Source organism: Acinonyx jubatus, chromosome B3, assembly GCF_027475565.1.
Source record: "Acinonyx jubatus isolate Ajub_Pintada_27869175 chromosome B3, VMU_Ajub_asm_v1.0, whole genome shotgun sequence".
Lineage (NCBI taxonomy): Eukaryota > Metazoa > Chordata > Mammalia > Carnivora > Felidae > Acinonyx > Acinonyx jubatus.
Genome location: NC_069386.1, coordinates 135,144,585 through 135,205,532, shown reverse-complemented (window position 1 = coordinate 135,205,532; position 60,948 = coordinate 135,144,585). Strand labels below are relative to the sequence as shown.

General features: G+C 52.1%; 2 long non-coding RNA genes across 3 annotated transcripts; both read left to right on the top strand.

Annotated features, from left to right (window-relative positions):
• The first annotated feature begins 2,737 nt into the window (after positions 1-2,737).
• LOC113601436 (uncharacterized) lies at positions 2,738-11,254 on the top strand. Of its 2 annotated transcripts, XR_008299637.1 has the most exons (5): positions 2,738-4,987; positions 7,515-7,693; positions 8,927-9,141; positions 9,264-9,418; positions 11,034-11,254. It is a non-coding gene; the product is annotated as an uncharacterized LOC113601436 (long non-coding RNA). The 2 variants fall into 2 exon arrangements; XR_003422720.2 differs by lacking the exon at positions 11,034-11,254 and having other exon boundaries at positions 9,264-10,061.
• Positions 11,255-22,042: 10,788 nt separating this feature from the next.
• LOC113601435 (uncharacterized) lies at positions 22,043-31,220 on the top strand. The gene is made up of 3 exons (XR_008299636.1): positions 22,043-23,526; positions 23,754-24,324; positions 24,692-31,220. It is a non-coding gene; the product is annotated as an uncharacterized LOC113601435 (long non-coding RNA).
• Positions 31,221-60,948: the final 29,728 nt, after the last annotated feature.

Genomic DNA, 60,948 nt, shown 5'->3' with positions numbered 1-60,948 from the left:
GTGAAATTTTTTCTTTCTGCGGATCCATCTGCATAACATGATGCGTGCTTTAGATGGGCTGGCGGATGCCGGTTCACAGCCAGCTGGGTTGGAAACAGACTTGTCCTTGCAAAGACGCCAGGAGCAAGGGAGGTGCGCTCACGGTAGAGGTGCGGGCCAAGAGCTCGCTTTCTAAGCTGCCTGCAAGGCAATGCGGGAACGACCCTTCGATCTTTTTCTTTCTTCTTTTTGTGGCAAATCACGCATAAAACTTTCCCGTTTTTGCCATTGTTCAGTGTACAACCCGCTGTCGTACAGCCGTCACCACCATCCATCTCCAGAACTTTTTCTTCATCCCACACTGGAGCTTTGTATCCGTGAAACACTAACTTCCCTCCCCCTCCTTCCCCCAGCCCCTGGCATCCCCCATTCTACTTTCAGTCTATGGATTTGACTCTTCTCCTGTGAGTAGAATCAGACAGCATTTGCCCTTTGGCCTCTGACTTCATTCCGTTCAGCATAAGGTCCTTAAGGTCCATCCGTGTTGGAGCAGGTTCAGAACTCCCTTCCTTTTTAGGGCTGCATAGTATTCCATTCTGTATATTAACACCGCGTTTTGCTTACCCATTCATCTGCCGATGGGCGTCTGGGTTGCCTCCGCCATTCAGCTGTTGTGAATAATGGTGCTTTGGTACTGGTGCCCACACGCCCTGCATTCCTGCTTTCCGGTTCTTCGGCGTGTACACCCGGACGTGGGATTGCTAGCTCATAACAGTAATTCCGTGTTTAATTTTTTGAGAGACTGCCTTACCGTTTTCCACCGCAGCTGCCCTGTTTTACATTGTCCTCAGCAGTGCATCAGGGTTCGGTTTCTCCACATCTTCACCAGCACTTGCTTTCAGGGTTTTTTTGTTTCTCTGGTTGGTTGGTGGTTTTATAACACCTGTGCTAACGGATGTGAGGTGGCGTCTCATAGTATTGATTTGCGGTTCCCTGATTATTAGTGCTGTTGAGCATCTGTTCATGTGCTTGCTGGCCATTTGTTTTAACTTCTTTGGAGAAATGTCTGTTCAGGTTCTTGGTCCATTTTTGAATCGGTTTTCGTGGTGGTGGTGAGTTGTAAGAGTTCTTTATGTATTCTGGGATATTAAGCCCTGACCAGATTTGTGATTTGCAAATCTGTCCTCCCCTTTTGTGGGTTGCCTTTGACTCTCTTGAAACGTTCTGAATTGCAAAACACATTGGCCTCAAGGCTTCCTTACAGGGCCTGTGGGCCCATGACAGCGAAGGTTTACTGAACATATACTAAACGCCTGATCTGTGCTACATGTTTTTTTCGTTTTATGCCACTTACTCCGCACCACAAGTATGGACGTGACTGCTACTGGAGGGCAGGAAAGCACAGAGATTCTAACTGAGATCCAGACTCAGCCCGCCTGGTTCCCGGCACCGCGTGACTTTGGCTAAGTGGTTTAGCCCTCCTGGCCTCACGCCCTTGCCTCTACCATGAGGAAGGGCATCGTTTGGATTCAGTGGCAGGTTGTGTACATTGCTGGGCGCGGTGCCCCACACGTCATGAGCCCACAACCAATGCTCGTTGTTACTGCCGCAGTCCCCCTTTTGCAGACGGGGACAGTGAGGCACGGAGAGGTGAAGTTCGCCTCCCTGGGGACAGAGGGGTGCACCCTGCCCGTCTCGGGTGGACGGTATTGTCTTCTATTGTCTTCCCGGTAATCCCAAGTCTGCAGCTTTGAGAGAGGCCTTGTCCTGTGTCATTGGCTCAGCCTGAAACGGTCCTGGCCCTCCCCGCCTCCTCTACTCCTCCAGCACTGCCCTCCTGCCTTGCAGACCTAGTCGGGCGCCTCCTTCCCACCACCCTCAGCCTGTGCCTGTGCTTTGGTCCCTGCCACTGCCCCCCGTGTCTGTGAGCTACAGGGATGCAAAGGACTGTGTCCTCACCACCACTACGCGTCCCAAGTCCCAAATGCTTCTGGACCACAGTAGAACCTCGCTAGATGCCGGTGTCGGCTCAGTGCTGCGGTGTTCTCCATCTGCTGTCCGTAGACGTCCGTGATCCCTCAGGAGACGTGCCGTGCGGGTCAGGAGGGAGGTGGGCGTGGGCACAGAGTGGGGAACATCCCTGCTTTTTACAATATTTTCTCCAAAGAGACTAGGACCTGGCGTTCCTAAATATTGTCGTAGTCTTGGGTGAAGGCTAGGTCCCCTGGTCATTATGACACATTTGGGACACGTCGAGCTAAAGACCCGGTAGAGAAATACCCGGAAGAACCTGTGATCTTCCTGAATATTCGGTTTAAATGGACCCCGAATCTCATAGCGGATCTTTTCCCTTTTTGCTCGGACTACTAGGCAACTCAGAGCCAGATTTCCGGTAGACCTCCAGTTCCCTCTACTGACTCCAATGTTTATGCAGCACCTTCTGGGTGCAGGCCCTCCCCCGGGGGGTGCTGGGGGCAGAGCAATGAATAACGGGAAGTCTTTGCCCTCGTTTCAGGCCGTTATGTTGTGGTGCATCCTGGTGGGGAAGACAGGCCGTGGCCAAATCGGCGATAGTTGTTTCCGGGGAGCAGTTCCCGGTGCGCCCATTAGCGCACGCGTCTGTAATCACAGACGCCCGCCTCGCGTCTCCACCCTGTCCTGTAGCAGCATTGGGACTGTCACTGTCGCACTGTTGCCACAGACCCTTTGGGGAATGGGAAGGCCTGGGACAAACATGTTGGTATTCCTTGGTCCAGAATATATTTCTTAAGCAGCCTACTAAGTGTCTGACCTGAGGCTGACCTACGTGAGGAAGGGGCTCCTTGAGGCAAAGAGTGCTCTAGTCATAACTTTGAACTTGGCGCTGGCTTTTGCTGCTTCGGCCAGGGGGCCAGCGTGATGGGTGGGTAGAGCCACGCTTCACACACTGGTGATGACAAGACAGCCAGCCGTGGCTCTCCCCGTGACAAGGGGGCCGGGGGGGGGGGGGGGGGAAGGCAGCGCCCTCGTCGTTTCCTCCCACCCAGAGGCCAGGCTCCAGTGTGGGCAGACACAGCGGGACAGAGTTGCTTTTATGGGAAAGCGCGTTTGAGCTTCAAGTTCTTTTAAGAGCCGTAAGGTCACTTTGGGTTTTATTTGGCGGTTAGTTATTTTTACTTCTATTTACCTATTTGGGAATAAAGGGCTGAATCAGTCCTCTTAACAAGCCAGGATTCCAACCTGCGGTTATGTTTATAAATAGGAAACCGAGGCTTTCCAGAAGTAAGGCTCCCCGAAACCAGTTTTGTTGACAAAGGGGACGTACTGTCAACCAGCGGTCTGAGCATCTCGAGGCATCTGGGATTCCTGAGTCCCAGACACGCCCCCAGGGCGATCCAGCTTTAACCCTCCTGCACCAAGGATGCTGAAAGGAGCCAGGCAGCCGATGTCCAGGAGCCCGCACCGCAGCACAGCCCCGGGGCCAGCCACTGTCTGGTCAAGTCATTAGCCTCCCGTAGCCTCTGCCTCGTCCTCTACGGTGAAGGAGTTGGCCCACGGGATCTGCTAACAGTCGACACGCAAAGCCACGAACGTTGAATTTGCAAACGCAGAAGTAATAGAGATTTGAATCCTGGCTAAGACCACGAATTCCTAGAAGCCGAGCTCATGTCCTTGCTCTTTTCGCTCAACACATTTATGCGTTCGTCCATGAACATCGGTCCGGCACCCCCTGTGGCCGGGGCCCCTGTGGGGCCACCGTGGAGTGAGTGACATTCGTCAGCCAGACAAGTCCGTCACCTGCGCAGAAGCTTACGCTCCGTGGGGGTGGGGGAGTGGGGAGGGGAGACAGATCTTAATAGAAGAAATCTGATCATTCTGGAGAATGATTCTCGCCGGGAAGACAATAAGACAGGGTAGTGTAATCGTGTGAAAGGCTGGGGGGAACGTGACCAAGTTTAAATAGTAAAGACAACATTTATCGAGTGCTTACTGTCCTAAGCACTTTCCCTGTGTTTCAGGTCAGAGTAGGTATGACCTCTGTTCTCATTTTACAGACGAGTAAAGAGAAGCCGGGACTCTGAAGACATCCCTGAGAGCCAACAACACTCAGAGGCTATATTCAGGGCTCAAGTTCCGGTGGCAATGGCTGTGTGTAATCAGTTTCAATCCGGTGTTCCCTCTGATAAAGGACTGACTAGGGCACAGTAGAAGAAAGCCTGGACGCTTAGGGCTGGTTTACTGACAGGGTAGTACTTGAGCTGGGGTTTTGAGGGATGAATAGAAGTTCTTACAGAACATCTCACTATAGTGGTCGTTGGTCTGTGATGCCGTAGACATTGCAGTCTTTTCAGTAGAGCACGTCATTCTTTGTTATTCCTTTGTTATGACACCTGCCTGTATCATAAAGCCCTGATTTTGAGTTCTTTAAGGTAAGGAATTCTAAATCTTCCAAATTAACTCACATTTTACCCCTAGTTTATAATTTCAACACGGATGATGACATCCCTGCCCACGTTCTGAGGGCAGGCTGTATTTTTCCGGGCTGTGCTTTTAAGCCTTGACTTCCATAGGCCCATCTCTCCCGCTCTGAGTCTCGGGTTCCTCAAACATAAGGTGGGAGTTCAGCCGCACCAGCAAATGTGAGTGAGAATCACAACAAAATCAGCATCTCGGGGAGCTGAGAGGCCCAGGCAAGGAACCGCGGGAGTGGAAACTGTCCCCCACCGTGTGTGCTGCGGAAGGCCCGGCGGGGGGGGGGGGGGCCGGGGGCCCCCTTCCCAGCTCAGCAGAGCTGTTCCCGTTTTATCTGTTTTATTTATTGAGCTTTCTTACATCGCGTGGGAAGAAAGGGCGCCACTGCCAAAAACTAATGTTGGAGAACCACTGGGACACAAGCCTGCTAGGACCCTGCGACTGGCCGTCTGTGGTTCTCTGGGGTTCTCCCCCCACGGTCTGGATCTCGGTACCGTTTCCGCACTCTGTAAAGCGGCCGCCGTCCAGCCCAGCTCTGGCTACCTTTCGCTGATAGGTGAGCTAATCCCCAAACGCGGCAGCAGTGGCCTTACAGCGAGGGTTTCTATTACCTCGTTATGAATTACGGTGGAGTGCCCTGGTGAAGGGTCGAAGGTATTTGAGATCCTTTGGGAGCAAATGCTAGATATTACTAAAACGAGACTCCATTTAATAGGTGATAAATCTTGATATTGTAAGTTTAATATAGTTTGATGGTTGTAAATCCAGTGAATCTACCGTAGGAATTTGCTGTACTTTGCGTTTATGAAATATTTAGTCAGGTGTTTTTAAAGGTACGGCTTTTCTCATAAGGTACTAATTTTTATGGGCTCAGCAAGAAAATTTCATACTGGTGTCACCCATGCTGCCGTTTGTGGGACTTGGAAACGAAAAAGGAAAAGGCACCGCGGGCTCTTGCTTTTTGTATTATAAGAAAGCTCTTCGAACATTTGGCAGTAATAGCCAAATGAAGAAGTAGATATTAGTGTATTTAAGACTATACTTTAGGATTAGAAAACGGTAAGACACAAACCACTTGAAAATAAGCATACATTTGATGTTTAGACCGCAAACTCTAGAAAGGAGTATACATGTGGGGTTGAAATATGGCCGCAGTGTGGATGTTGGGGCGAGTCTACTGGGTTGATGGCCACGAGGCCTCGAGTACATCGTAAGCCATGTGGACTTGTTTTCTATTGCTGGGCAACAGATTCACATAAATTCAATGGGTCAAAACAGTACACATTTGTTACCCCAGGCTTCTGTGGGTCAGGAGTCTTCTAGGCACAGCTTAGCTGGGTTTCCTGCTTAGGGCTTCACAAGGTCATGACGATCAAGGTGTTGCCTGGGCCGTGGTCTCATCTGGCCTGGGATCCTTCCAAGTTCGCATGGTTTTTGGCAGGATTCACGTCTTGCAGGTGCAGAACTTCCGGAAGCTTTCTTCTTCAAGGCTGGTAGGAGAGCCGTCCTCCCCCCTCAGTCTCTTTTCAGGCTTGGATCCTTTTTTTTTTTTTTTTTTTGAGTTCACCCGATTAGGTCAGGCCCACCAAGGATGATGCCCACTTTGATTAATTTAAGGTCAACTGATTAGGGTCCTTAATTACATCTGCAAAATAATTTCTCCTTGATCGTATACCATAACCTATGACAGTGACATCCCGTCATATTGCCCACACTCAAGGGGAGGGTGTTATTTACAGCATACACACCAGGGGATGGGAGTCTTAGGGGCCATCTGAGAATTCTGCCCGCCATACCACAGATGTGACCTTCCGCAAGTTTCTGTACCTCTTGGCGCTTCCCCTTTGAGGGCTGTCAAACGGGGGTGGCGATTCCTACGTGTCTTGGAAGGATCTTGGTGGCCTCCGTGAGAGAACGTGGAGTAAGCTGGGGAGACTCAGGTGCCGTGTGCCAGGTGCCATGGGCAGGCAGGAGGGGCCAGGTGTGGGGGGTGCCACTAATGCCACGGTTCTGCTTCAGCTGACGATACCTCAACAACTCTGTGACTTACCATAGAAGGTAAGTCTCCCCTCCTCCCTGCCTACCCCCTGGCTTCCCGGCACCCCTCCCCGAAACGGTCCCCGTCGGTCACCTTCCATTTCTCAACCAACGTGACCCCGGCCGGAGGCAGATAGGGGAAGACACGTTTTTTACGCAGTTGCCGTGGGTCGCCGGCAAGCTATCGGTCAAATACTATTTGGAGCACAGATAACTGCTTTTGCCATTGTAACCGAAGGCGCACTCCCCGCAGCAGCCATAATTACAAAGGCAGGGAAGTGGGGGGAAAATCCATCTCATTTAAAAGTGTTTTAGTGTCAGCAAACACATTGCGATGCCATTAAGAAAGTTTTTGTTAAGGACACGTTGGACTTGAGGTTTTTAATTTGTTTGAAGTGTTTTGCTAAAGCAGAATTATGTTGGAGTTTACATAAAAGTAGAGACTGACATGAAAAGTTTTAACTTAAGCAGCAAAATATAAAGGCTAATCTTATTTAAAAGTAATATGTATGTCTTGATTGAGTGCCCAGATACGCTCAGCTGGGACTTTTTAGTGGAATCGGGTCTAAGCTGTTACACTGAGTTATACCGAGAAGGTTTTCCTGAGCTTATATTGCCAGACCTGAAATACTCTTGTGGCTGCATTTAATAAAGAAACGAAAGTCTTGAGTAAGGGGATATGATTTTTTATGACAGAAGGAATGCAAATAACTTTTAGTCTCATTGCCTTGACCGGGTTCGGTTTGATTTGATGGAGTTTAATAATGACTTATAACCTGTGCTGACAATATGCAGGCCCGCACAACGTCATTTAACTCATTTATTCTGCTTGCTGTAAAAACAAGGAGATGGCAAATAAATATATGGAACGTTCATTGTTTGTCAGAGGGCCCAAGCCAAGAGTTTTCAGTGACCTTTTAAAATATGGTCCCAGGCTAGTACTAAAATGCCTGTCACTCAGCACACACACTTGCATGCTCTGACCTTTTAACCCGTGCATCTTGTGTTTTTTTCTCTTTCAAATGGGCGTATGCATTTCCAATCAGCTGCAATAGTTCGGGCTCTTGCATTGGAGGATTACTGTAAATTGCAGCCTGACAATTACAATACGCAGGGCACCGGCGAGTTATTAATGGGCTCGCCTACTGATGGCCTTTCAGCGCAGCCTCGGACCTGCTGAGACTCAGCCTAATTAGATCCAGGGGTAGCGGCCCCTGCGGATGAGGTGAGTTGAGGGTGGGGGGGGGGGGGGGGTGGCGGGCAAGGGCTCCCCGAGACCCCGCCTCCAGCAGAGGAAGATATCAATTGATTATGGATGGCTCCTGTCCGCCATGTCGGATCTCTGATTCACCTCCTCCTTAATGACTTGTATTGGCTTAAGGAGCTCTGCACGATTTGACAACGTCAACCTCAGCTGACAAAGACCAGCAGGTGACTTTAATTGAGGGCTTCTATTGCAAGAGATTTTATGCAAGACAGAGCAACAGTTCAACAGACACAAAAGAGGCCTGTAAAAAAAAAAAAAAAAAAAAAAAAAAAGTCTGCAGCCGTTTCTGGGAGACTGGGAGCAGACCCGGAGTTAGCTACTTTACTTTCGCTTCGTTTATGCTTTTTTCACCCCTCCGGTGGTGGGATCAGGAAGGGAGACCCCCTTTCCTAGCCTCTCCCCCACCCCCACCCCCCACCCCTCACCCCCCACCCCCCCGCCTCCCCCGGCCCCTGGAAGTTCTGCCGCCGTCTCTCCTCTCTTGGGTTTCAATATTTATCTTGAGGGATGAATTATGTCCAGGCATAAATGATGTTTGACACATCTCGATGCTGGGGGGAAAAATGAAATGTTTCACTGCTCTGAAAAACATTGCCCAGAACACATCACGCGTCCTGAAAGAACTGAGCACGCTGTTTAGTTTTAACAAAATTAAACGGACGGCCTGTCTGAAGCGTCGGAGGGGCGGAGGATAATGATCGGTGAGCGAATGAATGAATGAATGAAAAAAAAAATGATGGCCGATAGGATCGCAGCCTTGGAGCCCCCGGAAAGGAGGGGGGAGGGAGGGCTAAGCGGGGTCCAGCAGGAAAGCTCTAAACGGGAGGGTCCGTTAGAAAACCCTGGAGGCGATGCCTTGGTGTTTTGCAGGGTTGACTCACCTAGAGGTGTGTGTCGTCCAGGTGGGTGTGCGGCCAGCACCTGCTGCCGGCCGCTGGCATGAGCCACGTGCTCGGGCCCGAGAGGGGCTGCGCGTACCTTCTTGGACACTGTATCGGCAGCCTGTCCCGCCGGCCCTCGGACCTCCACGTCCTCTTCACCCCCCACCGCACCCACCGTGCACTTAACACTCCTCCTCACCCGACTTTCTACCACGATCCCAAAATGCCAAGTGTTTTCACGCCTCCAGCTTCGGCCTGTGCTACTTTCTCCGCCTGGAGGCCCCTTTCTCATCTCTGCCTCATCTCACAGGCTCCTATTTACCCTTCAAAGACTCCGGCCCCCTCCTCCAGGAGACTTTCCAGTGCCTCTGCCCTGGCATTCTGCCTCCAGAGCCTGCACGCCCACCCACTCCGCTGCAGGGGACGGGGAAGCATCTGAACATCCGACCGACCGGCCAGAACCCAGTCTGCACCCCAAGGAAGGGGTGTCACAAGGAGCGAAGGCAGTGCTGGGTTCTGGGGAAGGTGGGTAGAGGTGGAATCGGTGGTGTGGGTGGTGGGGGGGGGGGGGAGGTTACCTTAAAAGGGAAATGGACTCTGAGGCTGGGCAGGACTCCAGGGCCGTGGTGACAAGGTTGTCCCCACAGAGCTCGGACCCGGGACGTCTGTTGGGTGCCAGTGCTGGATGGTCGAAGGGCTAGGAATGCTGGCCCAGAAGGATTCCTGATTTGAAATAATGTGATAAGGAAACTCCAGGATCCCATCAGCCTACATCCTACCTTGGTCCGTGAGTTCTGAACAGGTTGGTGGTTGCCCCGTAGCCCCCAAACGGGAAAATCCATACACTCCAGCCTCCCCACACACTTCCACTGTCATGGCCTCAGTCTCCCTGCCCCTGCTCTGTTGAACAATCGTCCGTCTCCGCCTGGCCTGCCCTGCCCAGCTCTCAAGGCAGCCCCTCCTCTGAGAAGCCTTCCTGGATTCCTCATCTTGGTAGAACTATTTCCCGAGTCACATGTTATCAGTCTTACTCTGCGTTCCTGGAGCCCTGCCTTGAGCCACTGGGGGCTGGGTCTCAGGATCATCTCTGTATCGCCCAGGGCAGCCCCAGTCTGTTGAATGAATGAGAAAGCAAAACGGAGGAACAGATCCCAAAGCGTCATCCACAAGTTTCGGAAGTTAGGTTGCTTGATTTTTTGTTTTTAATTAGGACTTGGGACTGTTGAATACTTATTTGGCAATGAGTACCTTTATTAAGTAACTGATAAGCATAGTAATCAAGGGCATCTTATTCGGTTGCTGAACATCTACTACGCAACGGATTTTGTGGATGGAGGTTGGTGGCTCCTGCCATGGAGGTGGTACCAGTCCAGGTGGGGAAATGGTGCACAGAGGCAAACAGAACAATGTAGTGAGAAGAAACTCACACCTGGACCGAAGAGAAAGAGGTGGTTGGAGGTGGGGGATGGAGACGGAGGGGTGATGGAAATGGGTGTAGGGAGATGGGGGGTGATGGAGATGGGGGTGATGGAGATGGGGTGATGGAGATGGGGGGCGATGGAGTTGGGGGTAGGGAGTTGTGGTGGATAGAGATGGGGGCATCCTGGCTCTTAGAGGAAGGAGAAGGTGGGGAGTCTCTTTGTCATCATCCCTGGTGCCCAGGATGGGGGCAGTCTGAGCTCCTGCAGTGCAAGGACCATCACAAACCATCTCTCCTACCCAAGTGTCTAGTTCAGAGCTTGAAACCAGAGGTTCCCAGTATATACTTACTCAGTGAATAATGTTGAGTGTGCAGATTGCATCCTGAGTTGACACTCCAGCTTGGGCTTCAAGCCCGGGCCAGCTGTCCCAGTGCCTACCCAGCCTTTTCCAATGGGCACGGGAGACTCATTGCTTCCTCTGCCTTACTTTGCTCGGTCGATGCACCTGCTATCCTCCGTCTCTGGAAATGCCTTCTTCCTCCTCCCTCCTGCTCACCTCTCCCTTAGCATTGCCTCCTCTCGCCCTCTCTCCAAGACTATCCTCCGCTTCTGCCTCTCCTACTGGCCTGCCTGGACCTTCCTCATGACCCCTAAGCAGCAGCTCGATCTTCAGCCTCCCTGTCCTGCTATCTGTGTCCGTGCAGTTGTCAGACTTTTCGGGCAAAAATAGCCCAGACCATGCCCTGCCCTCAGATGGCTTTGTCCTCCCCTTTTCTCCACTCCCTGCCTCCCACCCTCCTCGTGTGGCACCTCAGCTGGCCCACCACAGCTGTCACCTGACTCCAGCCCTCCTCTTCCACTCCGTCTTCACCCCCTCCCCACCCGCGCTTGGGCTGCACAGGACTGGGCTCCATCCATTTGCTGGGTGACCTTGGGCCAGCTACTTAGGCACGACCCTTGGTTCTTGTGTGGTTAAGATGAGCGGTCTGGTTGCAGTGGATGGTGCGAGGTGGAGACGACGTGACACGACAGAAAGAAGCATGGCTTTGGAGTCCGGCAGGGCTGGGTTTGCACCTGGATTGTGCCACTTAGCAGGTGTCTGACCTTCTTGCGTAGAAGTGACCATGGCTGCATCACTTCAGGATTCTTCTGTTTCTTAGCACGGGGCCAGACACACAGCACGTGTGAAATAAACAGGCCTGTTATCACCTAAGTCACATCCGTGTCTTGAAGATGATTACTCATCCCCTGCCAGCTGGCCCCCAGCCCCAGGTGAGGGGAAAAGGTGCTGCTCTTGGCTGCACCCCCATTTATTTGGGGACTATATTGCATTCCTTTTTCTGAAAGGTAATTCAGACCTTGGAGCCACGAACACCCGCGTAGTCGGGAATCGCCAGGCCAGGCTGGGGATGGATTGCTGGCCCGTGCCATGGCGAGGTCAGTTGTTCCACGACTGAACCGGTCCCCTGGATGTCACCATTGCCGTGGCCTCGCCTCCTGGCAGTCGTTCTCCAGAAGGACCTCATTAGGCTGCCAGGGGAAGGCATCCTGGCCGTGTTGTCAGACTCGCTCCGCCAGGCATCACTCAGGCCTTGACTGAGCCCCTGTGGGGGCCCTCGGACGGTTGAAGTCATCTTTGTCCCTTCGCTTGTCACTCTGGAGAGGACAGTAGAGCCGAACTTCTTCCTTGCTGGGAGGTTCTCGGAGGAGGTTTGTGAATTTCATACTCCTTCCAAAAGCACGGCCGTGACGGATGGCTGTTCCTGGCCAAACCCGGCCGAAGTGGGACCCGCATTTCAAAGTGTCAGGCTGCAAAAGGCAAGGTAGGGGGACGGAGGGTGGGAAAGAAGACTTGGCGGAGGCGGCGGAGGGCTGGGAGAGGGGCGGCTGGGGAATGATGTGCCCGGGAGCTCACCCGGGAGGGCACAGCCTGGAGGGCGGCGTTGCTCCGGTGGCTGTCCCTGCAGAGATTAGGCCCCTGGCACCTCCCACGTGTGAACCTCCCGGCCCCCACCTAAGGGGCTTCGGTGAGGGAGGAGTGGCCCATCAGGAGATTTGGCAGCTAAAACCCTAATCCCCCGGTGGGGTGCAGAGATGCAGCCCAGCCTCTGGAGCCGGTCAGATTTTAGGGGCTGGGGGCTGTGTTGACTGCCTCCTCTGCCCTCTGCAAGGAATGCCCAGACCAGACCTTCCGTCCTCCTCCCCAGGCCTCATGCTGTTAGAACCGAGCAGTGTGATGGCCGTCTGGGGCGTTCAGATCTTCCAGCAGAATCCTTCCCTCCCTCAGACCATTTTCTAAACCAGGAGACCGAGAGGTGCAGAGAATAGATGTGGCTCATCTGTGTTCTCACCTCCCCGGCTGTGGAGCTGAGGCAGCGGTCGGCCCGGGACCCCTTTCACTTGAGAGCACCTGCTACTTTCTTCATCTGTTCCCCCACCCTCACATCTTACGTGTGGTAGATGTTTCTTTTCCAGGCTCCTTCTGTTTCAGTCCTTCCCGAAGCAGCAGGGACAATAGAGACGGATGGGATTTTGAACAGGAGTGTGTCTGTGAGAAATCACAGGTGACGAGAGCCGGCTCCCAGTCTGGCGAAGGGATGATGGGGAGGAAGACATGGTGTGAAAGTAGGAAACCTTAGCAAGAGACAGAGGACACGATGGGGGTTAGGAATATCCCTCAGGAAGGAGTCTGAAGACTCATGATCTTGTGGTGGCTAAGGTGCCTTGAATTCTTTTTGGGGTGACAAACAAATAAATGATGGGGATGATGGTGGTTGTGGTCATCGTGGTGGTAGTGGTAATGATGGTGATTATGTTGATGGCGGTGATGGTGGTGGTAGTGGTGGTGGTGGTGGTGATAATGATGCCGGTGATTGTAGTGATGATGACGGTGATGATGATGATGGCGATGATGGTAATGGTAGTGATGATGATGGTGATGGTGATGATGATGATGGTGGTGATGATGATGGTGATGGTGGTGGTGATGATGGTGATGATGGTGATGATGGTGATGGTGATGATGGTGATGGTGATGGTGGTGGTGATGATGGTGATGATGGTGATGGTGGTGGTGATGATGATGGTGATGATGGTGATGGTGATGAAGATGATGGTGATGAAGATGATGGTGATGATGATGGTGATGATGATGATGGTGATGGTGGTGATGATGACAGTGATGGTGATGATGGTGATGGTGGTGATGATGGTGGTGATGATGGTGATGATGGTGGTGGTGGTGATGATGGTGATGGTAATGATGATGGTGATGGTGGTGATGGTGGTGATGATGGTGATGATAATGGTGATGATGGTGGTGGTGATGATGGTGACAGTGGTGATGATGATGGTGATGATGGTGATGATGGTGATGGTGGTGATGATGGTGATGATGGTGATGATGGTGGTGATGATGGTGATGATGGTGGTGATAATGGTGATGGTGGTGATGAAGATGATGGTGATGATGATGGTGATGGTGGTGATGGTGGTGGTGATGATGGTGGTGGTGATGGCAATGACAATGGTGAAGATGATAATGATGGCAATAACTCACTGGGTAACTTTGGGTAAGACGTTTATCTTCACAGCATCTCAGTTTCTCCATTTATAACATGAAGAGGTGGAACGTCAGCCTCCTTCCTCCTGTGAGGTTCTGTAATCCAAAGGGAGGATCAGAAGGATGTAGGAAAATCTTTTAGGAGAGAAAGAAAAGGGACCGGAGGAAAACACACCAATTGGGACCAAACAAACAGGAGCGGAGGGAAATCGTTTGTGCGGCCACGAGATGAGAGAGCAACCTCTCCCGAAGTCTCTCTCATCCTTAGCCTGGGAAGCCCGCTCCTCCACCTCTGGGGAACTAAGAATCTCTCCGGCTGGAATGGAAGTGAGTGACCAGCACAGAGGGCTGACCGTACCTGATTTCCCAGCCAGCGAGCCTCACCTGCTAATTACATCTACCAGGCCTGCCTCCACCGATTTTGGCCCCACAAAATCTCCACCCCGCCCGCAAAGGGTCTGGAGCAAATCATTAAAATATCAGGTTTCCAACCCCTGGGGGATGAGTAGGTGCTAAAAAGAGGCCAAGCTGTTTTTGTCAAAAACCAATCAACTCTCACACACCAAATATCCCTGCTTGGTGTAGGCAACCCGCCTGGTGTTTAGGGGTGTGAGAGGCAGCGGGAGGGGCACGGCGGGGGCTCTGGGAAAGCGCTTAACCCCAGGGCACCAATTAGTTGCCCTCAGGGCCAGACAGAGCCACGGGGAGCCAGGGAAGAGAAATTACCCTGTGAAGAACCTACAGGTTCTCCACCAACTGTGGAAGTTTTTGAAAGCTCAGGCTTTCGCCCTGTAGCGTGGGGTCAGTCTTGCTCACCTCTTATAAGGGTCACATGGGTCCGTAGCCGTGGTCGAAGTTTGCAAGCTACAAAGCACTAAGGAAATGCAATTCATTCATACACTCCTTCACTCAACAAAGCCTTCTTAGAGCAACCGCTGTGTGCCAGCCCCAGAGAGGCTGCTGGATCCTAACATTCTGCCCTTGGCCGCCACGTCTTCCTTTCTCCGGGTTCTCCCTTGACCTCTGTGACCACAGCTTAGTCTCCGGCACTGGCTCTTTCTCTGCCTGACCTTGGATGTGGGTGTTCCTTGAGCTCTTCCCTCGGTGCTGCTCTCCCTTCTTCCCTCCCCTCATGACCTCTTCTACTCCCATGGCCTTGATTACCCACTGTGAGGATGGCTCCCCGGAACGTCATCTTCAGTCGAGACCAGTCATGCTCCCTTCTGGTCTCGTCTATCTGTCCATCCCCTGACTTCCCCTTGGATGGCCCTTCCCATCAGCTCCTTGAGAACCGATCCCCTTCCCAGCCTCTCCGAAGCCGCTGCTCCCCCGGTGCTTCCTGTCTTAGTAAAGGGCTTCCTTTAGCTTCCACCCAGTTGCCCAGATCAGAAACGTGGGAACCACGTTGGTCCCCTGCCTTTGCCATCTCCCCATTTGCCTCCCGGTGAGCCCTCTTCCTGCCAAGTCTTCTTCTGTTAGAGCTTCTGGTTTGGGTTGTCCTTCTCAGGCCAGGCAGGACACATCTCGGCAGCCTCCCCACTGCTCTCCGGCCCCCACTCCAGCCTTTTCTGACCCCTTCTCTGCGCGGTCACCGCAATGACGTTTCTGAGGTGCCAGGTTGATTCTACCACCGCCTCACTTCTGGGAGACCTCTGGTCCTAACGACTATTTCCCTGCATAGGGTAATAGGGGAGCCCCTCCATAGCCTCCATAGCTCCCGGGGTCTCGCTGCTGAAGGGCCGCCTTCCAATGTTTTTCACCTGCTTACCACCCTAGGTCTAAACAGGCCACTCGGCACCGTAGGCCTTAATATACCCATCTGTGAAAGGGGGATAGATAACACGTGCTTAATGCACAAGATCGTTGTGAGGTTTGAAGGAAGTAAGGCGGGTTCAGTTTCACAAACAGGGTCATGGACGTGTGTGTGTGTGTGTGTGTGTGTGTGTGTGTGTGTAGCAGTGTGCTAGGGAGTACAAAGAATTGCAGGGTAAGTATGAGGCACTTTCTTATAATTTCGCTTTTACTCAATTCTTGAGGCCCAGTGTCTATCCATCTATCTTTTTTTAATATTTGTTTATTTTGAGAGAGAGACAGGGACAGAGACAGAGCACGAGCAGGGGAGGGGCAGAGAACGGGAGACACAGAATCCAAAGCAGGCTCCAGGCTCCAAGCTGTCAGCACAGAGTCCGATGTGGGACTCGAACCCACAAATGGCGAGATCACGACCTGAGCCGAAGTCGGACGCTTAACCGACTGAGCCACCACCCGGGCACCCCACCAATATGTTTTTATATTAAAACAACCATGAACATATCATGGAATCGAATACAGATTTTGCATCCATGGAAAAGAGAAACAGGAGCTCTGGCAGACACGATGGTGGCCTGCCCACATCTCCTCACCTAGAGAACTTCACGTCTTACCACTTGTCTCCCCAATGCCGTGGAAGCTCACTTCTCCTCCCCGGTGCAGGTCAGAGGGCTGGGAGACGAACACCCCCTGGTGGCAGCCCTCAGTCATTGAGTGGCTAAAGGTGGTGTTGGTGTATCAAGGCTGCAGCTCCCGTGTTCACAGGGGTAGGAAGTAGGGCGGATGGATAGCTCGGAGGTGTGTGAACTTGAGAATTCATGGGCTCTGAAGTGTGGAAGCTCTGAGGTGTGAAGCTATGTGGTGTGTGGTCTCTGAGGTGTGTAAGCTCTGAGAATGCATGGGCTCTAAGGTGTGAAAGCTCTGAGGTGTATGGACTCTTGAGGTGTGTCGACTCTGAGGTGTAAAAGCTCTGAGAATGCATGGGCTCTGAGGTGTGTAAGCTCTGAGGTATATAAACCCTGATGTATAACCTCTGAGATGTTTAACCTCTGAAGTGTGTAAACCCTGAGGTGTGTAAGCTCTGAAGTGTGTAAACCCTGAGGTTTGTAAGCCCTGAAGTGTGTAAACCCAGAGGTGTGTAAGCTCTGAGATGTGTAAGCTCTGAACTGTGTAAACCCTGAGGTGTGTAAGCTCTGAGGTATAAACACCCTGAAGTATGTAAGCTCTGAGGTGTGTAAGCTCTGAGGTGTGTAAACACTGAGGTCTGTAAACTCTAAGGTGTGTAAGCTCTGAGGTGTGTAAACCCTGATGTATGGAAACTCTGATGTGTGTAAGCTCTGAGGTGTGTAAGCTCTGAGATGTGTAAGCTCTGAGGTGTGTAAGCTCTGAGATGTGTATGCTCTGAAGTGTGTTAACCCTGAGGTGTGTACGCTCTGAGGTGTATAAACCCTGAGGTGTGTAAACCCTGAGATGTGTAAGCTCTGAGGTGTGTAAACCCTGAGGTGTGTAAGCTCTGAGGTATATAAACCCTGAGGTGTGTAAACCCTGAGGTGTGTAAGCTCTGAGGTGTGTAAACCCTGAGGTGTGTAAACCCTGAGGTGTGTAAACCCTGAGGTGTATAAACCCTGAGGTGTGTAAGCTCTGAGGTGTGTAAACCCTGAGGTGTGTAAACCCTGAGGTGTGTGAGCCCTGAGGTGTGTAAACCCTGAGGTGTGTAAGCTCTGAGGTGTGTAAACCCTGAGGTGTGTACGCTCTGAAGTGTGTAAACCCTGAGGTGTGTAAGCTCTGAGGTGTGTAAACCCTGAGGTGTGTAAGCTCTGAGGTGTGTAAACCCTGAGGTTTGTAAGCCCTGAAGTGTGTAAACCCAGAGGTGTGTAAGCTCTGAGATGTGTAAGCTCTGAACTGTGTAAACCCTGAGGTGTGTAAGCTCTGAGGTATAAACACCCTGAGGTATGTAAGCTCTGAGGTGTGTAAACACTGAGGTCTGTAAACTCTAAGGTGTGTAAGCTCTGAGGTGTGTAAGCCCTGATGTATGGAAACTCTGATGTGTGTAAGCTCTGAGGTGTGTAAGCTCTGAGGTATATAAACCCTGAGGTTTGTAAACCCTGAGGTATGTAAGCTCTGAGATGTGTAAGCTCTGAGGTGTGTAAACCATGAAGTGTGTAAGTTCTGAAGTGTGTAAACCCTGAGGTGTGTAAGCTCTGAGGTGTATAAACCCTGAAGTGTGTAAGCTCTCAGGTATATAAACCCTGAGGTCTGTAAGCTCTGAGATGTGTACGCTCTGAAGTGTGTAAACCTGAGGTGTGTAAGCTCTGAGATGTGTATGCTCTGAAGTGTGTAAACCCTGAGGTGTGTAAACCCTGAGGTGTGTAAACCCTGAGATGTGTAAGCTCTGAGGTGTGTAAACCCTGAGGTGTGTACGCTCTGAAGTGTGTAAACCCTGAGGTGTGTAAGCTCTGAGGTGTATAAACCCTGAGGTGTGTACGCTCTGAAGTGTATAAACCCTGAGGTGTGTAAACACTGAGGTGTGTAAGCTCTGAGGTGTGTAAACCCTGAGGTGTGTACGCTCTGAAGTGTGTAAACCCTGAGGTGTGTAAGCTCTGAGGTGTGTAAACCCTGAGATGTGTAAGCTCTGAGGTGTGTACGCTCTGAGGTGTGTAAACCCTGAGGTGTGTAAGCTCTGAGGTGTATAAACCCTGAGGTGTGTACGCTCTGAAGTGTATAAACCCTGAGGTGTGTAAACCCTGAGATGTGTAAACCCTGAGATGTGTAAGCTCTGAGGTGTGTAAACCCTGAGGTGTGTACGCTCTGAAGTGTGTAAACCCTGAGGTGTGTAAGCTCTGAGGTGTGTAAACCCTGAGGTGTGTAAACCCTGAGGTGTGTAAGCTCTGAGGTGTGTAAGCTCTGAGGTGTGTAAGCTCTGAGGTGTGTAAACCCTGAAGTGTGTAAGCTCTGAGGTGTGTAAACCCTGAGGTGTGTAAGCTCTGAGGTGTGTAAACCCTGAGATGTGTAAGCTCTGAGGTGTGTAAACCCTGAGGTGTGTACGCTCTGAGGTGTGTAAACCCTGAGGTGTGTAAGCTCTGAGGTGTATAAACCCTGAGGTGTGTACGCTCTGAAGTGTATAAACCCTGAGGTGTGTAAACCCTGAGGTGTGTAAACCCTGAGATGTGTAAGCTCTGAGGTGTGTAAACCCTGAGGTGTGTACGCTCTGAAGTGTGTAAACCCTGAGGTGTGTAAGCTCTGAGGTGTGTAAACCCTGAGGTGTGTAAACCCTGAGGTGTGTAAGCTCTGAGGTGTGTAAGCTCTGAGGTGTGTAAGCTCTGAGGTGTGTAAACCCTGAAGTGTGTAAGCCTTGAGGTGTGTAAGCTCTGAGGCATATGGGCTACATTGGCTCCAGAGTCCCCAGCAGCACTTGGGGGGCAGTTGGCCACCACGGTCACAGGCTTGCCCACCTAGACCTTTCCGGCCACCTTCCCTTCCTCGTCTCGTTTTCCCGCTCCCTGCCGCGGTGTCCTGGGATCCTTCCTCTCCCCCAGACAAACCCCTGCCCCTGCGCCCCCGCCTGGCCTCAGAGTCTGTTTCTGGGGGAAAGAAACTAAGCCACGAGACCCCCACCACAGCAGCAGCAGGAGAAGCAACCATAACGACAATAGAAATAGATTCCGATTAGCAGGTTAATAGTTTTCCACGCATCGTCCTCCCTGAATCTTCCGTTTCCTTCGCAGGAGGCACATTTCCAGATGAGGGTGCTGAGCCGCAGGGCGGTCACCCGGCTCGCCCCGGCTTCACGGCTCACCAGCACAGCGCGGAGACTCCAGCTCTGGAAGCGTCTGGAGCCCGCGCTCCCACCTCTAGGCACACGGTCGTGTGGGTGCCCTTTGGTGGAACCGTCCGGAAGTTCGACGCTGGGGAAAGCTCTGGTTGACTGGAAGCCAGGAGGTCTGGGCCGGCCGGGCCGCTGCTGAGGGGCCCCGTGAGCCCAGCAAACCCCGGGACGTTCCTCATGTCTCACTCACTGCTCTTTTCGAAACGCTTTCTTTGCCTCTTGAATTGCTCTCTCATTTTCCCACTGGCTAACTCTACTGGGCGCCAGAGCTACCTTGCCGTCCTCCCAGCTTGCTGAGTGAACGCTGTGGGCTTCCTTCCAGAAGGCAGTGTTGGGTCCGTGCCGCCCGGTGGGGGTTTTCAAGGAAAGCTCCAGATCCAGATCTCTACAGGACATTTCCCCACCTTAAAATATGGGTCACTACTTAAAAACGTTTAAAATCCACCCTCTGGTCGCCCAGTTAGCCCCATGTGGGGGCTGGATTTTGCCCGCTGGCTACCAGCTAGTGGCCCGGGCTGCGGAGTGATACGGGCTAGAAGCTACGGGGGTAAATGGGCCATCTGCCTCTCCCGTAGGGGAGCCGAGGTCTCCCCGGCTTCCATTACGGTAAAGGAAGGGGCCTGTTCCCCCGGCCCAGCCGGCCTCGGCGGGTAAAGACCTTCCGCTGAAGTGTCCCTGCTTGAGGCTGAGTCCGGACCTCCCTGTACAACCGGGGAAACCGAGGCCGACGGGGGAAATAGTGTGCCAAGTTCCTACCCTCCAGACGGCATCTGAGCCAGAGAAGAGCCCACCCCTCCCCGGCCTCCTGGGCTGTTGGGTCCCCGCAGGGCGGCGGCAGCCTCCTCGCTGGCCTCTGTGGGTGGCTCTGCCCATTGGTTAGTTTCCAGAGTCCGGGGCCGTGGAGTTTTGCTGACAACTGCCAAAGCCCAGGCTGAGTGGTAAAAGCCACCAGACTTCAGAAGGACTGTGGGTGTTTATTTAAAACCTTACAAACAGTTTACAGCCAATGGAGCACAGTTTACAGGCAAGGACCTCACTGCCGGGCGGCCCTGAGGGGCCGCGGAAAGGGCACACGGCTAGTCACTCCTCTGTTAGGGGCTGGTGGGGGGTGTGTCGGCTGGTGGGACCGCCTCACCGGCAGCACTGGGAGGCTCCTGGCTCCCTCGGGTCTCCCCGCCCCCCACTGCTGTGCACTGAATTGTGTCCCCTCAAAAGATGCTGAAGCCCTAAACCCGATACCTGGGAATGTGACCTTACGTGAAGATAGGGTCTTTGCAGATGTAGTCACGTTAACGTGTGGTCATCAGGATGGGACCTGATCTGTAATGACTGGTGTCCTCATGAGAAGGCCCTATGAAGAGGGCCGCCTGGGTGGCTCAGTCGGTTAAGCGTCTGACTTCGGCTCAGGTCATGATCTCGTGGTTCGAGAGCTCGAGCCCGCATCGGGCTCGGCACTGACAGCTCAGGGCCTGGAGCCTGCTTTGGATTCTGTGTCTCCCTTTCTGTCTGTTTCTCCCCTGCTCGCACTCTCTCTTTCAAAAATAAATAAAGATTAAATAATTTAAAATATATATATATAATTAAAATAAAAAATACATATAAATAATATAAATAAATGTATATTAATATATATTTACTATATAAATATATATTTATTTATTACTATATAAATTACTATATAATTTATTTATACTATATAAACCACTATATAAATATATATTAATATATTTATAAATATATATTAATATATATTAATAAATATATACATAATATATTAAAATATATTTTAATATATAAAATATATAATTAAAATAATTAAAATATACATACAAAAAAATATATATATATATATATAAAAAGAAGGCCCTATGAAGACACAGACACACACAGAGAGGAGAAGCCCCTGTAGCCATGGAGACAGAGTTGGGGTCGTGCCGTCACAAGCCAAGGACTGCCATGATCCCGGGAGCCACTGGTAGCTGGAAGAGGTAAGGAAGGGTTCCTTCCAGAACCATCAGAGCACGGCCCCGCCGATTCCCTGACTGTGGACTTCTGGCCCTCGGCACTGTGACAGAATACGTTCCTGTTGCGTGAAGCTGCCTCCCTAGGAAGCTAACGAGCCCCCCCTTCTCCAGGGCCTCTGCCGGGACTCATTCACTGCCCGCTCCCACCCACGGCGCTCTGGGCTCCAGACCCACATATACAAGTGCTGCTTGGCGGTGCCCACCCGGACGCTCCTTGCTCCCCTCCAGCCCGGCTTCCCTGCAGCAGGGCCTGGCTGTGACCTTGTGGTGCCCAGGCAGGCATCGGCGGCCTCCGTGCTCAAAACGCCTGGGTCCTGGAGCAGGTGAGCAGGAAAATAGCAGATACCACCCGTGGGCCGAGAGCATGTAAGCGACAACAGGATTCCTCGGGAGGGCCGAAGATGGCAAGGGAGAGGGGCAGATATCCTGCCTTTGGGGGTGGGACGAGCCAGAGGCCCTCCCCTAGGCGCGGGGCCATCGAGTCTCTGACTGGAAGTCCAGGCAGGGTCTCCGTAACCCCTTGCTACTTGGTTGTATGGGGACCAACAGCAGCGGCCCCGTGAGACTGCAGATCCTGGGACCCTCCCCAGACCTGCGTACTGAGAACCTGCATTTGACCAAGGTGCCTGGGGCACATTGCATCACAGAGGCCAGGTGCTGGGCTGTGGAAGTGAATGTGGCTGAACTTGTTTTTCCCATGCCTCTGGGCTCAGCTGGGCTTTCCACAGGAGCTGGACAGCGCTTAAGACCTGGGGCCTGCTGGGGCCTGCGGGTGCCTGTCTTGTGTCGAGAAGAAAAGAGGACATTCCAGACTTTAAGGGCCCCCAGACTTGTCTTCTTCCTCTGCTTCCAGCCAGGTGCTCCAGGCAGAAACCCGGCGAGACGTGGAATCCTTCCCTCTCGTGACCCTCTGCCTTTGCCTGGTCACCAAGCCCAGGAAGGCAGGAGGCCTGGTGTCACTCCGTCCCCATGGCCGGTCTCTTCTGCTTCTTCCCGGACAACTCTGAGGGTCCCTGAAGCTTTCTGGGCCTGCCCTTTTGTTTCTTTTTTTAAAAAAAAATTTAACCTTTATTTTTGAGAGAGAGAGAGAGAGAGAGAGAGCCGGGGGAGGAACAGAGAGAGTGGGAGACACAGGATCTGAAGCGGGCTCCAGGCTCTGAGCTGTCAGCACAGGGCTCGAACTCATGACCCGTGAGATCATGACCAGAGCCGAAGTCGGTCACTTGACCCACTGAACCATCCAGGCAGCCCCCCAGACCTGCCTTTTCTAAGCCGCTCTTCACCTGGCGGCCAGAATGACGGTAAATACGCTTAATTCCCATCAAGTCAGGCTCCTGCTTAACCCTCAGAGCCCTCGCGCCACTGGCCCCATGTCCACAGAAGGCCCCGAATCCCTTCCGAGGCCCGGAGGCGTGGCCTGAGTCAGCCCTGCCCCATCTCGTGTGGCTCTGCCCCCACCTGCTGCTCTTGCCACCTCTGGCTCGTCAACGCCCGGTTTGTGCCCCTCCCCGCCCCTCCCCTTGTGGGGATGCTTTTTCCTGCTCATTGGCTACCTCACCCCGGTGATGGTGCCTCGTCCGGGAGGCCTCCTTGCCCCCCAGATAAGGCCGCCCCCCCCCCCCGACATTTGCGCCCACGTGTCCCTGCCTTTCCTTCTCCACACTCGTCCCAGTGGTGATTGCAGGTGCAGCTCTGGGTGCACTTGCCGGAGGCCAGGGTCCCGCTGTGCCTGCGTGAAGCCTTCAAACGCTGCGGGCACGGGAGAGTGGCCTTTGGGAAAACGTGAGGACACTGGTTTCTGCCGGTGCCTCTAGCCCGAGCGGACCTCGCCGCACGTCTCTGGTGGCTAGGAACCGGCCAGGGCGGCTTCCTGAGGCCCCCGGGGTGAGCCGGCTGCAGGTGCATCTAGCCGTGGCCGGAGACGTTCTGGGAGTTCAGGAATCTTGAGCCCTGGTGCCTGATGATCTTGGACATATCAAGCAACCTCTGCAAACCTCATCTTCCTCCTGTGAAAAAAACGGGGACGGACTGGCTTCCTTAAGGAATCGCTGTGTGTTTAGTACGTCATATCAGATGTCTAAACAAGCTGACAAGTGAGCAAACACCATCTTGCGGCGAGATCTTGGGCGGGTCCCCTTCCTGCTGTGGGCTGTCACCTCCTCTGAGCGACGAGGACCGGGCAGGCGCCCAGGGGACCCGGCTGCACCTCGAGACTGCAAGGCCCTGGGATCATCGGCCTCCCAGGCAAGTGACAAACTGGCTGACCCGGTCTGTCTGCTGGGCAGGGTGGTGGCGGCGGGGGGCACGCTGAGGGTAGGGGGGAGGGCACGATTGTTTGATTGGAGGCCATCCCCCAGTGTCCGCAAATTCGCTTTTGTTTATTTTCCTGAAAAGCTAAATAAGCCAGTGAGACTGAGCAGCTCCACACCAGACGTGCGTTTTCATTGTAAAAATATTTTTGCGGGTCGGAAAATTGCACCAAAATGTTTTCACAGGCAAAGCGCTGCCGTGTGCTGCTCAGCCCTGCGACCAGCGGCCACCAGGGAAGGGGCCGCCGATGTGCACCTCGGGTGCGCATTCCAGTAATCATAGCAACAAACATTCAGGAAGCACCTACCATGGGGCAGTTTGCCAGTAAGTTCGCGGTGATGTTTTCACCCTCGCCCCTCCCCGTGTGGCCCGTGTGATTGTCATTGCCGTTGTGGCCAGTTCCTTTTTGCAGATGAAGGAGATGAAGTCCAGAGAGGTTGAGTGACTTCTCTAAGGTCACACAGCCTGCAAGGGGCAGAGCCAGGGATCCGGGTCTGTCTGACTTCAGAGTCCAGGTTTTTGCCCCACTGCGGTGCACCTCCGAGGCCCTCGTTCAGGTCTGGAGCACCCCCTGGGCTCTCCCTCAACCTTCTTTATCGCTCTGGTTTCCCGCAGTTTTCTAGGGTGAAGTTATCTATGGAAAGTCGCACAACTACAGCTTGTTGCCAATCTAGAGAAAGCCAAGAACATTCCACGCACGTAGGACCATCAGAGCCAGAGAGGCTTGGAATCTGGTCCTGTGCCAGCACAGAGCAGGTGAGTGACACGGCTGCCCCAACACCATGGGCCACGAGGCTGGGCTGAGGCCCCCTGGTCCCCCAAACCCCCTGCTTCCAGGCCCCCCGGCCTCCCGACCTGCATGGCCGTCCCTGTTACCCGCCTCCGTGAGGCTGGACCTTGTACACAGATGTCACCCACACATTTATACACAAAGACATGCCAGAACGTGTCACAGACCCTCACAGAGCCACAGCCCCTGTCACAGAACATATCCCTGTGAGCCGTGATCTGAGGACGCACCGTGGAGTCCCAGGACCATCATTTTCAACTATCACCGGTGGGAAAAACGGGAGTGAAAAACAATGTAAACGATTCAGGTGATTCCTCCCTCCTTCCCCCCCAGGCCCACGGAGGCCGCCTGCGGCCGAGCGAGGCCTGCCTCCAGCCCTGCCTCAGCCCCAGCTCCCAGGAACTCACAGGGGCATCTTTTTCCTGAAATGCGGCTCCAGACATCCGCCAACCCCGTGGCCTGGTGCTCGGGTGGGGAAGCGTGAGGCTCCGGGTGCAGGAAGGGAAAGGGCCGGGCTGGGCGCGCTCGGAGGCAGCCGTCGCTCCCGGGCTGGCGGGGGCACCCCGGGGCGGTGGGAGGGACGAGGGCTCTTGTGACTCTGGCCATCGGCGCCGTTGCGGCCGCTGACCCTGGCAGGATGAGATCCACCGTGTGGGTTTACCGACCTCCTCCTCGAGGACTGGGCCGCGGCGATCCCTTGGAGTGTCCCTGGGCCTGGCACGGATTTGTCGCTCATGGGTGCTTGGTGACGGATGGCGTGGAGCTCGGGTCCCGCTGCCCTGCCTCTGGCTCTGTGGACGAGTATTCTAGGGCTCACAAGCCTCGCGCAGGGCTGGAGCCCCCTGCGACCGGGGGAGCAGGGGACAACAGTCCGTTGGGTCTGTCACAGCTGGGACAAGGACAGCCTCAGATGGAAGCTTCCGGAGCGGTCTGGTCAAGCCCCCGGCACACCGGTGGCGGCCCAGTAACTGTGGGATGAAGGAAAGTGCTCGGCTGTCAGCCGCGTTTCCGTGTCAGGCGTCCATCCGCCCCTCAGCGGGCACATAAGGTCACGGTGGCCGGAAGAACACCAGCACACGCTCTCGCTGTTGTCTCCGTGCGGCCAGAGGGAGGCACAGTGCCGGACATGGAGGGCGTCTCTGTAAACCCTGTCTGAACGTGGAGACAAAGGGGATTTTATAAACCACTTGCTTTTGCCAAACCAGCACAGCTGCCCAATCCTGGAGTGTGCATGTGTGTATACGTGAGGGGTGTGTGTGTGTGTTGGACACGTGCGAGTGTGCACCTGTGTCTATGTGCACACATACGTGGGGGTGGGGCTAGGGGACAGAGATCAGCCCTGTGGGCTCCAGGGATGGAGGCTAAGGAGGGTCCAGAGGGCCTGGCTGAGTCAGAAGCCAGTGGTCAGAGCAGATGGAAAGGTGTGGAGAGCATAGGACTGCTTCTGAAGAGGGGGCAGGCGAGTGACAGCTGCAGAGGGCAGGGATGCGGGGAGGGGGGGCCGGCCAGTGGAGCCGTGCCGTCGCCACCGCCCCGGAACAGCGTTTCCCAGACCTCCCCGCGGGCCAGCCGCGCTGCTGAGCTCGTACAGACACCGGCCCATTCGGCCCTCGCCCCAGCCGCAAGGGGCAGGACTCTGACTCCCCTGGGCAGCAGAGGGCGTGACCCAAGACACAGGAAGTGACTCGTCCAAGGTCCCCAGCTGGCAAAAGGCGGAGCTGACGGCAGCCCCTGGGCTCGAGCCGCTGTGCTGTCTGAGGCTCCAAGGAGCGGCATGGTGTGTGGACGTCCTGACTTCTGTTGATGGTTAATTTACGTCTCAGCCTGGCTGGGCTACGATGTCCAGCCACGCTGTCAAACGTTATTCTGGGTGTTTCTGTGACCACCGTCTTTGGCATGAGATGAACATTTACCTCGGTAGACTTTGAGTAAAGCAAATTACCCTCCATTAAGTGGATGGACCTCTTCCAAGCAGTAGACGGCCTGGAGAGAACAGAAGAGTGACCTCCCCTGAGCGAGAGGAAATTCCACCAGCCGATGGACTTGAATGGAAACATGGCCTCCTCCCTGGTCTCCGGCCTGCCAGCCCGCTCGCCCTACAGAGCCTGGACTTGCCCGTCTCCATAACCGCATGAGCCCAACCCTTCTAACGAATCTCTTTATTGTTCTGTTTCAACGGACAACCTTGGCCAAATACGCTTCCTCAGGAGCAGACATCGGTAGAACTGGGCAATCGGAAATTAACTCCCGTGGAAACTTCCGGGCACCCGGCGTGGCCCAGGCAGGGGTTCAAACCGGCGAGCTGTGAGGGGTGAGGTGGGTTCTAGAGCAGGAAGGAGCGGAGTAGGGCAACAGGGGTGGCGGATAGGGGCCAGGTCGCCCGATACAGTCCACCTCTGCGCGTTCTCGCTGCGTGGCCACGAGCAAGCCATCTCAGACCGAAGCTCCCGCCACCAGCCCACCAGCTCTGCCTGGGGAGCAGAGCACCTCGTTTCCCACCACTGGGTTCTCTCCCTGCTCCCTGGGCTCCCACGACATCATGTGTCATCCCCTTGGCGGTGGCCTCGGCGTAATCAAACACCCCTGAGTCAGATGTTGCAGAATTAACAATCCCCCACGTGGTATAAACAGAGTTTAAATCAAATGCAGTGAAAGGATATTGCCTTTTAAATCGACCCTGACAGCTGTGGAAAATATTATGCCCAAATAGAATCCTTACATACGACAGACATTAATTCTTCGAGAACCCCTAAACGGGTCCTCTGGATCGTTTGTAAGATTTTATTTTATTATGGATTGGATGTATTGAAGTAAGACTATAATCTTATTGTGCTCTGACCTCTGTTTTTATAGCTCTGTATAAACAGCAGTTACCGTGTTAGAGGGAGAGATGTTTACAGATGGAGAAATAAAAACACGCCGCTTTACTGTGCCGTGGAAACCTGAGACCAGCCCGAGGCAGGGCCTGGGTTTTGTACGTCAGAGGCCCTGTCCTGATGGGAGCAGACAGCTCTGACGGGCAGGAACGCTGGGCCGGGCATGTGTCCTCGGTTCGTTTCGGTGGAACAAGGGCCGCGGCTCCAGAGGGTCGGGTCCTTGCCGCCGGCCTCCCTCCGGAGGCTCCAACATTCAGGCCGTTGGGATCGCTGGGCTGGACGCAGGTGAGGATCAAGTTCACACCCCCGGGGGGCTTGGTGTCTGTGTCTTCGTTGCTCCCTAGAACCGGAGGCTATGCAGAGAGGGGACACGAGTTTTGGAGCAGGACAGACCTGGGGCCGGTCCCGACTCTGCGCTTAAAGATTCCATGACCTAGACTTAAACCCTCTGGAACACGGGACTGAGAGCGCCTGCCTCACAGGTCCTCGTGGGGGACAAATGAGACAATGGACAGAAGGCGCTGGGCACTCAAGAAAGTCCCTTTCCTCCGCCCCCACCCCTTTCCTTGAAAAAATCCTGTGATATTTTGGGGGCACCCGGGCGGCCCAAACGGTTAAGCGTCTGACTCTTGGTTTCGGCTCAGGTCACGATCTCACGGCGTGTGGGTTCGAGGCCCACATCGGGCTCCGTGCTCACAGCGTGGAGCCTGCTTGGGATTCTCTGTCCCCCTCCTCTGTCTGCCCCCCCCCCCCGCTCACTCTCTGTGTCTCTCTCTCTCAAAAATAAATAAACAGACTTAAAATAAGTAAAAAAAAAATTTTTTAATCCTATATTTTTGTGACGGTGGAGCTGAGGGTTCCCGGTGAGTAGTCTCCTCACGGGGGCCATAGGCCACCTTATGGAGCCCAGTTAACCTCCCCAGAGGGGAGTCCCGGCCTTGGCTCCTTACTGACTGACGATGTGTGGACTGCCAGCTAGGTACAAGTGCCAGGAGAAAACAGGGCAGAGGAGGCATATGGGTAGCCGGGAGTTTTAGGACAGGTGGACAAGGAAGTTCTAACTGAGACATGAAACTGAGTCAAAACCCAAAGGAGTTTTCCACGGAATCTATATGACAGCGCTGGGGACGAGGTCAGGGACGTGGCGAGGTCAGACGGGGTCAGGTGTCCAGTTGGCTGTGTAGCCAGGTCACATCCGCCTGCTGGGGGCGGCACAGGGCTGGGCACCAGCATCCTAAGGACTCTCGACGGGCAGGCTGCTGGAGACCTTTAGGGGGTGTAATGGACTCAGTGTTCGTGTCTCCCCCGCAAATCCAGAAGTTGAAGCCCTAACTCCCAACATGATGTGTTAGGAGAGGGGGCCTTCATCTGAGGGGTCAGGGGTTTAGATGAGGTCATCGGGGGGGGATCCCAGGATGGGATTAGTGCCCTCATAAGAAGAGGGAGAGAGGGTATGGCTCTCTCCACTCACATGCAAAGAGGTCATGTGAGCACACAGTGAGAAAGTGCCCACTTACAAGCCAGGAAGAGATTTCACCGGGAACCACATCTGCTGGCACCTTGATCTTGGGCTTCCAGCCTCCAGCACTGTGAGAAATTAACATCTGTTGTTTGAGCCCCGGGTCTGCGACGTCCCGTCCTAGCAGCCGGAGCGGACTAAGACGGGGTTCCCCTATCAAGTCAAGGCTCAGACAAGGACGCCATTTAGTTAGTAAGGGCCCTGTCAAAGGCCGGCCCAGCAGGTGTTAAAAGCCAACCTCCTGCTGGGGAATTGTTAGAATGGATGGTCGAGCAGCTTCCACGATAAGTGATACCCTGTGGTTTGCATACACACGTGCACGTTGGAATAAATCAAATATTTCTCCAAGCCGTGTTTACATATTGATGAGTATATTCATTTCTATTAGCATAGCAGTTGACAAATATATTACCACGCCCACGTAGGGTGGCTCGTGTCGCCTCTGATAGGTCTGCCGCCAACTCGAGCATTTACTCGTTTCTCCTGCCCTCGTGTCCCAAGCCCTGAGCTTCGAGGTTTCTACACGTTTGATCTCCTTGCCCAGCCCTCGCCAGCTCCGGCTCACTGGGGTCTTGAAGCCTCCGGCAGCGTCCTCCGTTATCAGCGGGGCTGTCTTCCATCAGCCATTGTGCATCCGTCTGGTGTGACCCTGTCGAGTCCCCGGGCAGACAGCCGTGAACAGAGCCGACATTGAAGGGAAGCCCGACCACACGCGTGTCATGTCTGCTCCGGGGCCAGGGGACGGTTTGTGCTCAGAAAGAGGAAGAGCCAGGGGCCGGGGCCGCTGTGGACAGGGAAGGGGGCACCCCTTCTCAGAGCCCGATGGGGGTCACCCCCCCCTCCCTTTCTGTCCTCCCATGTGCAGGCACCTGGCCTCCGAGGGTGCGACCCTGGAGGAGAGAAGGGAAATTATGGTTCTTTTCAAATGCCACAGGGGAAAGCCCAGCCGGGTTCTGGGTGGTTCCAAACAGCAATAGATCCCGCGGCTCAATCCAAAGAGAACTTTTGAATGAGGAGCGCAGTGCTGGAGGGAAGGACCACGCTCCAGAGCTCAGAGGCGGGAGACAGTCTGATGGAGAAGGTGTGCCAGGACCCCCTCCGTCAGGTGAGGGTCCGGACTCCCTGCTCCTCCTTGATTTGAGTGTTGGGAGTCTAGGGCAGTGGTTTTCCATGGGGGGCGATCTTACCCCCCCACCCCCGCCAGGGGGCATTAGGCGATGTCCGGAGGCATTTGGGGTGGTTACACTGCGTGCGTGGGGTTGGTGGGGGGCTTTGCTGCTGGCTTGTAGTGGGGTAGAGGCCAGGGGTGCTGCTACCTGGCCTACAAGCTCACTCCGGCCCCCACAACAAAGAATTCTCTGGCTCCAAGTGTGCATAGAACAGTGGGTGAAAAACCCTGGTGTAGACAAAGGTATCGTTCCGATGATGACCTCATAAGTCAGGAAACTTTGACGAGAGGGAGACGTGGGCCCCATCTCCCTAAAGGCCTCTTTTGGGGTGTAGAGGCCCTGGGTGGGAACCACAAGTGATCAAATCATCAGCTCTCCCTACCCCTCCTTGAGGCCCAGGGAGGGGAAGGGTCTCACCCGGTGAGTCAAGGCAGAGCCACAACTAGAACCCCAGTGACTCCTCATCTGGCGCTCGTTGTCCCAGCCCAGGCCCACTCAGTTACCTGGGTCACCCCGGAGACCCCGGGGCTCTGCCGGTCCTTTGCCTGTGTAGACAGTTCGTGCTCAGGGCTGGCCAGGGCTGAAGACGACACCGTGCCCGCAGCCTTGTTTGGGTGTAGACAGAGTTCCTGCCCCCTGTGTGGCCCCAAGACGGGAATTTCTTTCCTTCTTTGGCTCTCTCCCGCCAGAAGCTGGACCGCACTCAAAGCAGGCCTGTCCTCCCGTCCCCGAGCCGCAGAGCCACGAGGGCCTCCTGGCACGTCCGTCTCCTGGTCCCAGGCCGGCAAGGCTTCCACCCTTAACAGAAACCAGCGGCTCCTCGGCCTGGGGCCTGGGGCCCGACTGACAGACAGAATTGTCCTCTTTGGGACAGAATGGTGCGGTTACAGATTCCTTGCCCCCAGATTGTTGCGCGTGGGTTCACAAGGCACCTGGTGTCCCGAGGATGGAGGGACGGTGATGGATACGGAGAGTCTGCGCCCGGGGCGGCACATGGATTTCATCTTTTTTTTTTTTTTTTTTTACTCTTTATTTTGAAACAATTATAGACTCACAAGAAGTTGCAAGAACAGAACCAAGAGGTCCTGTGTGAGCTTTCTGCCTCGGCGACGACATATGTGACTCCAGCACATTGTCAAGATCAGGACATCGTGTGGCACAATGCAGCGAATCGGACTTTAGGCTTTGCTTAGATCTCACCAGCGTTCACACACGCTCAGGTTTCATTCTTTGTGTGGCTCTGTGTAGAGTCCTACGACACTTTATCCCGTGTGCAGGTTCGTGCGACTGCCACCGTGATCACGATCCGGAATGTTCCCCTCTAGGAACTCCCTCCTCCTTCCCCTTGACGGTTGCTTCCCCCCCTCACCCCCCGGTGCCTCACGCCTGGGACTTCTCGTCTCTGTTTTTGGTTTCCATTCTTTTCTGAAGCTCCATCGTTTGCTCAGATGGAGAATGTTACGTAAATGGATCCGTACGTTATGGAACCTTCTGAGACGGGCATCACGCCCTTGAGATCCATCCCAGTTGGTTCCTTTCTTATTACCGAGGATTAGTCCAGGGTGCGATGTACCAGTTTGTTTCACTCAAATTCCAGCCAAATGGTCAGGTCCGCCCTGCTGGTGGTGGCCACCTGGGACATGGGGACAAACGACGACGATCTCATCCCGGTCAACGGAGCGCACGCCATCGTGATCGGCAGTTCTGTCTTCCACGGTCTTCCACGCGCTCGCTCGGCACGTTTTTTGGCACCAACTGTGTGCCATGTGAACTGCATGTGAACAAAAGAGCTCCGGTTTTGGATGTCCGGGAGCTTGTGGCTCAGGAGAGGAGACCAACATTTAATAAGTAAATGGGAAAATACACAGTTAGGACTTGTGCTCGGGGCTTTAAGGAAAAGAGCGGTCTTGCCTAAACAAGATGAAGAGGCACGTTCGCGGAGGGGAACAGCATGCCAGGCCTGGGAACTGCATGTGCGAGGGCTCCGAGGCTGGGAAGAGGCACACGTGTTGGAAAAACGGAGGGAAGGCAGACGATGCGCCAGCGCACGATCCGGGGTCCGGGGCAAGGTGGGGCCGGATCATGCAGATCCTCGTAGGTGGAGGATTTTGTCTCCAGGGCGAGGGGAAGACTTCAAGAGCATTTTAAGGGGGAGAGGCGATGTATGGCTTGTGTTTTACAAAGATGGCACCCGCTGTGGTGTGGCTATTGGACCATCGTGGGTGAGGACAGAAGCTGGGAGACTCGTTGAGAGGCCACGGTGGCCTCCTACGACCATGACCGTGGTGGCCTGGTCTAACTAGGCCTTTGGCAGTGGAAAGTAAGGGAAGCGGACAGGTGAAGCCCCTCGACGGTCAGGAGGTGGGCCGCATGTGATCTGTGTGCAGAGGGGGTGAAAGTGCGCCGAGGCCCATGGCTGTGTGAGGCCTGCTGATGCTGCCCTGGGCTTCTGGTGATGGGGGAAGGGTCAGTGAGGTGGCAGAAAGAGCGCCGATGGGCTTTGGGCAATGTGGCTGAGGTCAGATTCTGGCTCTACCGTGACTTGGCTTTACCCAGTCTTGACTTCCTCCTTATCCAACGGGGCCCCCGGATGGGGTGGCACATGCCTGGCACCCAGCAGTGGCCGAAGCAGCAGGCGCCGCATAAACCGTAATCATCTCATTGAGGACCCGAGCTGGGTTTTGTTTCGCCTGCTCACACCCTCACCTCGCGAGTGCCTGCCATGGGGCAGGTGCCCCATAAAGGCTTGTGAATATCTCCCCTTTCCTTGAATTTCCTCTAGGATCTTCTTGTCCAGGGACACGTGGACAGCGTAAGGTGGCTGGGGGGCCCGGAGGTGGCCGTGCAGGGAGCGCAGGGGACAGGTTGGACTCTCTGGGGCCCTCTGATGTGTAGGGCCCGGAGTGTTCGTTCATTTCGAGAGGGCGTGATTGATTCTACACACTGGCCAGTGGAGCTTTCAAAAACATGGCCCCAGGGAAACGGGTTGGAAACCAAGTCTCTGCAGGCCCACGGGGGCAGTGATCTACCGTATTTCCTTCATCTGAAATGGATGTTCTTTGTCTTTCTTCCTACTTTTCAGGGTTTTTGAAGTCAGGATATACCTTGCATCTGCGTGTTCGCTCAGCATCGTGGGGGTTTCGTTCCCTCCAGAACTGTTGTTAAATCTTCCAGTCGATGGTATTTTATATCGAGGAAATCTGGCTGTGCTTGGCTTCCTGGTCCCTCCACCCCTTCCCGGTGATGTATTAAGTCACTGTGAGTTAGGCTGGACGAGCCAGACAGATCCTGTCTGAAGGTTTTCGGAGTCCCTGGTGGTCCGTCTTTGCTGCCCAGAGCTTCTGAACGTACAGGGAGATGTTTTATTATTTGGTAGCATATAACTTCCTCAGCGTGCTCTCCCGGGGGATATTACTGGTGAACTCAGAGACATTTGCTCTGCATCAGCTTTTACCCTTTGACAGTGCAAACCACTAAATGAGAAGAATTCCCATCGATGACGTGTGCCCCGAAGGAAGCACATAAAAAGCGAGAATGTCCACCGCGAGGCCGGCAGTCAGAAGGGAACGATGCCTTCCCCCTTGGGCCCCGGTAGCGAGCAGTCTTATTTCAAGGAGCCGTTCGGGGTCTGGATGTCAGAGAGAGGCCGGCAGCTGACCCAACACGACTCGGTCCCCAGTTCAGCCAGCGCACGAGCTCCTATGTGCGCGTCAGGATGTACCGAGTGGAGGAACACCCAGAGGGATGCCGGGAGGAGAAACCCTTTGAACTCTGAGTGCAGAGGGGCCAGGGTGGGTGGGAGCCCCTGACCCCACGGCTCCCTGTCGGTGGTGTTCCATCCGTGCGTGATAAGGGCGCCCACTCACCCGTGGGCGGTTGTGATTGTGGACACGGCTGTCTGCAAGGCTGGCCTTCCCGGTCTCAGTTCTGGGGTACGGGGACACACAGGACGAGCCCATCCCTTCCCCAAAGGGCAGGACTTCAGAGAGGCGGTAGCACCAGGCATGGGCCTGAACCCCGGGGTTGTCACTTTTCGGATCCTCGCTGTGACGTGTCTCACGGTTTGACCTCACGGGTCAGAGAAGTAGCCCCAGAAGCTCCGTGTATGTTGTCAGGATGTTATGAGGACACTGTTGGGCACACGGCAGCCTGTCCCTCGAGGACCCACGGAGGTCATTTTTCTCTCGCCTCAGTCCTGGCAGAGAGTGGACTGGCCCGGCCCCAGCGGGGCTTGCTGGAGCGCGTAGGAGCCCGAATGGAGCGGCTCAGGGCTTTCCAGACGGTGGACCCCGGAGCCTGGGCATCGGAGGGTGGCTCAGGGCAGCGGTGTGGGTGGGTGGGTCGGGGGAACAGAGGGTGGGGGGAGCTCGGGCTCCTGACTGCCTCCCTCCCCCGCCCGGAGCAGCCCGTCTGCATCTGTTTTATATACCGCGGCTCTTGGCGAAATGATTTCTGAGAAAGGTTGCCTCCTTGGAAGGTGCGAGCCCAGCCTGCAGTCCTCCACGGCCAGCATCTGGCGACCTCAGCCTGTCACTGCTGATCTGACTCTGGGTTTCTCCCTGTTTCTCCTGCCCTGTTCCTCTTTGGCTGGTTTCTTCACATCTTATTTATTTACTTATTCATTCATTCATTCATTCATTCATTCATTTTGAAAGAGAGAGCATGAGCGGGCAAGGGAGCAGAGAGAGAGAGAGAGAGAATCTCAAGCAGGCTCTGCGCTGTCAGTACAGAGCCCGACATGGGGCTCGAACCCACCAACCAGGAGATCACGACCTGAGCTGAAATCAAAAGTCGGACGCTTAACCGACGGAGCCACCCAGGCGCCCCCACATCATTTTTATTTACACCGGATGTATCTTTTCAGGTTGTTTCAAATCCTTTTTGGGTTTTGAGCCACCGGCTAACAGACACAGTGGTTGCTCCTATCTCGTCTGCACCGCTGTCGTGTTTAGGACCCGGGTCCGGGGCCCTGAGAAGCTGGTCAGGGTGTGTGTGGGTGGGGGACGGTCCCGGGACCACCACCCCAGCATCCCCCCACCGCCTCCACTTCCCGCCACACGTCTTGACACGCACACACCTCACTTGCTCCAGAAGGGCGCCACCCCCCCCACCCCCCCTCCACACCCCCCCCTAGCCCTGTGCCCACTCCTTGTTCCTTCTTAAACTCTCCGGGAGGCCAAAGGCTTCTGGACCCCGGCCCTGCCCCGGGCCACATTCCTTTCCTAGAATGTTTGTTTGATTTTTCTTCTGCCCTGTAAACACCGGAGGAGCCTGAGGGCACGCAAGAGCTGTTTAAAGAGAAGGAAAGGCTCAGTCTTCAGCTCAGGAGCGGCTTCCGGCTGGAGCTGGCCTTCCCAGCAGAGGCTGAAATCCTCGGTGGAAAAAGTGAGGGTTTTGGACCCAGGGAAAAGGTGGCGATAACTGGCCAGGGGGAGCCTGAGATCCAGCTCCGTGCGGGGCCCCTCCTCTGGGATGGGTATTTCCACCTCCCCGGGCATCGTCCTGGGGTGCTCCCTGAACGCGGCCACATCTCTGTCCTTGGGCCCCTAGGCCGGCCGTGGCCCGGGTCCTTCCCTAGATGCTGCCTCGGGCGGCACAACCCATCTTGCCGGTCTAATGGGGGACATTCGGGTGGCCTGCTGGTCCCCACACCGGTTCCCCTTGCAGCTTCCCATCCCTGGGCCTTCTGGAGCCCTCAGGGAAAGGCAGCAGCAGGACCCCCTTGTGCGTGTCCTCCCGGCTGAGCCACCCCCCTGCCATGGCTCCGGCAGACCCCTCCCCCACTCCAGTCCCATCCCTCCCCCATCCTGTACGTCCACCACCACTGGGCTGCACCCCCCCGCTGCCAGGTGCTCACTCACCCACCCACCCACACTCACACATGCACTCCTGTGCACAGTTCCACCATACTCCAATTGCTTACGTGTGCGTGTGTTCACACTCACACACGCACACACACACACACACACACATGCAGCTGTCCACAAGCTTGCCTCTCCCTCCTTTCCTCCCCAGGGAAGAGGGAGGATGGACATTCCCTGCCCCGTTCCCGGCTCAGCACGCAATGGTGCTCCTCTGACATCAACAGCCGGAGGTTCTTCTGGGGACCCGGCCCTCTGTGGTCTCAGTGCACAAGGTTCAGCCGGGCCTGACCCCACCGCGGATCCCAGGGAGCGAGCCAGGCCCAGGGAAGCAGAGGCCAGCTTCCTCCTGGCCGTGGCCACAGTGCAGGGATGGGTACATGACCCAACTTGACTAGAACTTTCTAGAAGGAAGCTGTCCCACTGGGGGCACTGGGGGACTGAGGGTCCAGAGCCACATGCACTGAACCCACACAGGAGGGAAGCAGAGTCCAGACTGAAGGGTGCGTTCCTCTAACACACAGGTGCTCAGGGCAGGAGCCACCCTTGAACTCCCGTTAGGGTCAACCCTCTTTGTGCAAATTAGTTTGGGCAAGGCTCTCTCCCCCGCACCCAGAGGCATGTGGAGCAGTAAGGGGACGGCACTGGGGTGGTGGCGCCCTGAGGCACTTTGGAGTGGAGTAGGAGCTGGGTGGTGAGGCTTGGTGGGAGGAAGCTGGATCACCCTGGTTAAAAAGCGGGAGCCAGGACGGGAAGTCGGTCTTTCTCTGTTCCCTTTTCGGGACCTCCTGCCGCTGCCAGGCCGCTTGGGGTCCCTCGGAGAGTACCTGAGCTTAGAAATGTACAGGACTCAGGTGTGGAGGGACCTCAGTGACCCGGGCCACCTCCTCTCTTCCTCTCAGATGGCCCCCAGGTTGACTGTGGCCCAAGGCAGGCAGGACGCGGGCACCTCGGTAGGGTCCGCACACGAGTTAGGGCACCCATGACAGAGTACCGGCTTCGTTTTGCTTCTAGGTATTTTCTAACTGTTCTTTAATAAACAAGACTACAAAAATCCACCTCCGGAGCAGACATCTGCTCTCCAGGGAGCTTTTCCTGCTCCCCCAGGCTGGGGTAGGAACCACCTTTCCCCATGTTGCTTCTGTGCTTACTCTTATCACTCGGGGCTGGGGGGTTGCTTGCTTACGTCCTGCAGGACGTCCTTAGGGACGTCCCTGGGGACACGGACCGTGTCTTAATTGTATCTATTCCTCGGCATTCGGACCACATCAAACACACCGTAGATGGTGAGTAAACATCTACTGAGCTCAATGGACATTTCCTAGCCGGACACACTTGCACAAGATCTGGCCGTGTCTCTAAGTCTCAGTTTTATCTACGACAAAAGCGTTAATAAAAACATTTACCCAGAGGCACCTGGGCAGATCAGCCAGGTCTTGATCTCAGGTCTTGATCTCAAGGTTCGTGAGTTCGAGCCCTGCGTCGGGCTCTCTGCTGTCAGCATGAGCCTGCGTTGGATCCTCTGTCCCCCTCTCTCTCTGCCCCTCCCCTGCTCTCTCTCTCAAAAATAAATAAAATAAACCTAAAGAAAACCCCCCCCCACATTTACCCAAAAAGTGTTATGCAGATTCTGTCCGTGCTGAGCCCCCTCCCTCCTGGGCCCATCTCTGGGGTCACTTGCTGCTGGGGTGGGCCGTTTCCAGCTGAGGACGGTTCCCCTTCTCAAGGGCCTGCGTCTCTCTCCGCTCTGCCTGAGGGCGTTCTCCGGTTCCAGGTCACCTCAAGGGCTTGTTCCCAACTGGACGTTACATCTGAGAAGGGCAGGGGCAATTACTGCCCTCGGGGAAACCCTCCGCCGGTGGAGACAAGGGTCACCAGCGTCCGTGTCCTCCGATGGGACAGTTCTAAGGGGCCTGAGATAAATTCCCGGACGGTCCGGGCCCCCGCCAAGTGACCCCAGTGCCTGCAGAGGTGACTGAAAACCCTGTGCTCATCAGCCCCTTTCTTGTTCTTCACGGCATCATCTCCAAATAAACAACTGCACCCAAGTCCCGGTCTCGGGGTCTGTTTTGGTGAATGCAAATGGAGACAGCTATTTTGGTGGTAAAATGAGGCAGTGGGTCTGAAGACGCATACTTCGTATAAGTCTGTCACCGTCAGCATTACTGTGATCATCAAAGTCATGCCTTTTCTTGAGGACCAGGGCTGCCTAACCGAATGAGGACAGATTTCACCCATATTTCCACCCCCCGCTCCTCCCTCCCCGGCACAGAACCTGGTACCTTGTCGTTCCAGATCGGCTGACAATCGGACGGCCCAGGAACCTGTCCCTGGTCCTGGCACCTGCCAGGGGCCCCGCCTTTGAACTGCTCTTCCGCCTTTGAACTGGAAGGTAGAGGCTCAAGCGTCCCTCTTGGAGCAAGGCCAAGGGCGTCCCCCCCTCCCCGTGGGCCTGGTGGTCCCCGGCTGCTGGTTCCAGCAGGAAGATTCCATGATCTGCAGAAGGCAGCCATGTTCTGGGCCCAGATGGCTGCACCCCCAACCCCTCCCCAGACAAGATGCACGTCCCTCCTGCTCCATGGTCCAGTGATTAAAGCAAACATATTCAAAGCAACGAGTTGTGCTGAATCAAAGGAAAGACCAAGAATGCATAAAACCCCAACGGTTTAAGTTTCATATAGGAATATCAAAGGAATATTGAAATATAGGAATATCAAGTACCAATTCGTTATTTTTTTTAATGTTTTGCATTTACAGACCCCATTTCAATGGGATGAAGCCTGCTCTCTTTGAGAGGCTCCCATATAATATAAACTTCATTGGTTTTAAAGGAAACAGATTGGAAACCTGGGGCACAGACAGGTTTTCTTGTTCTCTTTCTTGCACGGCTGTGAAGGGTCTAAAGGCAAGGAGACCCAGAGCTATTCGCCGATTTATTAGTGCAGCCATCGAGGGCTCGTGGAGGAGCTCTTGCCTGCCCGGGGTCACCCTGGATGCTGGGGGAGACGTGGAGAAATGGATGGCGTGGCAAGTATGGTTCCTGCCTTGGAGGAATATGATTAGCACTTCTAAAGTAAGACTGGGAGGCGCCTGGATGGCTCAGTGGGTTAAGCGGCCAACTTCGGCTCAGGTCACGATCTCGCGGTCCGTGAGTTCGAGCCCCGCGTCGGGCTCTGTGCTGACCACTCAGAGCCTGGAGTCTGCTTTGGATTCTGTGTCTCCCTCTCTCTCTGACCCTCCCCTGTTCATGCTCTGTCTCTTTCTGTCTCAAAAATAAATAAACGTTAAAAAAAATTTTTTTTAATAAATAAATAAAGACTGGCCCTTCACGCGTTAGGTTTCTCTAGAGAAATAGACCCATAGGATACACACGCGTATATATGCATGTGTGTGTGCGTGCATGTATCTCCATATCTATCATCTTATCAATCATCTATCTGTCTGTATCTACTGAGACATTTAAGAATGGAACTGTGGGAGCTGGTAAGTCTGAGATCTGCAAGTCGGAGTTGATATTGAGACTTGGGTCCAAAGGCAGTGTAGGGGCAGAGTTCCTCCTCCTTGGGGAAACCCCCATCTGTGCCCGCACGGTCTTCGACGGATTGAACGAGGCTCACTCTCATTACGGAGGATAATCTGCTCTACTCAGAGTTTACTTACCAAGTGTGAACCACATCTAAAAACTACCTTCACGGCGACGTTGGCGTTCCACTAAGCAGCTGGACGCCACAGCCTGGCCGTGCCGACAGGTGAAAGTAGTCATCCCACCCAAAAGGAGTATAAAGTCCAGTCCTGGATTCGCCTAGTTGTCAAGCCCCTCCCGTGTGCCCAGCCCTGTTGCGGGTACTGGAGAATAAGTGGGAAATAGCATGGCAAGGCTTGGGACCCTCTCCTTGTGGAAGCCTGATGATAAGGAAGTGAACAGACCCTGGAAATGGGTCCCTGGGGGAAAGTGACACAGGATGTGCTGGTGGAGAGAAGTCACGTGCAGCTCTGGGAGAAGGGAGAGCAACTTCAATACAACGGACGGTCCCCTTTTATTTGGGGAGGTGATGCCTCAGCTGATATCCGGTACCAAGAAGGAACCAGCAAGGCCACAAGTGCAGGAAAGTGTGTTCCTGGCAGAGGGAGTAACAAATGCAAGCCCTGAAGTGGCAAACAGTCTGGCATATTCCCAGATCAGGAAGAAAGATGGCCCATGAAGAGAGAAATGATGTGTCGTGCATGAAATCAGCGGGGTAGATAGTGGCTGGAATATTCTGGAGTCACTAGGCCATTTATATAGTTCCTCTAAACTTGGGGGAAAGCCTTTGGAAAGTGCTAAGGAAGGGAGCAACATGATATGGTTTATGTTTCTTTTTTTCTTTTTGAGAAAGAGAGCATGAGCAGGGAAGGGGCAGAGGGAGAGGGAGAGAGAGAATCTGAAGCCCACGCCCAGTGCAGAGCCTGATGTGGGGCTCGATCTCATGACTGTGAGATCATGACCTGAGCTGAAGTCAAAAGTGGGACGCTTACCTGACTGAGCCACCCAGGTGCCCCTGATCTATGTTTTTTGAGTCACTCTGGCTATTACGTGAAGGATGGGTCTAGGAAAATAAGCGTGCAAATGGGGATCCAAGTTCCGAGGCTGTTGCAAAACCCAAGGGAGAAGAAATGGCTTCTAGAATGGCAGTGTGAGGAGTTCTGCAAACTCTCTCCCCAGTGAAATGCCATAAGTGGTGAAAATTATATTAAAAAAAAAGCACTATCAAAATATCTTGAAATTGTTCTAAGGACATGCAACAAATGCAGAAATACTTATTCAAGAAAATCTACTAAATCTGTGGCACTTAGGCAAGAAAACATGATAAAAGTCATTCATATTAGAAAGTAAGAAACAAAGCTATCTGTGTATTTCAAATGGCATGGTCTTGTGTGGAAAAATCCTAACTAGGGCCCCTGGGTGGCTCAGTCGGTTAAGTGTCCAACTTTTGACTTCAGCTCAGGTCATGATATCATGATTCATGAGTTTGAGCCCCACATCGGGCTCTGTGCTAACAGCACAGAACCTGCTTGGAATTCTCCACTTTCTCTCTGCCCCTCCCCTGCTCAAGCTCTCTGTCTCTCAAAATAAATAAACATTAAAAAAAAAAAAAAAGAATATCCTAGAAAAAAAAAAAAGAAAAGAAAAATCCCAATGAATCCTCTGAAAATGTGTTAGAACTGAAAAACAAGTTCAGCCACATTGCAAGCCAAATGATTAATACGCAAAAATCAATTGTATTTCTATATATTAGCGGCGAATAACATGAAAATGAAATTAAGAAGACAATTCCATTTATAATAGCATCAAAAAGAATAAAATCCTTAGGGATAAGTTTAATGAAAGAAGTGTGAAACTGATACTCTAAAAACAACAAAACATTGTTGAAAAAAAATAAAGAAGCTCTAAATAATGGAAAGGCATCCCATGTTCATGGAATGGAAGACTTAATATAGGTAAGATGGCAATGCTGCACAAATGAGCTACAGACTCCATGCAGTCCCTATCAAAACCTCAGCTGGTGTTCTTACAGAAACTGCAGAAATTGGCAAGGTGGTCCTAAAATTCATATGGAAATTCAAAGGATCCAGAATAGCGAAAAGTCTTAAAAAGAGAAGTACAAAGTTGAAAGGCTCACACTTCTCAGTTTCAAACTTACTGCAGAACTACAATAATCAAGATCATGTAGGGGCACCTGGGTGGCCCAGTTCATTAAGCATCTATCTTCGGCTCAGGTCATGATCTCATGGTTTGTGAGTTTGAGCCCCGCATCAGGCTCTGTGCCAACAGCTCAGAGCCTGGAGCCTGCTTCTCTGTCTCCCTCTCTCTCTGCCCCTCCCCCCTTGCACTCTGTCTCTCTGTATCTCAAAAATGGATGAACATTAAACAAATTTTTTTAAAGATAGTGTGGCATTGGCATAACAATAGATATATAGATCTAATAGATGGACTAGAACTGAGGGTCCAGGAAGAAACTCTCAAATATATAGTCAACCGATTTTCAGCAAGGAGGCCAAGACAATTCAATGAGGGAAAGAATAGGCTTTTTAACAAACAGTTCTGGGACAACTTGAGATCCACCTGAAAAGAATGAAGTTGGACCCCTAACTCCCACTATATGCAAAACTTAAGTTAAAATCAATCAAAGACTTAAATGCAAGGGCTAAAACTATAAGAATCTTAGAAGAAACTATAGGAATAAATTGTTGTGAATTTGAATTCACAAAGCCTTCTTAGATACCAAGTCCAAGCGACTTAAGAAAAAAACAGACAAATTGGATTTCATCCAAATTAAAATCTTTTGTGCTTCAAAGCATGTCGAGAAAATAAAAGGATCATCTACAGATCGGGAGACATTTTGAAATTACGTAGATTTGACAAAGGTCTTGTATCTAGAATTTATAAAGAACTCTTATAGTCCAATAATAAAAGACAGAGAACCCAATTACGAACTGGGCCAAGGATTAAAATAGATATATGGATGGCAAACAAGCATATGAAAGAATGCTCAGCATCCTTAATCCCCAGGGATGCGCAGATCAAAGCCACAATGAAGATGCTCTTTCACACCCACTTGGATGGAACCCTCAGACGTTGCTGGAAGTATTGTAAAGTGGGGCACCTGCTTTGGAAGACAGTCTGGCAGTTTCTCAAACGGTTAAACAGAGTTACCATATGACCTAGCAATTCCAGGCCTAGGTATGTACCCGGGCAGAGTAGGACCCGCATCCCCACGAAACCTGGATGTGAATGTTCATAGCAGCATTATTCCCAATGGTCAAAAAAGCAGAAACACCCCAAAGGTCCACAACTGACAGATGGATAGACAGGATGTGGCATACCTAGACAGTGGAGTATTGTCAGGTGCGAAGAAGGGATAAAATGCTGGCACGTGCTACAACATGGATGAAGCTTGGACACTCGACGACGTGGAGCGAAAGAGGCCAGATTCAAGGGACCTCATCCTGTAGGATTCCATGTATATGAAATGTCTAGCGCAGGCACATCTCTAGGGACAGAAAGCAGGTGAGTGGCTGCCCAGAGCTGGTGGTGGTGGTGGCGGACGGGGAGCGGCGGCTAACGGGGCTTTGTCTTTGGGTGACGAACGCATTCTAAAATTAGATCGTACACTCTCAATACGTTATAAAAGTCCCTCTGTGACTCTGCTAAGATGCCTGCTCTGAATGGATGAAACGTACGTGAATTACATCTCAATAACATTGTGCACAGAAATTGCAGGCTAGGGAAGACGATGGTTTGGACCACGGCGAGGGGGAGAGGCGTGGGGAGCAGACGGTGTAGACAGATATTTCCAAGGCTTTGCAGATGGGTTGGACACAAGAGGTGAGGGGAAGGGCGGTGGGGGGAAACCAAGGATGACTTTGAGGTTTTGGTGCCTGAAAACTTCATGATATGTGCTGAGGGGGGAGCAGATGGGGGGGTGGATTTTTTGGTGGGGGAAACTAGGAGTTCTGTTTGGATATGTTGGAGCAGCTTGGGAGACATCCTAGCGGAGCCTCCGGGGGATACGAGGCAGACGCCAGTAGGGTCACCGTCCCGGGTCGGCTCACCTTCACCACGGCCCAGAGGAACATTCGTACCGTTGCATTTCCCTCCGTTCTATAAGTGAGAAAACCAAAGCTTGGGAAGCGTGATGCACGTGTGTAAGGAAGGGAAGCTTTTCATTTTTTTTTTTAATAATTAATTTTTTTTAAATGTTTATTTATTTTTGAGAGAGAGAGAGTAGGGGAGAGGGGCAGAGAGAGAGGGAAACACAGAATCTGAAGCAGGCCCCAGGCTCCGAGCTGTCAGCACAGAGCCCGACGCGGGGCTCGAACCCACAAACTGTGAGATCATGACCTGAGCCAAGGGCGATGCTTAACCACCTGAGCCCCCCAGGCACCCGGGAAGCTTTTAAAAGGACCCCGTCTTGGGAGGAAACTGGGAAGAAGCCAGTTGCCTGATGCATCATTGAGCCTCCGAATTCACCAACGCCGGGGGCCATCCTACGGGAAATTTTGTTGCAATGAGAAAGTCCCATTCTTTATTGGTGAAGCCACTTTGAGCAGAAGTTCTTGTAGCTGGAAGCATCCTGACGGTCACAAGTCTTCCCTTGTGCTCCAGTGTTGTCCCATAAGATATTTCCGGGATCAGCCACAGCTCTCCCTGCTCCCTCTCCTTGGGGGAAAAACCCATCTGGGGAAGGGATGGCTTCAGGCATGGTGGGATCCAAAGCCCCTGATCATGTTGCTAGGACATACTTCTTGGCCTCAAGGCCCACATCCTCACAGCTCAGTAACCCAGACGAAGCGAGGACTTCTTCACACACATCGAGCTAGCCTCGAATTTCCAAGAAGAACTCTTTTGGGGCCAGACCTAAATCACCTGTTAGCTTTTGTTGATGAGGGTTCTGGAAGAGGTTCAGATTCAGCCCTTCATTTTTTTTTATTTGACAGAGAGAGAGCATGAACGAGGGAGAGGGGGGGAGAGAGAGACTCTTAAGCGCATGAACGGGGGGGGGGGGGGGGTGGGGGACTCTTAAGCAGGCTCCGCGCTCAGCACAGAGCCTGATGCGGGGCTTGATCCAACGACCTTGGGATCATAACCTGAGCTGAAATCAAAAGTTGGATGCTCAACCCACTGAACCACCCGGGCGCCCCCAGCTTCAGCCCTTCTAAGCCACTATGGAAACAAGAATTTGTTACTGGAATAGGAGGGAAGGGGTGCCAGGTGAGCACAAACAGCAGATGCCCACTGCACCTGCCACCAAGGGCTTGGTGGTCCTTATTCTGGGAAGTGCTACATAGTAGCTCTCACGAGGCCCCTTAGCATAATCAAGGCTCTGAGAAGTCCTGCAGAAAGGGATAACAACTCTTACAACATTGAACCCAGCATTTAATAAATACGTTCATTTTGATTGTTTGGAAGCCCACGAATTAACATCCACTGAATCCCAATTTTGGAATAGGATTGGGAGGTCCTGGGCTACATGATGCTGATCTTAGGCCCCATATGCTCTCACATTTGTGCCTCCTTCAAGGCTGTGAAGCAGGAAGAAAAAGTAACAAGGTCCTGGGGTGGAGGAGGAGGCTGTGGACATGACACGTCAGCTCGTGGGACGCCATGTGGAATAACTGTGGTGTGATTTGGAGGAGGTGGCCTTTCCGCACCGATGCCCGCCATCCCCAGTATGTGTGACTGGAGTAGAGACAATAAAACCCCACGACCTGTCATAGACGTTCCCTGGAAACTGCCAGAACACTGAGACAGCCACCCCTCAACCCCAGATGGTCTGGGATGCACAACCTGAGTGAGTAACACGGTTAGAAGTTCAGACTGCTTCTTGAGCCACTGGGGTTTGTCCGTGTTCACAAGTTTGAGACAAAATGCGTATGGACGTGTATGTTTCAGATTTGTCTTATGTAAATGGAAAAAGCATTGCGTAGGTCGTAACTTCATAAGGCTGGGAGACCAGCCTCCAGATCTGCATCTTGAGATAAAACAGGGCAATTACCCAGGCGGGCCATCTCCTGGAACAGCTTCAGACGAAGCCCCAGCAGCCATAATTGAGGACTCGAACGGAACAGAGATGTTCCAAGAATGTTCCCAACCACCGTGATTGCATCAGTCATCTCTCCGGGAGCCCGGACCGAGGCTTCTGACCACAGGGTGGCTGCCCCCCCCTTCCCGTGCACAGCAGGCTGGGATTCCCAGAGCTTTCCCTGCGAGGCCTAACTGGAGGTGTCTCTGTCCCACTTGATGGCTGTCCAGCCAGTCCGCCTCTGTCCCAAGGGAAGGAGGGGAGGGGGGTCCCAGGACTCTTAAACCAGCAGATGGAAAGAGGACAGAAGATGCCAGGAGGTTGTCGGGAACTCAGTTTCCCCAACTCCTGAAAGGTCCTTTCACCCTGTGGACCGTTGGCCATCTTCCCAAGGACTTTTATGCCCCCGAATCCTCCTCCTCGGGGAGAAGAAGCCTCAGGACACTGAGAGGCACAGGCCCCTCCCTTTCCACTGCAGAACAAGCTCGTTGAATAGGGATCGAGGTGAGCAACAGGGAAGCCATTGTCTTTAGACACTGAAGCATCGTGATGTCCGTGAAATCTCGGCAGCAGCTGGGACTCCAGGCCCCAGATCCACAGGCTCGAGCTCTCTCCTCATGCTCCTTGTGGACGCAGCGCCCCTTCAAGGCTCCGGGGGTGACAGGGCTGGGCTCCCACATTGTCCTCAGGCTCAGAGCGGCCGCCTCTATTGAGATGACCCAGACTACACAGATTGTCCCTCTGCATGTGCACCTGGGCTGCCTGATGGATTTCAGCCCCTTTCCCTGGATTACACACACACACACACACACACACACACACACACACACACGATCCTAAGGCTTTTGAATGTGTCCGATTTTATTGAGTTAGATTTGCTTATGTACTAAAGAGCCTAATAGTAAATCCGAGTTATTCACGTTTATAAGAGCCGTCACTTTTCTCTCCTCTGCTTATCAGGGACAAAACCCCCAACCCATTTTTTTTTTTTAGGCAGAGGCATCCCATTATCCTTCTGTTCTGCCTTTTTAATTTCTTTTTTATTTTTTTAAATGTTTATTAATTTTTGAGAGACAGAGAGACAGAGTGTGAGCAGGGGAGGGGCAGAGAGAGGGAGACACAGAATCGGAAGCAGGCTCCAGGCTCTGAGCTGTCGGCACAGAGCTCGATGCGGGGCTCGAATTCATGAACCGCGAGATCATGACCTGAGCCCAAGTCGGACGCTGAACCGACTGAGCCACCCAGGCGCCCCCTGTTCTGCCTTTTCTTTTCGGGCCTGATCTGAGGCTGAGCCGGCCCACTGAAACGCTTCTTCAAGAGACTTGGGGTGCCTGGATCGCTCAGAAGGTGAGGCAACTGACTTTGGCTCAGGTCATGATCTCAACAGTTTGCGGGTTTGAGCCCTGCGTCGGGCTCTGTGCCCACATCTCAGAGCCTGGAGCCTGTTTCGGATTCTGGGTCTCCCCCTCTCTCTGCCCCTCCCCTGCTTGTTCTCCGTCTCCCAAAAGATTTTTTTAAAAAAATCTTTTTTTCAAAAGACCAGAGTACTTTCCACTCGGAAAAGAGTGAGTTTCAGTGATTTCCCCAAGTCGCACAGCTGTGAGTGCTGCTGGGGTACTAGAACCCAGGTCCCGGCCCTGAGGTTGAGAGCAGGGGAGGGAGAAGAATGGGGGACCCCGCTTCTGAACTCGCTCATTGGAGAGAAGGAGCGGCCGCTGATCACGATCTTTCCCTCCTTGTGCTTAAGAGACACCACGATGGCCCCCAACAGTCCCTACCCAGGGGCATTCATGCTCTTGTGTCATCTTTCTCGAGAATGGGCTGCATGTAGTGACTCCTTCTGACAAGTGGAATGCGGCAGAGAGAGCGAGGTGTCATCTCCAAGATGAAGTTGTAAAAAAGACTGCGGCTTCGTCATGGGGACGTGCTCTCTCCTTCAGATGGCTTGCTAGGGGCAGAGCTCGTTGCCACACGTGGAGGCTGCTGTGTGGACAGGTCCAAAGGGGAGAAACCGAGGGAACGCTCTGGCCCAAGCCAGTGAGACACAGGGTCCATGCAAGTGAGTTTGGAGGCGGATCCTGCCCCAGTGGAGCCTTCAGGTAAGACCACAGCCGTGGTCATGTTCTGATCCCTGGCCCACGGGATCCAGGAGGTGATAAATGTTTATTGTTCGAAGTCGTTAACGTTTGCAAAGTGGCAGGTTAATATTAAATGTCTTCGACAAAAATTAGTGAACCGGATTGAGAAATGTGTGAAGAAGAAAACGAGTCATGATTAAGTTAGATGTATTCTAGATGTGCACTAGAAAATATATCCAGAATGGGGACCGTATGAACAGCTTCGAGGAGACAAACCATACGATCAGCTCAGTATTTGCAGAAAAGCATTTGACTAAATTCACTTTATGGTGGCAACTCTCAACAACTATGAACAGCTTTACCTTCAGTTGATAAAGAGTATCTGCCCCAAACCTGTACCAAATATGCTACTTAATGGTGAAATGTCACAATCGTTCCTTTTTAAAAAATGTTTTTAATGTTTCTCTATTTTTGAGAGAGAGAGAGAGAGAGCGTGAGCGAGGGAGAAGCAGAGAGAGAGAGAGCGAGAGAGAGAGAGCATGAGCGGGGGAGAAGCAGAGAGCGAGAGAGAGAGAGAGAGAGAGTGAGAGAGAGAGCATGAGCGGGGGAGAAGCAGAGAGAGAGAGAGAGAGAGAGGGAGAGAGAGAGAGAGAGAGAGAGAGAGAGAGAGAGGATCCACAGCAGGCTCCAGGCTCTCAGTGCAAAACCCAACGTGGGACTCGAACCCACGAACCACGAGATCATGACCTGAGCCGAAGTCAGACGTTTGACCGACTGAGCCACCCAGGCGCCCCAATAAGACAAACATTTTTAGTCATTGTTTTTAATCTAACACTTTTCTGGATGTCTCAGTCAATACAGGAAGTCAGAAAAGAAATAAAGGAGGTAAATTTTAGAAAGAAAGGAATAGGAGTATTCTCATTCACAAAGGATATTCTGGTCCATATAGAAAACCTAAAAGAATCTATGGATGAAATTATAAATTAGAAGTTTTCAGCTCTAATAAGGGAGTTTAGCAAGTTTGCCAGGTGTTATGGACTGAATGGTGTACCTCCCCCCTGCACCTGCTAATTCATATGTTGAAGTCCTAATGCCCAACATGACTGGATCTTGGAGACAGAGCCTTTAAGGAGGTAACTTACGTTAACTGAGGTCCTGAGGGTGGGTCCTGGTCTGGTGTCCTTGTAAGAAAAGGAAGAGACACCAGAGATCTCTCTGCAGCTGTGCACAGAGGAAAGGCAATTTGAGCACATCGTGGGAGAGCAGCTTGCAGTCGAGAAACCATGGCCTGCCAGCACCTTGATCTTGGACTTCAGTCTCCAGAACTGTCAGGATATGACTTCCCGTGGTTTGAGCCCCAATGTGTTATGGCATACTGCTACAACAGACCTGAGCAGACTCGTACACTAAGTATAAGAGCAACGTCTACATATATTCATTATATTCGTTGCATTTCTACATACCCACCATGGACAGTTAGAAAATGCAATAAAAAAAAAAAAATTACCATTTGCAGCCACAACAAAAACTAGGGTATCTCGAAACAAAACAAGGAAAATAGAGCAAGTCTAAGCAGGAAAACTTTACAAATGTGTAGACAGGCATTAAAGATATCTAAATAAATGGAGGTACAAATACTTGCGTGGATAGGAAGGCTTCATATTTCATAGATGTCCGTTCTTTCCAAACTGATTTAATCCACGCCATTTCCATCCAACTTCCGGAGGTTTTATTTTCCCCTATTTTTTAAGGTTTATTTATTTTGAGAGAGAGAGAGAGTGGGAGGAGGGGCAGAGAGAGAGGGAAAGAGAGAGAGAACCCCAAGCAGCCTCCGCGCTCAGCACAGAGCCTGACGTGGGGCACAATCCCACGAACCACGAGATCATGACCTGAGCCGAGATCAAGAGTCGGGCACTTAACCGACGGAGCCACCCAGGCGCCTCTTCCCCTATTTTTTTGGAGGAAAGTTGACAGCTGATTACAAAAGGTACACAAGATGCCCCAAGGATAGCAGAGACCCTTCCTGAAGAAGAAACAGCAGTCAGGGTGACCTGCCCTGGGAGGGATTGAGAACTTAAAAATGATTGTGGTCAGGACGGCGTGGGGTATGTGCAAGGACAGAGGGAGGCACAGACCAAAGGAATGGACCAGATATTCAGAGACGCGTTGTGCGGAGCCGGTATGGGACAAGTTGGCAGACCGACTGACCGAAAGAAAGGCTGGGATGATCAATAAGTCAGGCTGGAACAGCTGGTCACTTATACCGGGGAAGAAAAAACGGATTCCTACGGGAGGCCGCGAAAACAAGAAATGTCAGTTGGATCAAGGACTTGGACGTGACAGCAAAAATTCTAACGTCTGGAATGAAATTTAGGATACAGTTTTGATGAAGTCAAAGCTACCAGTCTTTCCTTTTAAGTCTTGTGATTTGCGGGGGAAGGGTCATCTTTAAGAAATCTGCCCTTACCCTAAAGCCATAAAGATAATAGAAGGTCTCATTATCAAAAGGTCCCACGAAGCGCGAAAAGAAAAGTCTCAAACTAGACAAGATCGTTTGCAAAACACGATTGACAAAAGAGTAACATTTACACCAGCACTGTCCAAAGAAATGTAACGGAAGATACATACGTAGCTATGATTTTTGGTAGTCCCAATAAAAATGATAAAATTAGTTTTAATTAATGTTAATGTTAGTGGAGACTATTTTACACTGCCCCGGTTTGTTTTTTTTTTAATTTTTTTTAATGTTTTATTTATTTTTGACAGAGAGAGAGAGACGGAGCATGAGCGGGGCAGGGTCAGAGAGAGAGGGAGACACAGAATCCGAAGCAGGCTCCAGGCTCTGAGCCATCAGCCCAGAGCCCGACGCGGGGCTCGAACTCACGGACCGCGAGATCATGACCTGAGCCGAAGTCGGACGCTCAACCGACTGAGCCACCCAGGTGCCCCTACTCTGCCCCAGTTTAGTTAAAATTGAATAAAATTAGGGGCACCTGGGTGGCCCAGTGGGTCATGTGTCCTCTTCTCGATTTCCACTCAGGTCCTGATCCCAGGGTCATGGGATCGGGCCCCTCGTTGGGCTCTGTGCTGAGCGTGGAGACTGCTTAAGATTCTCTCCCTCTCCCACTGCCCCTCTCCCCTGCTTGCTCTCTCTCTCTCTCTCTCTCTCTCTCTCTCACATAAAAACAAGTAATAAATTAAATTAGAAATCCAGTTCTTCAGCAGGCCTCAGTCACATTTTCCACATGGCGGTGGCTGAGCCTTCGCTCTCCCTCGTCTAAACGTCCGGCTTTTGGAACAAAGATTACATTTTTTAATGATTCAGACACATACCCTTTCTCGGTTTCCTGTGCTTCGGGAAGAACAGGGTGATTTTATTTCTGGAAGTTCCGAATTGTATTTTTAAAGCAATATCACAACTTTCAGGAAAATTTGAACAGAGAGAAAATATCGCCCGTACTCCTACCTCGTCCTGCACACACCCTCCGCACCGCACACATCACGCGTCGCCCATCAGGCGCACGTGGGCGCACACACACCTCCCCGCTGTTGCACGTCGGCCGAGCCTAAAGCCAGCATTCACCTACCCGGAGCCTCACACTCATCCTCCTCGGCATCACGCACACAGTAGGTGCTCCATAAATGCCTGTGGCATAAGTGGCCTGTGCAGACCTGTCGATTCTGCTCTTTAACATCTCTTGGTATTTTTTAAAGCCTACCTATTTATTTTGAGGGGGGGGGGGGCGGGTGGCGCAGAGGGAGAGAGCGGGAGAGAGAGAATCCCCAGCAGGCTCCGCGCTGTCGGCACAGAGCCCGACACGGGGCTCGAACTCACGGACCGCGAGATCGTAACCTGAGCTGAAGTCGGACGCTTAACCGGCTGAGCCACCTGGGTGCCCCAACATCTGTTGTGATAGTAAAACACATTTCCGGTTTGTGGCATTGCCTTCACGCCCGAAGACCGGAGAGCATCCGGCGGGGCGTGTTGTGCTTATAAACAACACCGCAAGGAACGTCTCTCCACGTGCAGATCGGCCTTCTGCTGAGTTAGGCTGCCATCATCCATCTCCAGGGTGGTCATCCCAGGCCAAAGCCTGGGGTCCTCTTTGCAGCTCTTGGAATAACATTGCCCAAGCGCTTTCCAGAAGAGGTCACGCCGGTGCCCCCTGCCGACGAGCCCTGGGTGACTCCAGAGCGTTGCTAGCAACGTGGGTCCTGTTAAAACGATTTCTTCTGCTAAATAAAGTATCCTGGCTGCAGATTGCATTGGGCCGAACGTTGACATTTGAGGTCATCAGATTTGCCTGGCTTTTCCTTCGCAATTCTGCCTTTGGCTTCCACAGCTTAGAAAATAGCTACCCCTCCAGGAGCCTGACACACATTTCATCGTAGCTTCCGTTAGGCTTTTCGGATCATGTAACTTTTTTTTTTTTTTTTTTAAAGTAGTTTCCGCTGAGTACGGAGCCCAACGAGGGGCTTGAAGCCCATGACCCTGAGATCAAGACCCGAGCTGGGATCAAGAGTCAGGCGCTTAACCAACCGAGCCACCCAGGTGCCTCCGGACCATTTCATCTTTTACGCGTTAACTCTTTTGTTGGAAAAAACAATAATCTAACAACGTGGCGGCAAATTTTGGAGAAAATGTTCCTACACGATGCGGCTGCCACCCCGTCAGAGCTGCTACAGGGTTCTTTTGTAGCCCTTTCCGGTATTTTTTCCACAGGCAAACATACTTTACATAGCGTTAGTCACGGGCAGGGGCGATGTTACACTCTGCTTTTGCACTTAACAGCAGAGCGTAAGCCCTTGCCCTGTCGCCTCCTAGTCTCCCAAAGCGTGATCTTAGTGGCCGCAGAGTATTTTATCCAGGGAATGTAACTTAAACCTTGATTAACCAGTCTCTTCTCTGGGGGACCTTCAGTTGCTTTCTACTTTTTGCTGTTAAAAACAATTCAGCAGTGGGGTACCCGGGTGCCTCCCCTGATCATGCTCTGTGTCTCTCTCTCAAAGCGAAAGAAATGTTAAAAAAAAAAAAAAGGGTTTGTTTTTTTTTAAATATCTTCGCATTGATTGATTGATGAGAAACTATTCCGCGAGTCCAGAGGCAGGCTCCAGGGCTGCCCTCGCTGGCCAGGACCCTTCTTTCATTCTCTCTACCTGTTTAAGGACTAACTTCCACTCTCCTGGCCCCGGCACCGCTCTTTCGTAAACCAGAGAGCGATAGTTTTCCCAGTGACCTCAAGTTACAGGCTGTTTGTTCTTCATGGAATCAAAGGGCTGTCCCAGCCGCAAGGGAATCTGGGAAAGTAGTTTGAAGCCGGGGACACTGCTACCCTGGGCGGTACCTGAGGTTCTGTCAGTTAGGGAAGGAGAGGAGAGGATAGGGGGAGGCCGCTGTGTCTGCCCCCTGGGGGCTGATACCCTTTACCAGGAATGTGGCTGCCAACTCTTTCTAGAAAGCCCTTATGTATAAAAACTGCTACTGGTTAATTAAAAAAAGAAAAAAATTTTTTTAACGTTCATTTATTTTGAGGGAGAGAGATAGTGTGAGCAGGGGCAGGGGCGGAGGGGGAGGGAGACACAGAATCCGAAGCAGGCTCCAGGCTCTGAGCTGTCAGCACGGAGCCCGATGCGGGGCTTGAACTCACGAACCGCGAGATCATGACCTGAGCCGAAGCCAGACGCTCAACTGACTGAGCCACCCAGGCGCCCCTTTAGAAGACCATATCAGAATTCCTGGTATTTCCCAGAGCGGGTGGAGAACGGGGGGATATTTAATAAGATGAGCTAAACATCTCTTGGACATATACCGGGTGCCCTACACGCAGTATATCCAGCCCTTTCTCATCACGGGCAGCTAGTGACCTAGGTTTATTATCCCCATTTTACAGATCAAGAAAAAGGGGCCCAGGCAACTTAAATAACTTTTTCCAGGTCTCCTGACTATTCTGTGGCAGAGCTAGGACCCGCATGCAGATCTGTTTAACAAGAAGTCCCGTGACCTTTCTGTCTTGAAGAGAAAACTTGCTGGAGAGTGGGAGGAAAGGTGAACCCCTTTCATCCAGAAAGCGAAAGCCGTTGGGACCAGAAGGAAGCAGAGAGGAGCAGGGCTGGCTGGCTTTGGGGCCAGGGGACGCTGTTTCCATCTGGGTTCACGGTCCTGTACGGTAGGTTCTCATGTCCACAACCACGTGGCCAGGTTCTCCGGTCTGAACAATTCCCTTCTATTATCTCCCCCCGCTGCCTGATTTCAAGAGCAGTACGTTGTCTGCTGGAGGAAATTTGGACGACGTAAAGAAAAAAATTAAAATCATCCCGAATCCCATTCCTAGAGTTAATCGCTGTGAGCATGTTAGTGCATTTTTCTTTCAGTCTTTTCTTCCACATTGGTATTACTTACCTACTTACAGGCACTTTGGCCCCCTAATGCCTATCATATGGCCTGGATAGCAAGCCTTCAACGAATCCATATTCGGTGAGTGGATAAGCAAACAGATAATTTCGCATCCCAAATAGTAGCAGCGTGCCAACATACTGGGCCATCATTAAATCTTTGTTGATGAACGCATAAGGAAAGAAAGGAATACTTTTAATCTCGGCTTCTAGTCTGGCACACAATTTTCTTCATTAAAATCGAAGAAACGGGCACCCGGGTGGCCCTGTTGGTTGAGCATCCGACTTTGCCTCGGGTCATGATCTCACGGTTCGTGAGTTCAAGCCCCACGTCGGGCTCTGTGCTGACAGCTCGGAGCCTGGATCCCGCTTCCGATTCAGTGTCTCCCTCTCTGTCCTCCCCTCCCACACTCATGTTCTCTCTTTCTCTCTCTCTCTCTCAAAAATAAACATTAAAAAACATTTAAAAAAAAAAGCTAGCTAGCAATATGGAGGGGTTTTCCTCTTCCTTCAGTCTTTCCCTGACCTCCAGGTACGGGGGCCGGTCTTGGATTAAACCCAGGAAGCTCCCAGGGAGATTTCAAACCAAGGACCACTCTGTCTTGACTGGTCCCCTAGTGTTGGATATTTAAAGGGCTGAAATGTCTTCACTGTCATATAAAACGCTATGGTTCACATCTAGGTGCATACCTTTTTGAACACATTTTAAATAGATGCCTCAATATGGAATTATTGGGTCAAGGGTTTCTGATACGTTAATATCGGTGTGATTCTGCTCAAAGATACTGTTCTGATCTCTGTCCACGTGAGCAAGGTACATGCATGTCTGTCTCGTTTCACGCTCAAAAGCCCTGGATGCCACCATCAGTGCTGTTTTCATCACAATTGCCTTTTGCTGACAGCTCAGCATTACGAGAAGTTCCAGGATGAGCAGGATGGAGGAAGCCCAAAGTGATTATTTCAACAATGGGGTTAATTTAATCCTCATAAGTACATGATGGTGTGTATACTTCAAGCAATAGGGTTCAGTGTCCTCTACACAATGAGAATTAGGAAGGAGAGAGTCTTTGTAGTTCTTTCCAGTTCTGGTGGGCTATACAGTTCTAGAACTTTCTCGGGCATCCATAGCGATGCAGATTTCTTTCCTGTTCTGCACTGGTTCTTTCTATCAAGCACAAGGTCATTTGAGAATTAATTACATGGTTTCATTAGCCTTAACTCTCCCCTGACTTAGCGCTGACAAAGGAAACAAATAACATTTGTAGACTTCATTATAATTTTTCAAATCACCTTCATGTGCCTCAGTTCCTTTGAACCTTAAAATACTCCTGAGAGAAGGAAGATATTACTATTATACCCATTTTTGAGAGAAATCGGAGGTTCAAGGTGCTCTACTGACTTGCCTGAGATCACATGTTCACACACTGGTAAAATCAGAGCTTAAACTCAGGTTTTCTATCTCTGGATCTCAAGATTTTTCTAGTGTCCTAAGGATTGAACAAAACTCCACAGCTGGTCAGAATTAGCAGTGCTTATGCCAATATCGGGTTCTTTTTTCTCTGTGGGCATATGGGATCGTGGAGATAGGGTCACATGACTAACGTTGGACAATGAAGTATGAGCAGAAGTGATGCGTGTCATTTCCAGGCTGAGAGGCAAGGAAGTCCTTCCTCTCTGGACTGCAGTGATAATGGAGGAGACCAATGTTGAGATGACAGGGCCACTCAGAAGAAGCATCCAGAATCCTGAGTCACCACATGGAGGACAGCTGTCATGGAGGATCACCCAGACCTGTATTGTGTGAGTGAGCCAAAGTTTTGGGTTAAACTACTAAGATTTGGGGGACTATTTGTTACTGCAGCTTAGCCTAGCCTAGCCTGACTACTACAAGGAATTCATACTTAAATGGATACACTCAATGAGGCCCATCCTGGTGTGTGGTGGAAACTGGCTTCTACCCTGAGGTCTGTCCCTTTCTTGCTTTGTGACCTCGGTCAAGTCACTTTCCCTTTCTGATTCCCGGTTTTCTTCTTTCTGATGTTAACTGATTGGATATCAGCAATGTGCAAGTGTGTTTGGTTTATTTATTTGTTTGTTTGCTTATTAAGCAAAGAGGCCATTTTGGTTGAATAATATCTGCACTGTTTAATTTAATGGATAACCTGATAAACTTACAGCTTTACTGCCTGGCTGGTGGTGGACACTAAGTGGGGCTTCCTGTTTGGCTTTCCCTCTGCCTGACCCCCGACCCCTGGTTTCCCGAGGCCACCTGACACCCCTCTGTGATGTCTTGGGGGTCTTCACAGCCCAGGTTGGAAAGTCCAGGACCAGAGAGGAGTCTGGGTTATTTTCTGGTCTCCAATTAGCTTTGGAGACACTGGGCATATATTTGGAGGCACTGGGCATATATTTGGAGGCACCGGGGATAAGTACAAATTTATTCACATCAAAGCAAGGCTTCCCCTCAGAAGGCACATGATGGTCTTCACAAAATCCATGCTCATTTTCTGCTTTGGGCCAATATTTCTACTATGTGCTAGGCCTTGTTCTGAACCCTGGGGATCCAGAAATGACTAAGATACAGTTTTTGTTCTGAGTAGTTACTACATAGTGAGGAGAAGAGGGGGGGATTGGAGGTAAAAACACATTTTATTTGTGATGACCACACCTAGTGTCACTGCTTTCAAGTTCCATTATGTTCTAAACACTTAGGATGAATTATTTTGAATCTTCATAGTCACCCAAGATGTCCCAAGTACAGTAAAACCTTGGGTTGTGAATAACTTGTTTTGTGCGTGTTCTGCAAGATGAGCCAGCATCTCTAATAAATTTTAACTTGATAAACAAGTGACGTCTTGCCATACGAGTAGTACGTGACGTCGAACGTCACATGATCACAGAGCCAATGGTTCTCTCTCTCTCTCTTTCTCTCTCCGCTCTCGCTGTGGGATTGTGGGTGATCGTCAATGTGATGTTACATTTCCACAAAATCCTCAAGAGGGGGCAAAAGCAAGTGTCATTGGATAGGTTTCTTGTTAAAAGTTGCATGAAAAGAAAAAGACTCCATTGAGCCAATAGAGAACAGTGTTTCCACTAGTGATCGTGAAAGTCGTCCTACACAGTAGTCCTCCTCTCTCTTGTCTCCCTCACACCAGCCACGAAGGTTTTCAAAAGTAAGTGCAGGTTAATCTGTTCACTTTTCTTTATATTTTCTATTTCCTTTATTATTTTTGTACTATATTACAGTATCGTAATCATTTTTACAGAATATTTTTGGGTTGTGGAACGAATCATCTGAGTTTCCATTGGTTCTTAGGGGGGAATTCTCTTTGATATACAAGGGCTTTGGATTACAAGCACGTTTCCAGAATGAATTATGCTTGCAAACCAAGGTTTTACTGTATTAGACTCCTGGGTGTTCCCTAGTACTGCGCTTGGGGTTGCTGTCCCTTTTAATCATTAAAGGAGAAAGCCTTGAACCTCTCACCGCATGTGTGACGGGGCCCTCGTCCTCGCCCTCCACCTGATTTCTCTGGAGACTCTTGTGAAGGGTGTCCCTTCCCCTCCTCTCCACCAGTTGTAAGATCTGTTTCCACCCCATTCTCCATGTTGCCTCCGCCTCTCCTCCTGTGTTCTGGCCCATTCTCCATGGTCCACTTCTTGACCTGGATTTCCCCAAACACCCCCAGAAAGGCAGGTGTAGGAGTCTGAGCACCATGGGGACATGGGACCAGAGGGAACACGTGCCTCCACGTGAGGTCCCCTGGGCCACTCACGGCTCCCCTCCTGCTCCTTCCCGAGCTCGGTGAGTACCCCACAAACCCCAGATTATCTTAGGTTCAGTTTCAATCACTTTCTAGAACTTCTCTCCTACTCCCCCACTTTTTGGAGGAAGCCTCTGGGCCCATCAATGTATTCTGGCAAACAAAATGCAAGAGATCAGTATCTTAAAACTCATTTATCCTGGTATCTCGAGCAAACTCTTTGTCATGCCTTCTGTCCCTCCTGTCCCTGTAGGTGAGAAGGAGTGGGGCTGACATTTATTTCCCTGATTCAAATGAGACCGCACGCCCGCCATTTCCACTCCCTTCCCTGAAACCCTGGTTTGGGAGGTCAAGTAGTGACCGTCAGTTTCATTTTATTTATTTATTTAAAAAAAAAAAAAAAAAAACCCTTTTCATGCCTGTAAAATAGAGATGACCCTCACTGTTCATTGATGCCATATTTGTTGATTCTCCTCCTCGCTAGGATTTATTTCTAACCCCCGAATCAGCACTCCTGGAGATTTTTGGTTTTGTTTTCGCAGTCACTTATGCACACGCAGAGAACAGGCAGCGTCTGGGGTCTCCTGATGCGCACATTCCCACCTGAGGTCAAGAGCAGGGGTCAAGAGCGATGGGGACGTTGTGCCTTCCAGTGTTCACTCACAAGCCGGAAACAAGGGTCCTTGTTGCCTTATGGCCTATTTCCTGCTACATTTTTTTTTTTTTTTTTTTTTGCATGTTTGCACTTTTTGTTGGTGATTCTCTGTTATCAGGGCCTCGCAGCTTCATGCTGCCCGGCTCAAGAGGCCGTCATGCATCTTACCGTGAGGATCTGTGTGTGCTTTCCCGCAGGAGTTCCAGTGTGGTCGTCCGAGAGTTCCCTGCTCCCGAATCAAAGCTGTATGTTCAACAAGATGTCTTTAAGCAGAAACACCCACCGGACAAGCTTATGGGTTGATGGGTCGATGAAAATGTGATCAGAGGGGCTCACAGGTGCCCAAGCTTGTGCTTCTCCCAGACGTGGCCGTTCAGCACCGGCTAACTCCGCGTTCTTGGCGACTTTCTAGAACACAGCCACCCCGAATACTGAGAATCCACTGTGCTTCCTCCCGCTCCTGCTTTTATACACAAGGAAAGTGAGCTCAGAGAAGCCAGCTGCCAAATTCGTGCCCAGTTTGGAGAGCCCTCTGCTCTCTGCACCCACGTTCTTGTTCCCGTCTAAAACCTCTGAAATGTGAGGTTTATTTTCTATCCCTTAAGGGGTCATGGAAAAATTGCCCATCCCCGCTTGTCCCCTGCATTTTAATTGTCCCAGAACGGTCTGGGGGCTGTGAGTGGTAACCCTTCCCCCCCCACCCCCACCAAACCCACTCCCTGGGTTCTCCCACCCCCAACTTTGAAGCTTAATGGCTTTAAAATCTTACAAGTTGTAAAAACAATTAAAGCAATAATCTTAAAAAGAAGCAGAACGTGGCCTTCAAAGGCATGTGAGCCATTCACACTTCGTGGTTAAATGCGGCCTGTAGCGGCCCGGGGCCTGAGAAAACGCAGAGACGCCCTGTGAATTTGTTGACGCCAGTTTGGACAGACTGTTTATTTTCATGATTTCATGGAAGAATTTTAATTTAATGAGTGTTTTATACTCTAATGTAAAGCATCGTTCGAGCCCTGTAATTACTGTGTCAAAATAAGCCTCTTTAAGCGGCAGCAGCTTGAACCCCAGGGCTGCGAGTCGCATCCGAATCAGGCCCATGGAAGGCGGGGAGGGGGCCCTCCCACTCAGAGTTGACGGGCTTCTCGATGGACTCGGAAAGTGATGCCACGAAGGGCGAGGGGCGTCTCGAGCTGATTCCCCCCACCTGCGGCTTCAGTGCTGGAGCCGACGGGCCTGGAGACACAACTTATCTTCTCTCTGGTCAGCCTGAGTCTTCCCCGGACTGAGAAATAGCTTACTTTCCTAAAACCTGTCTCTACGGGCCGTCCCGGCAGGTAATTTCAGACACCATATTTCATCATTTCAGCCCCTGACTCCCCACTGCTGCCCGCCCCCCCTCCCCACCCCGGCTGCCTTTTTTATTTTTTATAAAGGAGGATATTTTGCTTTTGGCTTTATGCACGGACCTACAAAATTTTCCCTCCCTCTCATTTATTTCCGAGCATGGAAGAGATCTTTAGGCAGCCTCAAAGAGGAAAGGCCAGTGTTCCTGGCCTTCCAGGTCGAAGTTTAAGGCCAAGTGGAAACCTCCGGTTTCAGCAACTTCCCTCTCCCTGCCTGCGACCCGCGATTTCTCTCTTTCTCTCTCCCCATCCGCTCTCACCAGGACCAACATTCCCGGGCACCTCAGGCTGTTCTCTAACGCAGCACAAATGGCCTTTCCAGATGCAGACGGAGAACCTCATCTTTCATCACAGCCCCCTCCTCCCTCAACAAGACACTGGAGCGTCTTCCCGGGGATTTTTTTTTTTTTTTCGTGCTGAGCTGCCCAGATCTGTGCTCGTTGTTTCCATTCCGAGAATCGACTACGCAATTCGATAACTTCCGGCTTCTATCGCCGCTAAGAAGTACATGTGTAGTCGAGATGTTGTACACTTTCCTTAGCAAGGGGAGGAAGAGACTTTTCTCTCTCGTGATGGAACAGTCCCTGGCCCTTTGCATTTTGATGGCGCCTGCCAGTTCTGAAACCACAGCAGCGGTGAGCGTTTTGCAGCATCCCTGACTCTGTGGGGATTCACAGGCTCCTTCCCTCCCCTGTGACTCGAGGCTGGCGTGTCATTGTGTTACTGCAGGGACGACCCGAGGCTCCTGGAGGTGAAGGGGGTTACTAAGATGAAGCAGGACTTCCCTCGGGTCTTCTTTGTCTCTCAGTTTTAGTCTCTTCCGACTGAGGATTGCCAGATTTAGTGGAAGGGGGAGAAAAAAAATGATACCCAGCTTAGTTTAAATTCAGATAAACCATGAGTACTTTTAAAATACGCCCATATGATAATTAAGGCATTCATGTGCTAAAAAAAAATGATTTCTCCGAAATTCAAAGTCATCCCGTCTTCTATCTGCCAACCCAGTTTCCGATTCATCAGCTGCCTTCCTCGAAATGTACGAAAATTAGAATCTTCTGGGTGCAAACTGTTGGCCCCTGGCGGAATCCACCAGCGGCTAAGTTTGCTTTTGACTGATGTGTTGGAATTTTTGAATTGGGGGCAGTTTTCGATGGATCAGATGCTCTCTGGCCGCCGCGAGCCCCACCGGAGCTCATGTGGCGCCCGCAGCTTCCCACGTGTGTGCCGTCTGGTCTTCGCAGCTTCGGAGTTGGGTACCCCATTCCGGCCTCCCCAGGCCGGGCTCCTCTATCGAGTTCCCCGTGCGGCT